General features: G+C 43.7%; 1 protein-coding gene across 1 annotated transcript; it reads right to left on the bottom strand.

Moving 5' to 3' along the window:
* Positions 1–29296: 29296 nt before the first annotated feature.
* On the bottom strand, positions 29297–69644 carry LOC110495464 (multiple C2 and transmembrane domain-containing protein 2). Its single transcript, XM_021570741.3, has 23 exons — positions 69448–69644; positions 67282–68371; positions 65051–65110; positions 64851–64947; positions 61811–61953; positions 61508–61584; positions 61316–61427; positions 61183–61203; positions 58484–58684; positions 57640–57770; positions 57227–57413; positions 56956–57049; positions 56741–56843; positions 56539–56641; positions 56314–56415; positions 56079–56153; positions 55615–55734; positions 43599–43718; positions 42500–42541; positions 36872–36981; positions 36574–36683; positions 32447–32544; positions 29297–30203 (listed from the first exon to the last, which is right to left on the bottom strand). The coding sequence occupies exons 2-23, from the start codon at positions 68326–68328 to the stop codon at positions 30144–30146; spliced, it is 3213 nt and encodes a 1070-aa protein (XP_021426416.2). The 5' UTR covers positions 68329–68371; positions 69448–69644; the 3' UTR covers positions 29297–30143.
* Positions 69645–72089: the final 2445 nt, after the last annotated feature.

Below are 72089 nucleotides of genomic sequence, written 5' to 3'. Positions count from 1 at the left end.
CTGGTCTCATAGACATAGCAAACTAAAATCAGGGACACTCAAATTAGTATAATATGTTACGTTTGGTTTGGTTACATAAGACAGACGTTTACTTAAATCAAAAACAAAAGGAGGGTGGTTGGTCGGAGTGGATGGGTGGGCGTATAACGTGAACGTCTAGAAACCCAAATGGTGCATTTTAGTATCTCATTACAGACAACTTTAGCATTTTAGCTAATTAGCAACATTGCAACTACTTAGTACTTTTTTCAGCTACTTTGTAACTACTTAGCATGTTAGCTAACCCTTCCGCTAATGCTAATCTTAACCCTTTAACCTAACTCCTAATCCTGACTAGATTCAACCCTAACCTTAATCCTAACCTTAACCCCTAAACTTAACCCCTAACCTAGGTAATGTTAGCCACCTAACTAACATTAGCGTTAGCCACCTAGTCACCGAGCTAACATTAGCCTCAACAATTTGTAATTCGTAACATACGAATTGCAATTTGTAACATATCATACAAATTGTAATTCATAATATACACTACATGACCAAAAGTATGTGGACACCTGCTCGTCGAAGATCTCATTCCAAATTCCTGGGCATTATTATGGACTTGGTACCCCCTTTGCTGCTATAATAGCCTCCACTCTTCTGGGAAGGCTTTCCACTAGATGTTGGAACATTGCTGCGGGGACTTGCTTCCATTTAGCCACAAGAGCATTGGTGAGGTCGGGCACTGATGTTGGGTGATTAGGCCTGGCTCACAGTTGGCGTTCCAATTCATCCCAATGGTGGTCGGTGGGGTTGAGGTCAGGGCTCTGTGCAGGCCAGTCAAGTTCTTCCACATCATGCTGAAACAAGAAAGGGCCTTCCCCAAACTGTTGCCACAAAGTTGGAATCAAATAATAATCTAGAATGTCATTGTCTGCTGTAGATTTCCCTTCACTGGCACTAAGGGAACTAGCCCGAACCCTAAAAAACAGCCCCAGACCATTATTCCTCCTCCTCCAAACTTTACAGTTAGCACTATGCATTTGGACAGGTAGCGTTCTCCTGGCATTCATCAAACCCAGATTCATCCGTCAGACTGCCAGATGGTGAAGCGTGATTCATCACTCCAGAGAACGCATTTCCACTGCTCCAGAGCTCCAGAGTTCAATGGCGGCGAGCCATTGTAAAGGTGGCATCCTATGACTGTGCCACGTTGAACGTCTCTGTGCTTTTCAGTAAGGCCATTCTACTGTCAATGTTTGTCTATGGAGATTGCATGGCTGTGTGCTCTATTATATACACCTGTCAACAACGGGGGTGGCTGAAATAGTCTAATCCACTTATTTGTTTGGGTGTCCACATCCTTTTGTATATATAGTGTATCATACGAAATGGATGATGTACATCCACAAATCAGTACATACCATAGCAAACGTAACATATCATACTAATTTTGGTGTCCCGGATTTTTTTAATTATGTTACGTCTATCCCTGAGTCCAGGTTGTTCTGCCCTACAGCATTTGAAGGAGCAGCAGCAGTACATTTGACTAAATAAAAACGCAAATTGGATGTCTGGCGGACTAATTTGATTTCCGAAAAGCTGAAACCGAGACCCTGTTAGCTACCTCGAATGATGGACACTAATATTATGTTCTCACTTTGTAACTGCAGTTTTAGTGGGTATCCCTTCCCAATCAAAACAACTGCCTCCAAAACATTATTGCATTATGTTACCATTTTGAACCAAATGACTGTGAACTGGCTCCGCTTCATCGGAGAAGTTCATGCACAAACACATTGCAATTACTGCTGCTTGACTCCTGTTTCATAGAGTCCAACTGTCTGTGTGAGGTAACTCACAAACTCTAGATAATGGACTGTGTTTGGAATATCATCTTTGTTGACAGTGACATGGACATGGAGTTAGACATTTTTCTGCCTATTTAAACTAGAATGCAAATGATTTCAACCAAGTCTAATTCTTCTCTCACAGTCAGAAGTCAGAAGTGCTATTTATACACTTCAAGATTATTTGTTGTATTTTTAGAAACCATTATTCTGCTGCGACATCTGTCAACAGAGGATGAAAGAAGAAAAGAAGTCTGGCTGCTTTATAAGAGTGCTGATGGGTCTGCAGCTTTCACATCTTCTCCCTGTCAAGAACAATATATTTGCCTTATTAACCACTGAGCTGGTAGCCTTTATTCAGATTCTGACATAAACCAACTAGATTATCAAATATGGCAACTCAATTTGACCATAGGTCACACTGATAACGTGTCTGTAATACATTATTTCATGACATACAATGCATTTGGTTTTCCTCAGCCAGCGCTTAGGTAGATAAAGTACTGTATGCATTTTCAATATTCCTGTGCTCAGGAGACTCTTTATGTCCAGTATATAGATTAGTGTGCCTCTGCGCGAGCTGAAGGAAGACCTGATAGTCTTCACCGTTCTCCATAATTGCTATGACAGACTCACTTAGGCTGCTCCTCCGTCTAACGGCATTATTGACATGGATATATCTCAGCATCTTTGTGGTAGGGAGAGAGGGCCTTCCAGTCCACCATAATGGCTGGATATGTACAGTGTGGAAAGGAAACCAACCTTTTATAATGATAGGTAGGTAGTATTCCACTGGGACATCTTTTAAGAAGGAAAGGGATTAGATAAATTAGTCACAAAGTCATGTGAACATTTTGACGTTTCTTTGAAAATATTTACTGTATGCAATATTCATGAAACGGTTTGTGAGAAAGCCAGATGATAGTAATCATCAAATAAGAAACCAACTTCAAAATATCCTGTTCAAATGCACAAAAAAAGGAATTTGACCAAAACTTGTTTGCCTCCATCTGTCAAAGACTCTCCCTATTAAGCAGAAGGCACCATTACTCTGATTCCCACTTGATATACATTTTTTATGTCTAAATGTTTCCCATAACCTTGTTGCTTAAGTGATTTGTTAGGGAAAATAAATACATAATAATTAAAAGAGGAGGTTTGTTTGGCTCATGAATCAGCAGTGGGCTCTGATTGCTGTGGCTCCAGCTGAAGCTGAGGCTGAGGTAGCTAGCTAGCTCAATAAGCCTGCTTTCCTCTTCAACATTGGGCCATGGTAATGAGAATATCTGGAGGTCAATGGGGGTTACTCAGTCTTCTTCAACAGGAAATTAGCTTTTGGTGGGCTGTGTTCCCAAGGTAATGAGCAATGTGTGTGTATTTAATCTTAGCTAATATTGTTATAATAACTAAATGAATTATTAAAAACAAGCATAGCTACATTCTGAAGACCACCAATGTGAGGGGGATCCATGGATGCAGCATTACCCTACCAGTTCTATCAGTTCAGTGAAGCTTGGCTGTGAAGTAGAATAATTATGCTCATTTGGAGAGCAGGGTCAGACAATGCCTACGTTGATCAAACGTTACAGTGGATTTTCCACAGGTCTAAAGAATAGGGGCCATGGTCTCTGAGCAACTAGAACAAGACCTCTGTTTTCTGGGATCAAAGGTCATGGTTATGTTTGCAAAGCCCATCTTTACTATTTGTTATTCTATAGGTTTAGAAAATAAATAATCATTACCAGAGTGCAATTTAATTGTAAATCATACCGAATGTGAGGCAGTTATTATTATTTTTTATACTTACATAGCTCAGTTTATTCATCTTTCCTCCCACACACATATAACCAGTCCAGTTCTAATCTGTTTCTTCTTTTTGACCATTGCAAGGTCATCATTTCCTTAGCATCTATTGTCACGTAGTATAGTGAGGACTATGAATCTAAAGTCATAACATGCAAATGTATTCTCCGTATTGTATAACCACGTGCATCTGGCATGATTGGGTAGTGAGGGACAAATTGTCCTCGGCCAAGACGTTCTGCGACTCAGCAAAAGCTAATGCTGATCTTCTTAATAGCACAGCTCTGTTCACATCTCCATGATAAAGGTGAGCATCGAGAGAGAGGAGAAGGTGATTGAATTGCAAAATGAAGAGCCCTCTTTTGCACTGAATAATATTTTCTCCTTTATGCATATGGAGACGAGCTGGACACACTTCATCCAGAAATCACAGATGAACAAATGCATCTGTTTGGTCCAAGATGGTGTAAATACTTTATTCATATGATGCTAATTTCACCCTGTCATTTTGATCACGTCATTCTCTCTGGAATATTGCAATTAAGTTTTGAGAGATAAAACATGCCAACTGCTCTGCATTTCAAGGCTTGATTGGACTATCAGCCAGTCAGTATGGCGCTGTGGTTTTCATCACTGTTAATTGATCCTTTCTTTAATTAATCTGGAAAGGAAAGCCCATATCTCTATCCTGTCTGATGGTCTCCTCTGTCCGTCATAACATAATAAAGGCCCTATCCTACTGTTAGTTACTCTGCCTTAGCCCCTCGCTCTGGCACTCTGCCAAATGTACTATTTATGGAGCACCTAGCTATAGGCAGGTTCTGCTATATGCACTCCAATGTCTGGGTTCATTAACAATACTTTAGCTAGTTACTTTTCATTTGCATGCAGTCACCTTAGTATGCCTTTAATAAGGATGTGTGGGTTAGTGGTATTCCAAGCTTCAGACCTACAAGTCGCTTGAGCACTGGGCATCCCAACTCCTCTCTCTCTCTCTCTCTCTCTCTCTCTCTCTCTCTCGCTCTCTCTCACTCTCTCTCACTCTCGCCATCAGATCCTGCTTCCTCTCTTCTTCCGCACTGCGTTTCTCGGCCCACATACTTAATGTGTTAGAGGCACCAATGAGGTTTTCTTTTACAATCATACTGCTACCTCTATACAATCATACTGCTACTGCTTTTACTCAGATGTGTCTCATGCAATCTGGTGGTGCATAGTCCATCACTAGCACCATAATCATCTCAGATACAATCTTCCTTCAAGAGTAAACTTGTCAGTCTTAAGCCATTTGAGCTTTCCTGGGGCAAAAGGATTAGCCAACATTCAGCTAACTTCAGTATCACTGAATATATTCTTTACATCATTGTCCTCTATTCAGGAGCCATAGTATTTGGAACAGCAGGTGACTGAAACTTGAATATGGTACTATATTATTTCAGATTCATAAGACATGGGCTTACCTGAGGCATTTTTCCAACTGGTTTCTTTGTTCAATGTAATTGTCTCAGTTCAGGATTTTCAGGATTTTCACAGCTCTACTATGATTTTGACAGAGGCACAGTACTTGCTATAATGATTACTCGTAGGAGGTGTCAAATAAGGTCTTAGCCCTTGGGCTTTTTGCAATGAAAGTGTGGTTCTTTTTTTGTGGACGCAGTTAAACTTACAATAGGACCATAAAGCGTTTTCCTCCAACAAACTGTAACGAAATGGATGGGAGGCAGCTGAGAAATGAACATGTAAGTATCTGTTTCTGTCTAATTAAATCCGAGGGCAGTCTCAGACCTGCTACTGCCAAGAGCTGGATCCACAGAGCTGCTGGGTCTGCTGCTACTGCCTTTTGTGGTAGCATACTGCCACCTATAGCTCAAACCCCAATACTCACCATGACCACAAACCTTTGTCTGCCTGTCTACTGTCAGATTACTGAGGAGGCAAGTTAGGTGGTGACAGATACCTGATTTCAGTGTCATCAGTCAGCTGGTAAGATAAAGCATTCTTTTTAAGATCACATATCTCTTTTGATGCTTCTTTATCACTATTTATACAACATACACCTGTAATAACACTAATCATCAGAACAGGGGATAATGCAACCTCACCTCCTTATCTGCTATGATATGAGAGTGAATTGTGTTTTCTTAGTGTAGGCTTTTGGGAAGCCACATTAGTTGTTTGCTCCTCCTGAGAACAAAGGAGAAGAAGAGGCAGCTGGAGGAGCAATTGTTGTCCATCAAGGGCTATTGAGAGTTCAATTATTTATCTTGTGAAGTGTTCCAAGGATGTGGTCAGCTCATCAGGGTCATAATGCACACAGAGAGAGGACATGTGCATGAGGCAAGGGGAGTAGGATGTTGTTGTAGTTAGTGAAAAAAGTCAAAGCGTTTCCACATCCCCGATCCTCCCACGGTTCATGCAGTGGTTGTGAGGAAGTCTTGGACTCGCCACCTACGCTCCTCACATCTCAGCTGGTGAGCTGTAGCAAGACCTTAGTGGTTATCTCTCTGACTTTATTCAGCTGTTTAAGACAGCAGTACAGACAGGCAGACAGTATCACTGTACTAACATAACACAGCATGCTGTACACCCAGTGATTTAGAGGATAGTCAATGTGAAAAGTGTAATCAATGCCATATTGGGTTTATTGTCATTATTAGATCATTTGTTCTTTAGGCCTCTTTGCTTGTATTTGTAGATCAGTGGTACAACACATTTTCCTAGCCAGGATTCTGAAGGTTTATGAAAATGAGCCTTTGTAGCTGCCCTACTTTCAAAATGTTCAAAGCGCATCTGAAAATGAGAGTGAATTGTATAGGAGTATTTATAATTTCTCTGTTTCAGAATCCATCACCAATCTGTTCATAGCAAATTTCACCTTCAAATTTACAGTTAATGTCCATCTATTGTTCTCGGTGAAATGGACTGGGAGATTTAAGAGAAATGACATATTTTACACTGAACTCAATAATCCATGAAGCCGGTTTTGCTTAAGTCATTGTGCAGTACTGTGAGTATGTTAACACCATTAAATCACCTCAAATGTCTTAGTGATTCAATCTTTTTCACAGTGGACGACAAGTGAATTGAATTCCCCCAAAGTGCCTGTCCATTTCCTGTCTGTGTGTGACGAGCAGCGAGGCTGCTGGGAGAAGCTCAGATTCACTTTGTCTTTCAATTTTTTTTTTCACCATTGCAAAATGTGACAGCACATATTTCTAACAAAAATATTTGAAACTTAACTGACCAATTTGTGTCGTTGCAATGCTCAAAATATAATATTTCAACCTTCAATGACTGCAGCACCAAACGTGATTGAAAATCTATTCCAGAATAAACACCATACTTTCATCAACCATTGCACTTTACCATAACTAATTCATTTTAGCCCAGAGCGATGTAATATATTTTCTCTCATCCAGACAAGTAGTATTTATCCTCACCATTTTTAAGAGCAGACAAGATCCATGCAATCCCCAAATGCTGCTCCTCACCCAGCCACCCACCCACCCAGCTGCTGCCCCAGCCTTGGCCCAGCCTGTCAGTGGTACTCTATAGCACGGCTGCGCTTAGTGGCCGTGACTCCTTGACCTGCTTTCCCGCTTTGCTGTGGCGACTCCTGCGTGAATAGCTGCTGGCGCCTCTCTGTGGCCTGTCTCCCAGATCAGGACATAGTCTGAACACATAGAATGGGCTCTAGCACCACGCACTGTGGATAGTCTTTGATTGGGTTATTTTACTATGCGCTTCTTTTTGTCGGCCTGTTTCTGCTCTGCTTGACAATGCCCTCCAGGTCAGGTATGAGAATAACAATAGGCGTCTCCTTCTATGTTCCTCAAAGACTGTATTGTTCCATTAGCATGCTTCATTCTTTCAATGCTAACAGTCGGCATGAATAAGGATTATGCGAGAACGCAGACAGAGATATAGGCCTATACTGTTTAGATTTCTTTTCAGAAAGAAGTGCATCAAATGCATCCCTTTGACCATCGTTTATACAATGGACTAGCAAACGGGGATGGATGTACGGAATGTATGCGTGAGAGTTAAATAGAAATCGGCCTCATAATGATGCGGGGACAAAGCATGCAAGTGTTTGAAAGCCTATGTAAAGGTCCAGTCAGTGACCTCTAAATGCCAAACTAAATATGTCTGTAGCCATAATAACTTTTATAATTTGAATGATGATGATACCATTGCAAGTCTCTTATGCACAAGCACTTATCATCTGTGAGGGAAAGCTATCCACCATCTCAGTACCATATACATGGAGGGAGGCAGGGTAGACTAGGCTCTAGGCTGGGCAGCACTGATTCCCTCTGACAGTCTGGCTCTGCTTGCTACCTGCCTAATCCCTGGCTCTTTAAAATTGTGTTTGGAATAAACTGACTAAAGGGAATAGGGCTTCAGAGTGCTGAAGGAAATGGAGAGCTCTTTAGGTTTGATTGACAGCTCTTGTCAGTAAGTCTTTCTCAGTAAGAGGCACCTGCCTCAGCCCTTGTGGAATCCACGTTCCAAAGCGAGGCGCAAAGGCGTTGTCTTAATTATCCCCAGAAAAAAAGAAACACAATTAACAGTAAAGCGTTTAGGGTAGAGAGATTATTTACTGGGGCCCGTCCAGTGGAGACAGACGCTGGGCGCTCCTGGGAGACGGACATGTCCGTCAGCATAGGATGGCCAACCAATCCAATTAAATCTCAGATCTTTCAGCCGGTCAGAGACAAGCCAACGGTGTTCATCATCCAACAATGACATTCCTTTGGTTTTTCATTTAAATCCAATGTGTTCTCAAGACAAAAGGGTTCTATTCAGTCCAAGACTACATGGTGAGTTGCAAAGCTATGCAAGAACAGCAATAGTTTTCATTGAGAAAGCATCTCTTACAATACACTAAAACACGTACGATTACATTGTGTTTATCCAAGGTTAAGTATGAATACAGTGTTCATGAAGGTTGTCTGCATAAGGTTCAGTATGGCTGTGAGTGGCTGGTAAAGAAAGGATCCTGTAAGAGCCTGTATGTAGCCTGTATATTAGAAGCCTTGGTTCTCAGCCATCTACATGTGAGGTAGGTCACTCAGGGTCATGGACATGGGGATTCTGATTAAGACGTTGATGGACGTAACAAAGGAGATGGGGGCTGTGACAGAGGGAAGATGCCAGTGCTTTTCTACATGAACTTTGCAGAGCAGACCCTCCAGGCAGTGGCATGCCAGAGAAAGAAGGATTGTGGTGAGCCAAAGAACTTTACTTCAGGAGAGGCAGACCAAATGAAAGTCTGGCACACTGGGTCCCCAGGTCAGCTAGCAGGTGGGAATAAGATGGAGGAGAGGGGGGGGAAAGAGGGTGTAAGAGCAGGGACGTCACATCTGGCCTGAATTAGGAAGGTAATACGGCGCGCCCTGAAAAAGTGTTTGAGGATCTCGGAGGCAGATCTCCTTTCCTAAGTAACACCAGGTCAGTGTGTCACGGGGGGCAGATCAGAGTGATCATAGCTGGGTCTTTGAGGAGCAGGTGTCACTTCTACTGCTGTCTCATACTGCTTAACTGTATGGAATGTCGTTAATCTAGCATTATCATAGGATATCTACGCAGGGGATATTTTAGGTTTTACTTTACTTGTAATAGATCTTGTTCAGTATTTCTCATATTGTACATATTTTATCAGATGCGCTATATCACTCTGAAGGCAACAATGGCTGTGGTGAATGTTGAACCATAATTTTACCAGTGCACTGTAGGGGAAAAGCAGAGTCCTGTGTCCCATTTAATCATAGTAAGTGGATTACCTCACCTCACATTACCTCATCCTCTAATTTTAAGATATCACAATATAAAACCCCTTGGCCAGCTGATTTAACATCCCCTGACCGCCCACTGCCAACTATTAACAGGGAGATACATTCAGTGAAAAAAATCCTCTGAGAAGCCAAGAGTAACAACAGCGTCTCCTAATCGTCTCATAATTCCCCCTATGGCTCTATCACATTCAATGTCTCACACGGCTTCTCTCCCCCTGCTACCATAGCAGGGACTGACATTTTGGAGAATTGATTCATCGCTACATTAAGTAATGCAGTAATCAATTACTAAGACAATTTCTCGGGAAAAACAGAAGCATTTTAAAAGAGGCATTAATGTCACTATTGGAGGAATAAAATGGTTTGGTTGCAATGTGAGCTGTATCTGACTGGGAGCGCTCTGAGCCTCTGCTCAGTCGTAACTTACCCGAGCAGCACAGTGAAGTGGAAGGTCTCTTTTTCACGCTACCATTTTCATCCCATTTAATCGAATTCCCCACTATTGTTATCACATCTACAAAACAATTCTGTGGTGAGGTTACCCAGAAAGTGAGCTTGCATCTGCTCTCACGGGGGAGTGGGAAGAGCAGCTGTGGACAAAGAAGACAGTGTGAGGACCACAGAGTAGGAGATGAAAGGTAAAGACACAGCTACAGTATAACACACTTTTACTGGCTACAATGTGGAACTGGAACACACAGCTTTGTTATTCAAGGTTTCGAGAGGATACGGGTCATTATAAATATGGTTCCATTGTTGTTGTACACTCTATTACAGTATATTCCCCTCCACTATAGTAGGATGCTAGTTTTTGTTGTTGCACAACATAGTTCGACCAGGTAGTTATGTGGTGGCTTCAGGGGGACTTTTCTAACAGAATTGAAACACAAATATGCCTTTGTTATCCTGTAAGTCATCTTAAGTGCTTTAATGAGAACGGTATTGTCTCCACAGCTCACTGAGCTACCCTAAACCTAGCCCAAAGACACAGAGATGGAATCTGAGCCAACAGCATTTTAGTTTAAACAGCTTTTTAGGCTTTCCTCGAGTACATTGTGCACCCTTGTGGTTTAACATAAGAATTACTATTATCAAGTAATGGTCTGTGCAATACCATTGGATTAGTTTAGTATGCAATAATGAGTCCATAAAGATGGCTCATTATCGATATACAAATATACAGTATCATAGCAATATTGAATTATGTAGCATTATGCATAATTTCCCCCAATAACCTGTCCTATGAACTTGTAAAATTGTAGGCTAGTGTTTTGCTACACTACAAAATTCCTCAACCACAAACTTCCGGGCCCATCCTTGTGAGTTCACTGAACTTTTGCAGTGTATTATACACCAGTGTACCCATACTCATGGGGTGATGCTGCAGGGCCGGGTGGTTGCAGCTCAGTAATGATTTACAAATAACAATAAACTAAAGAATGAACAAATCAATAAATCAGTAGATCTCTGGATATTTGAGAGCCAACCTTATTTCTTTATTTATCTGGATCTTTTATTGTTATCGTCTCTCCAAGGCAGGAGCAGGAATCCCAAATGATCCGAGGGGTTAGGGGGCGCGGCGCCCCCGAGCCCCTAGCCCCATAGCGGAGGTAACGTATTCAATGGCCTGGGGCGAGTGGTGGAGAGGAGCAGCCCTGCTGCATACTGATGGCAGGGAAAGGAGGCAGTAATTGGAGCTGCAGAGGAGAGGGGAGAGGAGGGCAAGCACTAGGAGATGATGGCTTTGTTTTGCCTCTCTCTGCCTGTCTGTGCCGCTCAAACTCCTCCCCCCACACCTCTCCCTCTCACACTCACTTACTGCAGATAGGGAGGAATAGAAAAGAGATACTTGCTAATTGGTCTCTTGCTGCTTGCTTAAAGATCCATAGGTTTATTTCTAGGGTTTTTATGTCTATTGAAACTAATAAACGACTTATGTACTTGTGTGTATGGTAATTCAAGAATTACATAAACCTATCATATATTGTTGTCGGTTGCATAGCGCACAGTGGCATGTGTTAAAGATGGGTATTATTAATAACATGCAATTGTGTGAATATAACACAATCTTCTACATCTACATGTCCATGCAAAATAACTTAATGGGATGTAGGAACATGAATAGATCATTTTATGCTCTATTTGTAACTCCTGGCTATAACACACCAGCCTGGAGTCTATGGAAGGCAATTTAAAGCTGTCTGGAAGGATGTAAATTGGTAAATATCAGTTTAATCAGAGCACATCTCAGTTAATTAAGAAAATTACACTGACAAACCGTCTGAAGCTGATATAAGAACGCAAGCCAGCATGGCAATCAGAACCATCCCTTATGGTTCAGCCACACAGCTCCCTCATGTGGGTAAGAAACCGTGCTCACACAGTATGCTGCAACACTGTACAGTAGCTTAACATCACTATCTAAGAAATGGTACAGGAGGTAGCATGATTTTACATCTAGGCATGATTTTACATCTATATAGTAAGGCTGTTTGTGTCTTATGCCCTGAAGAATTGTATTCTTAAAACATTCACATCATCATGACATTCTGATCTGTTGACACAGATTAGTGATGTGAAATGCTTGACTAAAGGCCAGAGTCCTGGTGGCGGCGTGTTAGAGTCATTGCTCCCCACCAGCCCAGACTGCAGTGAACAGGTTGAAGCCAGAGCCTAGAGCCTGCGGGTCAGTGGAAGGACGTGAGCAAGTGGAGCTTTCATTTCCTGTCAAAGAGGAGCAGCGAGGAGCTTTCAGAGGGATCAGTCGCAGCCTAATTGGGCCCCGGTGGGTGACACGGCAGCGTCGTAAATAAAGCAAACACAGTTTTAGTGTCTCTGCCACTGGACTCTTTAAACCTTCATCACAGAGCAAGCACTTCCAATGAAAGACCACATCTAATTACTTTGCTAGAGGTTAGTTTTTTAATTGATCCTTTTTTCCATATGCATTTATGTTTTTAATCAGAAATTAGAGCATACATTTCCTCAGTGCTGGAGGACCTGGTAGGGGACCATAATTAGCAGGCTGGTGCCTGACACTATCTGCTGCTGTTTAATACGCTGGTCTGGTGTTACTCTGACAGTACTACTGCATGGTGTTACTCTGACAGTACTACTGCATGGTGTCACTCTGACAGTACTACTGCATGGTGTCACTCTGACAGTACTGCTGCATGGTGTTACTCTGACAGTACTACTGCATGGTGTCACTCTGACAGTACTACTGCATGGTGTCACTCTGACAGTACTGCTGCATGGTGTCACTCTGACAGTACTGCTGCATGGTGTCACACTGACAGTACTGCTGCATGGTGTCACTCTGACAGTACTACTGCATGGTGTCACTCTGACAGTACTGCTGCATGGTGTCACTAAGATAGTACTGCTGCATGGTGTCACTCTGACAGTACTGCTGCATGGTGTCACACTGACAGTACTGCTGCATGGTGTCACTCTGACAGTACTACTGCATGGTGTCAATCTGACAGTACTGCTGCATGGTGTCACTCTGACAGTACTGCTGCATGGTGTTACTCTGACAGTACGGCTGCATGGTGTCACTCTGACAGTACTGCTGCATGGTGTCACACTGACAGTACTGCTGCATGGTGTCACTCTGACAGTACTACTGCATGGTGTCACTCTGACAGTACTGCTGCATGGTGTCACACTGACAGTACTGCTGCATGGTGTCACTCTGACAGTACTACTGCATGGTGTCACTCTGACAGTACTGCTGCATGGTGTTACTCTGACAGTACGACTGCATGGTGTCACTCTGACAGTACTGCTGCATGGTGTCACACTGACAGTACTGCTGCATGGTGTCACTCTGACAGTACTACTGCATGGTGTCACTCTGACAGTACTGCTGCATGGTGTCACTAAGATAGTACTGCTGCATGGTGTCACTCTGACAGTACTGCTGCATGGTGTCACACTGACAGTACTGCTGCATGGTGTCACTCTGACAGTACTACTGCATGGTGTCAATCTGACAGTACTGCTGCATGGTGTCACTAAGATAGTACTGCTGCATGGTGTCACTCTGACAGTACTACTGCATGGTGTCACTCTGACAGTACTGCTGCATGGTGTCACTAAGATAGTACTGCTGCATGGTGTCACTCTGACAGTACGACTGCATGGTGTCACTCTGACAGCACTGCTGCATGGTGTCACACTGACAGTACTGCTGCATGGTGTCACTCTGACAGTACTACTGCATGGTGTCACTCTGACAGTACTGCTGCATGGTGTCACTAAGATAGTACTGCTGCATGGTGTCACTCTGACAGTACTACTGCATGGTGTCAATCTGACAGTACTGCTGCATGGTGTCACTAAGATAGTACTGCTGCATGGTGTCACTCTGACAGTACTACTGCATGGTGTCAATCTGACAGTATTACTGCATGGTGTCACTCTGACAGTACCACTGCATGGTGTCAATCTGACAGTATTACTGCATGGTGTCACTCTGACAGTACTGCTGCATGGTGTCACTCTGACAGTACTGCTGCATGGTGTCACTCTGACAGTACTGCTGCATGGTGTCACTCTGACAGTACTACTGCATGGTGTCAATCTGACAGTATTACTGCATGGTGTCACTCTGACAGTACTGCTGCATGGTGTCACTCTGACAGTACGACTGCATGGTGTCAATCTGACAGTACGACTGCATGGTGTCAATCTGACAGTACTACTGCATGGTGTCAATCTGACAGTATTACTGCATGGTGTCACTCTGACAGTACCACTGCATGGTGTCACTAAGATAGTACTGCTGCATGGTGTCACTCTGACAGTACTGCTGCATGGTGTCACTCTGACAGTACGACTGCATGGTGTCAATCTGACAGTACTACTGCATGGTGTCAATCTGACAGTATTACTGCATGGTGTCACTCTGACAGTACTACTGCATGGTGTCACTCTGACAGTACTGCTGTATGGTGTCACTCTGACAGTACTACTGCATGGTGTCACTCTGACAGTACTGCTGCATGGTGTCACTCTGACAGTACTACTGCATGGTGTCACTCTGACAGTACTGCTGCATGGTGTCACTCTGACAGTACGACTGCATGGTGTCACTCTGACAGTACTGCTGCATGGTGTCACTCTGAAAGTACTACTGCATGGTGTCACTCTGACAGTACTGCTGCATGGTGTCACTCTGACAGTACTGCTGCATGGTGTCACTCTGACAGTACGACTGCATGGTGTCACTCTGACAGTACTGCTGCATGGTGTCACTCTGACAGTACTACTTACTACATGGTCTCACTCTGACAGTACTACTGCATGGTGTCACACTGACAGTACTGCTGCATGCTGTCACTCTGACAGTACTACTGCATGGTGTCACTCTGACAGTACTGCTGCATGGTGTCACTCTGACAGTACTGCTGCATGGTGTCTCTCTGACAGTACTACTACATGGTGGCACTCTGACAGTACTACTGCATGGTGTCACTCTGACAGTACTGCTGCATGGTGTCACTCTGACAGTACTGCTGCATGGTGTCACTCTGACAGAACTACTGCATGGTGTCACTCTGACAGTACTGCTGCATGGTGTCACTAAGATAGTACTGCTGCATGGTGTCACTCTGACAGTACTACTGCATGGTGTCACTCTGACAGTACTACTGCATGGTTTCACTCGGACAGTACTACTGCATGGTGTCACTCTGACAGTACTACTGCATGGTGTCACTCTGACAGTACTGCTGCATGGTGTCACTCTGACAGTACTACTACATGGTGGCACTCTGACAGTACTACTGCATGGTGTCACTCTGACAGTACTACTGCATGGTGTCACTCTGACAGTACTGCTGCATGGTGTCACTCTGACAGTACTACTGCATGGTGTCACTCTGACAGTACTGCTGCATGGTGTCACTCTGACAGTACTACTACATGGTGTCACTCTGACAATACTACTGCATGGTGTCACTCTGACAGTACTGCTGCATGGTGTCACTCTGACAGTACTGCTGCATGGTGTCACTCTGACAGTACTACTGCATGGTGTCACTCTGACATTACTGCTGCATGGTGTCACTCTGACAGTACTGCTGCATGGTGTCACTCTGACAGTACTACTGCATGGTGTCACTCTGACAGTACTGCTGCATGGTGTCACTCTGACAGTACTGCTCCATGGTGTCACTCTGACAGTACTGCTGCATGGTGTCACTCTGACAGTACTGCTGCATGGTGTCACTCTGACAGTACTGCTGCATGGTGTCACTCTGACAGTACTACTGCATGGTGTCACTCTGACAGTACTGCTGCATGGTGTCACTCTGACAGTACTGCTGCATGGTGTCACTCTGACAGTACTGCTGCATGGTGTCACTCTGACAGAACTACTGCATGGTGTCACTCTGACAGTACTGCTGCATGGTGTCACTAAGATAGTACTGCTGCATGGTATCACTCTGACAGTACTACTGCATGGTGTCACTCTGACAGTACTACTGCATGGTGTCACTCTGACAGTACTGCTGCATGGTGTCACTCTGACAGTACTGCTGCATGGTGTCACTCTGACAGTACTACTGCATGGTGTCACTCTGACAGTACTGCTGCATGGTGTCACTCTGACAGTATTGCTGCATGGTGTCACTCTGACAGTACTGCTGCATGGTGTCACTCTGACAGAACTACTGCATGGTGTCACTCTGACAGTACTGCTGCATGGTGTCACTCTGACAGTACTGCTGCATGGTGTCACTCTGACAGTACTGCTGCATGGTGTCACTCTGACAGTACTGCTGCATGGTGTTACTCTGACAGTACTGCTGCATGGTGTCACTCTGACAGTACTGCTGCATGGTGTCACTCTGACAGTACTGCTGCATGGTGTTACTCTGACAGTACTACTGCATGGTGTCACTCTGACAGTACTGCTGCATGGTGTCACTCTGACAGTACTACTGCATGGTGTCACTCTGACAGTACTGCTGCATGGTGTCACTAAGATAGTACTGCTGCATGGTGTCACTCTGACAGTACTACTGCATGGTGTCACTCTGACAGTACTACTGCATGGTGTCACTCTGACAGTACTACTGCATGGTGTCACTCTGACAGTACTGCTGCATGGTGTCTCTCTGACAGTACTACTACATGGTGGCACTCTGACAGTACTACTGCATGGTGTCACTCTGACAGTACTGCTGCATGGTGTCACTCTGACAGTACTGCTGCATGGTGTCACTCTGACAGTACTGCTGCATGGTGTCACTCTGACAGAACTACTGCATGGTGTCACTCTGACAGTACTGCTGCATGGTGTCACTAAGATAGTACTGCTGCATGGTGTCACTCTGACAGTACTGCTGCATGGTGTCACTCTGACAGTACGACTGCATGGTGTCAATCTGACAGTACGACTGCATGGTGTCAATCTGACAGTACTACTGCATGGTGTCAATCTGACAGTATTACTGCATGGTGTCACTCTGACAGTACCACTGCATGGTGTCACTAAGATAGTACTGCTGCATGGTGTCACTCTGACAGTACTGCTGCATGGTGTCACTCTGACAGTACGACTGCATGGTGTCAATCTGACAGTACTACTGCATGGTGTCAATCTGACAGTATTACTGCATGGTGTCACTCTGACAGTACTACTGCATGGTGTCACTCTGACAGTACTGCTGTATGGTGTCACTCTGACAGTACTACTGCATGGTGTCACTCTGACAGTACTGCTGCATGGTGTCACTCTGACAGTACTACTGCATGGTGTCACTCTGACAGTACTGCTGCATGGTGTCACTCTGACAGTACTGCTGCATGGTGTCACTCTGACAGTACGACTGCATGGTGTCACTCTGACAGTACTGCTGCATGGTGTCACTCTGACAGTACTACTACATGGTCTCACTCTGACAGTACTACTGCATGGTGTCACACTGACAGTACTGCTGCATGCTGTCACTCTGACAGTACTACTGCATGGTGTCACTCTGACAGTACTGCTGCATGGTGTCACTCTGACAGTACTGCTGCATGGTGTCTCTCTGACAGTACTACTACATGGTGGCACTCTGACAGTACTACTGCATGGTGTCACTCTGACAGTACTGCTGCATGGTGTCACTCTGACAGTACTGCTGCATGGTGTCACTCTGACAGTACTGCTGCATGGTGTCACTCTGACAGAACTACTGCATGGTGTCACTCTGGCAGTACTGCTGCATGGTGTCACTAAGATAGTACTGCTGCATGGTGTCACTCTGACAGTACTACTGCATGGTGTCACTCTGACAGTACTACTGCATGGTTTCACTCTGACAGTACTACTGCATGGTGTCACTCTGACAGTACTACTGCATGGTGTCACTCTGACAGTACTGCTGCATGGTGTCACTCTGACAGTACTACTACATGGTGTCACTCTGACAGTACTACTACATGGTGTCACTAAGATAGTACTGCTGCATGGTGTCACTCTGACAGTACTGCTGCATGGTGTCACTCTGACAGTACTACTGCATGGTGTCAATCTGACAGTACTACTGCATGGTGTCACTCTGACAGTACTACTGCATGGTGTCACTCTGACAGTACTACTGCATGGTGTCAATCTGACAGTACTACTGCATGGTGTCACTCTGACAGTACTACTGCATGGTGTCACTCTGACAGTACTACTGCATGGTGTCACTCTGACAGTACTGCTGCATGGTGTCACTCTGACAGTACTACTGCATGGTGTCACTCTGACAGTACTGCTGCATGGTGTCACTCTGACAGTACTACTACATGGTGTCACTCTGACAGTACTACTGCATGGTGTCACTCTGACATTACTACTGCATGGTGTCACTCTGACAGTACTGCTGCATGGTGTCACTCTGACAGTACTACTACATGGTGTCACTCTGACAGTACTACTACATGGTGTCACTAAGATAGTACTGCTGCATGGTGTCACTCTGACAGTACTGCTGCATGGTGTCACTCTGACAGTACTACTGCATGGTGTCAATCTGACAGTACTACTGCATGGTGTCACTCTGACAGTACTACTGCATGGTGTCACTCTGACAGTACTACTGCATGGTGTCACTCTGACAGTACTGCTGCATGGTGTCACTCTGACAGTACTACTGCATGGTGTCACTCTGACAGTACTGCTGCATGGTGTCACTCTGACAGTACTACTACATGGTGTCACTCTGACAGTACTACTGCATGGTGTCACTCTGACAGTACTGCTGCATGGTGTCACTCTGACAGTACTGCTGCATGGTGTCACTCTGACAGTACTACTGCATGGTGTCACTCTGACAGTACTGCTGCATGGTGTCACTCTGACAGTACTGCTGCATGGTGTCACTCTGACAGTACTACTGCATGGTGTCACTCTGACAGTACTGCTGCATGGTGTCACTCTGACAGTACTACTGCATGGTGTCACTCTGACAGTACTACTGCATGGTGTCACTCTGACATTACTGCTGCATGGTGTCACTCTGACAGTACTGCTGCATGGTGTCACTCTGACAGTACTACTGCATGGTGTCACTCTGACAGTACTACTGCATTGTGTCACTCTGACAGTACTACTGCATGGTGTCACTCTGACAGTACTACTGCATGGTGTCACTCTGACAGTACTGCTGCATGGTGTCACTCTGACAGTACTGCTGCATGGTGTCACTCTGAAAGTACTACTACATGGTGTCACTCTGACAGTACTACTACATGGTGTCACTCTGACAGTACTGCTGCATGGTGTCACTGACAGTACTGCTACATGGTGTCACTCTGACAGTACTGTTGCATGGTGTCACTCTGACAGTACTACTGCATGGTGTCACTCTGACAGTACTACTGCATGGTGTCACTCTGACAGTACTGCTGCATTGTGTGACTCTGACAATACTACTACATGGTGTCACTCTGACAGTACTACTGCATGGTGTCACTCTGACAGTACTACTGCATGGTGTCACTCTGACAGTACTGCTGCATGGTGTCACTCTGACAGTACTGCTGCATGGTGTCACTCTAAAAGTACTACTACATGGTGTCACTGACAGTACTACTACATGGTGTCACTCTGACAGTACTGCTGCTTGGTGTCACTGACAGTACTGCTACATGGTGTCACTCTGACAGTACTGTTGCATGGTGTCACTCTGACAGTACTACTGCATGGTGTCACTCTGACAGTACTACTGCATGGTGTCACTCTGACAGTACTGCTGCATTGTGTGACTCTGACAATACTACTGCATGGTGTCACTCTGACAGTACTACTGCATGGTGTCACTCTGACAGTACTGCTGCATGGTGTCACTCTGACAGTACTGCTGCATGGTGTCACTCTGAAAGTACTACTACATGGTGTCACTCTGACAGTACTACTACATGGTGTCACTCTGACAGTACTGCTGCATGGTGTCACTGACAGTACTGCTACATGGTGTCACTCTGACAGTACTGTTGCATGGTGTCACTCTGACAGTACTACTGCATGGTGTCACTCTGACAGTACTACTGCATGGTGTCACTCTGACAGTACTGCTGCATTGTGTGACTCTGACAATACTACTACATGGTGTCACTCTGACAGTACTACTGCATGGTGTCACTCTGACAGTACTACTGCATGGTGTCACTCTGACAGTACTGCTGCATGGTGTCACTCTGACAGTACTGCTGCATGGTGTCACTCTAAAAGTACTACTACATGGTGTCACTGACAGTACTACTACATGGTGTCACTCTGACAGTACTGCTGCTTGGTGTCACTGACAGTACTGCTACATGGTGTCACTCTGACAGTACTGTTGCATGGTGTCACTCTGACAGTACTACTGCATGGTGTCACTCTGACAGTACTACTGCATGGTGTCACTCTGACAGTACTGCTGCATTGTGTGACTCTGACAATACTACTACATGGTGTCACTCTGACAGTACTACTACATGGTGTCACTCTGACAGTACTACAACATGGTGTCACTCTAACAGTACTACTACATGGTGTCACTTTGACAGTACTACTACATGGTGTCACTCTGACAGTACTACTACATGGTGTCACTCTGACAGTACTACCACATGGTGTCACTCTGACAGTACTAGTGCATGGTGTCCATTTCAGAAACTTAAAAGGACCACTTTTGGTCAGATTTAAAGTGATGCACTACATCATCTATAACACTATGCTTATTAGAATTCCAAAAGTTGATTCAAGCATCAAATTAATAAGCAAGACAAGAGGATAAACCAACTGAAAATATTCAAGGCCAAATTCAGTATGTATTGTGCTGGGGAAGGCGGAGAGGCGTGAAACACACAAGTAGCTTTGAATAAAGACATTGATTGAAGATATGCGAGGTAATTCCTGAAATACCGTTGGTTACTCTAATAGATGAAAATAGTATGGTGATATGATGTTTGTGTCAGTGTGTTATTGTGTGGCTGTTGATATTTCAAATGTGTAGTGTATGCTATTTTGGTTAAATATTAAACTTTTAATTGTAATGTCTGCTTCCAACTCACACTCTCAAACACGTAGATCCCCTGAACGCAGCTCACTTTCCGGCCCACTTTCCAGCTCACACTCTCAAACACATAGATCCCCTGAACGCAGCTCACTTTCCAGCCCACTTTCCAGCTCACACTCTCAAACACATAGATCCCCTGAACGCAGCTCACTTTCCAGATCCCAATCACCTGAATTCTGATCACCTGTTCACACACCTGTATGTCATTGTCACACACTATTTAGTTCAGTTCTTTGCACCCCATCATTGTGAGGTATTGTTTGTATCGTGACACACTTCTATTTGTAGCTCTTGGTTTCCCGTAATTTAATCCTCCCGTGTATGATAGTTTTGATCTGCCTCACTAACGACGCCTTTTGCCTATTCCCTGCCTGTACTTTATCGGATTTCCTTTTATCAACCTATTGCCTGATCTCCCAGACGACATCACTAACATTTTCCCTGACTGTACTGTTGCCTTCTTGGCCCCCCTGTGTATGACCTTCTGCCCGCCCCTGGACCCAGCTACCTGCCTCCTCCTCCTTTACAAATGAACACCTGCTGCGCCCTGTGCTTGAATACCTCACCAAAAACGACAGATGGATTCAGCGGAGCTGCAGCTACGTCTGTCCCGACAGGAGGAACGAATCAATGAACTCTGCGACCTCCTTCACCAGTCCCTTCCTGCTTCACCGATATCAGGTGCCACAGCCTCCTCTCGTTCATCTCCCCCATATCCATGCGTAATAAATATGACGGCTCCCCAGGGAAATGTCAAGGATTTCTCATGCAATGTAACCTGTACATAGACCATCACCCCGCTGACTTAATCTCTGACAAAGACCGGGTGGACTTCGTCATCTCCCTACTCACAGGCAAAGCTCTGGATTGGGTCACAACCCTGTGGGCCGCTCAAAGTTCTGACCTGCCATCTGAATCACATTTCCACAACCTCTTCAAGGAGGTGTTCGAACATTACGTTTCAGGTCGTCAAACCTGTTATGTGAGCTGCGACAGGGCCATCGCTCCACCACTGAGTATACCCTTGAGTTCCGCACCATGGCTGCCGGCAGTGGATGGAGTGAACCATCTCTCCTTAGTCTACCGGATGGTTCTTAATCGGGAGTTAGACCAAACTGGCCTGCAGAGGAGATTTAACGAACCTAAACCAAATAAATCTGGATGTCCATATCCATTGGCAACGTTAATGGTGTTGTCTTCTCACATTCCTCTAATCCAGCTCCTGAGCCCATCTTGCCTCCATCTTGTGTTGTGGACCGCAGACCTATACATTCGCCCATTGCCTGCGAGTCTTCCACGCCCTTCTCTCATCCACCATGGTCTAATAGCCCCAAACACATGCAACTCGGCCATCGGAGGTTACGTGAAAACCTGTGCCTCTAATCCCCCCCCCCCCGTTAGGATTAATGCGCTGGACGGACAACCTCTCGGAACTGGTCTTGTGACTCGCAACTACCGAAAGTATCACCCTTCAGATTGGCCTCCTTCACTCTGAGGTCATTCAGTTAATGGTGTTGTCTTCGCCTAAAGAACCCCTCATCCTCGGTAACCCCTGGCTAAGCCTTCACGACCCTTACATCTCCTGGCGGCAAGGGGAACTGCTGTCATAGTCTCCTGCCTGTTTTAAGAACTGCTTCAGTCTACCCTGTTGAGCCACCTCTATAGAAGGATCGGAGTCTGCCATTCCAACCCACATCCCACCTGTATATGCCCAGTTTCTGAGTGTCTTCAGCAAGAAAAAGGCGTCCATTCTGCCCCCTCATCGCCCGGAGCACTGCGCGATCGACCTCCTTCCTGGGGCATCGCCCCCTAAGGTTCGGATCTACCCCTTGTCCATCCCAGAGAATGAGGCTATGGACACCTATATAGAAGAGGCCCTCGACATGGGATTCAGCCGTCCTTCCACGTCTCCCCCGGCATCCAGTTTCTTTTTTTGTGAAAGAAAAGGATGGTAGTCTCTGTCCCTGCATAGATTATCGACCACTCAATGACCTTACCATCCAAAATTGCTTCCCTCTGATTCCGGACGCACTAGAACAAGTTGGACAGGCTACCATCTACTCCAAACTGGACCTACTGAAAAGCCTCTTCACCTCTGCACCCATCCTTAGGCAGCCATATCCTACCCTTCTTTTTGTTCTGGAGGTTGATGCGTCTGAGGCAGGCGAAGAAGCGGTTCTCTCTCAGCGGATAGGGACACCTCCCAAATTACATCCATGTGGCTTCTTTTCCAAGAAACTGTCACCCGCTGAGAGGAACTATGTCGGGAACCGAGAGCTCCTCGCCATTAAGCTGGCTATCGAAGAGTGGTGCCACTGGTTAGAGGGAGCTCACCACCCATTCCTTGTCCTTACCAACCACTGCAATTTGGAGTACTTAAGAAGTGCTGAGAGGCTCAACCTCAAACATGCTCGCTGGGTACTCTTCTTCACCCGCTTTAACTTCACTGTCACCTATCTGTCTGGCAAGAAAAATGTGATGGTTGATTCCTCATCCAGTCTGTTTGACTCCCATTCTTCTAATCCAGCTCCTGAGCCCATCTTGCCTCCATCTTGTGTTGTGGGAAATACAATCAGCCCTCCAAGAGACCCTACGCCACGACCCAGCACCTCCCGAAACCCCTGCAGGCAAGACCTACGTTCCGGCATCAGTCAGACGCCAAATAACGCAGTGGTGCCATACCTCGCTAAGTTCTGGCCATCCCGGGATCACCCAGACCGTGGAGCTGCTGACACGCAAGTTCTGGTGGTCATCCCTGACAGCAGACGTCTGAGATGACGTTATTTTCTGTCCCATCTGTGCATGGGCAAAGAGCCCTCGCAAATTACCTACCAATAAGCTCAAGCCTTTTACCTACACCACACAGACCATGGTCCCACATCACCATGGATTTCCTCACTGATCTGCCAGACACTTCGGGCATCACTACTATTTTAGTTGTAGTGGACCGGTTCTCCAAGATGTGCCCACTCATCTACCCAATGCCATGGAAATGGCCGAGTGCATGTTCCAACAGGTGTTTCATCTGGATAGGATGACATCATTTCGGATCGGGACCCCAGTTTGACTCCAGGGTGTGGCGAGCCTTCTGCGACCGACTGAGGGTCTCCATCAGCCTATCCTCTGGATACCATCCCCAAACCAACGGGCAGACGGAAATAGGGATGTACCTTCGCCAACACTGCACCCACCGACCACACAAGTGGAGTCGCTATCTAGCCTGGGCCGAATACGCACAGAACTCCTTGGTGCAAATCTCACTCCTTTTCAGTGTGTCTTCAGATACTAACTCCCCCCCCCCCCGCCCCCCCTCATCAACTGTGCCTGCCGTCGATGAGTGGTTTGGGACAGAGTGAGCAGGTTTGGGAGGCTGCACATCGGAACCTACATCAAGCTTCCCTCTCCCAGAAATTCTTCACTGACCGGCGTCACCGACCTACTCCACTCTTCCACCCTGGGCAACGTGTGTGGCTCTCTACCCGGGACATCTGGCTTCGTGAACCCTGCAAAAAGTTTAGTCCCCCGTTCATTGGTCCCTTCAAAATAACATACCGCATCAATCCTGTCACCTACCGTCTGCAGTTGCCCCGCCATTTCCGGATCTCCTCATCCTTCCTTATGTCCCTTCTTAAGCCTGTGAGGTACAGCCCTCTCCATCCACCAGTGGCGCACCTCCGTTTGATGTTGGCGGAGCACCGGCTTATTCCGCCCAAGCCCTCCTTGACTCCAAGAACCTGGGTGGTCGCATCCACTACCTGGTGCATTGGAAGGGTTACGGAACTCCAACTCACACTCTCAAACACATAGATCCCCTGAACGCAGCTCACTCTCTAGATCCCAATGTGCTTGAAACCAGCTCTCTGTCTCCCATCATGTTCATTACATTAATATTTAGCTTCTTTTAAATTCACAGCAGATCAAAATATATCAGCTCCAGATTGGGCTTCTTTATCACGCTAGATTTTCCCACCATGACTTCACTTTGTAATTCTGCTGTGTCTCTTTCCTAAGGACTGCATATACATATTCATTCTGATGCTATAGAATGTGTCAGAGGTGTCCTAACGGTGTCCTTGATGAAAGGCTATTCCTATTGAACACTTTTGCAGTCATCCATGTGCCAGCCACTATGGAAATGTGTTTTTCCTCTCCCACTTTCAGTGAAACTAAAGTTGATCTGTACTTATCTCTATTGATACCTGATTTTATTTGTATTTTTTTCTTCAGGGTTTGCAACTGCGAAACTATCAGTGTCTTTAGCAGATTTAACAAACCAAATATTGTTCTCTTTCCTCAGGGGGCTCAGACTCACATTGCATTCAGTGTTAATTCAAAGGAAATATGCAGTTAGATTATTCTGTGAATTGTTGCCTGACGCTCACACTAAGTACAGAGCATCGAGGTAACGCAAGAAGTTAAAGGCTTTACAGTTCTATTGCTTTTTAAAACTGTATTTTTTATTTTTAAAGTCAGACCTGAACTCTGTTTATCCTACAAATATGTTCAAGGTTCTTTGTCAAGGATGTAGAGCTTTAGTTCAATTTTATTTGTTTAACCAGGGTAAACTCAGTAGCAATTGGCACTGTTTTTCAGGGAGTCTTGGGAAGCTATCTTGAAGAATAAGAAAATAAAGTTGAAACCAGTGTAGAGGCATCTTGATGACAATGTCCTAGCTTCCAATACAAATAACGTTTTGAATTACTGACCATTTGAAGGTTCTCTCAGCAACAGTAACAATTTGGTCTGACCTGATTGGCTGCAAGGCCCTGGTTTCTGTTCATGTGACATTGTTCCAAGGTAGGCAGTACAGTAGCTATCCTGAGGCCCATGTCAGGACCCCCTGATCCTAGAGCAGTGCCTGTCAGGCCTGCACCTGTAACAGAGACCTTGTGGCCCTGCATCCAGCATGTAGGGCCATGCTGGGCCACAGCACTGCCTCCGACATGCTTTGCATTCAACCACCACTCACGGCCCAGGCAATGCTCCAGAGACTGGCCGTGATCCCAGCTGTTCGCTTCATTTTAATGCACTCTGAATAATATTAAAGCAGAATCAGTTGAATTTATTAATGCAGGCTGCCCCTCTGAGAGATGCTTTTAAAGGCCAATGATTTAATTTAAGCTCTTAAACCCTCTATTTTTGATATGTTACAAAGAATTATGGCTTTTGCCATGTCTTTACACCACAGAGTACAGTGGGCCACTGTATAAATTATTACCAAACCATGACTTCTGGAAACAGCCACCATTAGCAGTCATATTTCCACCCCTTATCCTAGAGACCATATCAGTCCCTGTTCTTGCACTTTCTTGTATTCCTGTCAATCGAGTTTGTTCTTGAATAATGAACGACACTGTCAGTATAAAATCTATTTGCATGGTTTTTTGTAGTTGACACGGAGGATAAACCGACTCCTACAGAGCAAACTAGCACCTGAATATAGGCTTGGATGTCTTTTCAAAAGCTCCACATGCTGTCTCCTCAGGTACATGCTTATGGAGGAAGACCAATCTGGGACTGTAGCACCACAATCTGGCCCGTCATTTGGATGTCGTTACTGAGTTGATTCCAGGTGAGTCTTCCACTTTACTGGTGTCAAGGTCATCTTAGAGTAGGCCCTGACCTCTGGCATTTTAATTCAAGGCAGCCCAGACTCAGGGCACTAGTGCTAATCTCATTGGCCCGTTTTTCAATTGGTACCACTAGAACAAATAGCTATAACCAAAGAGATTTGACACCTGTAAGTATAACCAAGAGTAGTGCCTCTGTCACTATGCAGCACTGGGGTGAAATAGTGTCTCCATGATGGGAGGTCAGAGAACCATCACGAAATCACTCATGTAACAATTACTAAAAAAGAGGTGCGGAGTGTAGTGGCATAATAAAATGAAGCCTTTGCTGGCATCATCTGAAAGGCAGGGCGGTACACCTGCGAAGGAGAGAAGGGATCACATCAGTGTTCTCTGTGTTTGCGCTTGCTAGTTTGACGCCCGCTTCAGGGCTGCACATCACAGGAGCGACTGCTGAAAAAACAGGTTGTAGGGGTCCTTGCGCACAGCCTGCCTGTGGTGCTGCCTGAAGGACTACCATGGAAACAAGGAGTGTGACAGGCTCTGGGGGGATCCACCACAGCTGCAGGCACTTCCATTTTGACAGACTGATGAAGACATCACTGCCACACAGCGCACAAAAACAACAACAACTAGTGGAAAAAAATATGATCCAGGCAATGTTAACTGCTATGTGGCTCAAATGTTTATTAGCAAGCTTGTAAAACATCCAGGGAGTTTCTAATGCATTCAGGGACCAGATTGCATGGTGACTTATCTGCTGAGATTTGGGCTTTTCCCTAGAGGGAATAGAGTTATAAATTATTTCTTAAATATGATTACCTCTCTATGAAGAGGAAAGAGACATTATGCTTGGTGAGAATTCTATGGCAGTCCTAAACCTGTCTATATCCTGTCTTTAACTCATTGAATGAATGACTCAACATTAACAGAGGGCGTCCAAGCCCAAAAGCTCAGTGCCAGTGACTTGACAGCTGGGAAGCAGACAGTCTATTCACCATGACCTCTCTTAATACCAATGACGTCATTTGCCTTGATAATATCTCCACTGATGACAGCTCCAACCTCTTAGTTCCCAGAAGTCCCCAGAGCCAAGCTCAATTCATCAATATTAGCCAACGATACTCATGTCAAACATTATGGAACAGGTAGTGGTTGTAACTTCAAGACAAAATGTCACTTAATAGTTATTTGGTCATCTCTTTCAGAAACAATGCATCAGTAACAAGCTGTAGTTATATTTCTGTTTGGAAAGTTCTGTCTTGTATTTTTAGAAGTTTTGAATCCTAACGAGTTTCTAGGATCAAACATATTGCAGAGCACATCACTGTATGTGTGAGATACAGCAGTATTGGAGTGTGTTAAAATATGATGATTAACAGTACCCAGGGAGTGATGCTTAATTGGTTTCACCTGTCGGGACACCTCATTGGTTCTTCTCTGTGGGCACCCCACCTCCTCCTCCATGCCACCCCCACCCCACCCCCAGTGGAGCCCAGAATGCAGCAGGGTTTCAGCTTGTATGTGGGATTTAGCTCGTCAGAAGCTCAGGGTCACCTCCACTCCCCCTCACTTTGAAATGGACCCCTGGTGGCAGCTCCTGGGAGAGCCCAGTGATGTCTCTATCAGCCTGTCAAAAGAGATAGCCTGGGGCTCCACCAGGTCCCCCTGAGCCAATCAAACTCTTCACAAAGCACAGATAGATGCTCTTTCACCAGCGTGCTACTGCAGAGGAAGGAGATCACCCGCCCTCCCGCCCGACTGGGATGCTCAGCACACCAATCAGCTAGAACAAACTTCCAGTGCTGGGGTCCAGGGCTCGCCTCAGCCAAAACTCTGCTCAAACTAGGGCTATTTTTAAGTGTTCCTTGTTTATTTTATTTACTCTTTCTTTGAATGAGCAGATCTGAGAACACACCAACTAAACAATAAGTTATTTCAAAGGCCTACTGTGTGGAGATCCAACGACAAAAAGGACTCTAAGAACTCTGATAACATGTTATATGATTAAAGTTCCACTGGTACATGAGCAAGAAATACTCCATAAGGATTTTATCCAATATGTGCAGTCTGGAAATGTCATGAGGAATTGATTTCCCATTAAAAAGAGATTGTAATTTGTCAAAGGCAATGAAAGAGCCAGTTAATGTAGGCCCATCAAGGATAAAACTGTTTGAAAATCATCACATTCAAATCTAATACATATAAGATCTAAAACAATCTTCTAAACACACCAATAATCATCTCTAAGTAACATCACATCAATGTTTGAGGCTAATCGTTGTGAATAATTTGAAGATGCCTCGAAGCAAACCGTGAAAGACCCTCTGAGGATTATGTCTGATGGAGTAGGGAGCATATGTTACTCTTCCAGCAACTCCATCATGGAGAGAAAGACTATCCCCTGTGTGTAGCCAACATTTGGTAGTTGAGGTGATTTCAGTGGAAACGTGAAGCATTAAGTGCTGAAGATGAAGAGTACTCTCTGTGAGATGAGCGCCTGCTCATTTGGACCCTGTTATTGTGAGAAGGCAACAAAAGCACTGCATTAGCCACTGCGCCGGACCGACATACAGGGCTTTGATGTGAGCTCGGTAACCAAGGCACAGCGGTGGCCGATGCATGAGCTCTGTTCCAATGGGTGTGTTGTGTAATCAGATGTATTTACTGTGTATTCAGGGAGAGAAGTGGTGTAATCCATTCCCAGTGCAGTTAGGAAGAAAATCATTGTGGAGCAACTACAGTTTGAGATTGTATTTTTCGAGGTTTTACAATTCATCACATTTTCATTTGAGAATTGACAAATAAGACAGACATCAAAACAGGAAACGTGAGACGTTGCACTAGAGTATCAAAGTTACATGTGTCTAACTTTCCTTTGAATCTGTTCAGAAAATCAATTCTTCATAATACAAAATATTTGATCAAAGGGATTGTACAGAGTTGATTTTACAAATTAAAATAATGATATGCACCTTGAATATAAAAAGGCTTTGTATAAACCGTTATGAGCATCGGCCTACATAAAAAGACAACCATAAAAGTACAAAATTAATGCCTGTAATACTTTACCTAAAGTCTATATTTGAGAGATCAATTTAAATTGGTAGGAATGTACAAAGTACAAAGTATTAAATGGATTTAGCACACCTACAGTATTACATATACCAATTTGCCCTCATATGAAAATAAAATGTAAATGATTCAAAGCATTGCAGCGGTTCAGATATACTACTCAAACCAATAAAAGCCAAACAGCAGAGGTCTGAGTTAAACCAAACTTTCTAGCTCTCATTCTTTTTCTAAAATGCATGAATGGATGCGGGCAGACGGCGTCTCTGGCTCTGTGATTGACAGCTCCATGTGCTGCCTCCCTAGCCGGTGCAGTGCACAGCCCCTGTCAGGGGGGTGGCAGACACACAAACGGGAGAGCGGCTGACTGCACCCCCACAGCAGGGGGCACGGGAGAGGGGGGAGCAGGCGGTGAGGGGTCGCAGGTTCTGCTGGCACTGGAGCGTTGCCATCGTAGCGGACTGGGCCGTGCCATTTTCAAAAGGAGCCCGGGCCTTTCATCCAGCATGTCCGAGGGGCTTACCTTCTCCTCCGTGGCGGGCTCTGGACGCTGGGCGCTCTCAGCTCGCTGTACTGCACCTGTAAAAACAAACAGGAGTTTGGTCGGAGGCAGGTAATCTGAGCTCAGTGGAGCGCACGGTAATGGCTCCCCCGAGGAGAGCTGGTGCAGGGGAAAGCGAGGCGGGCTTGCCTGTAATGAATCATTTTTTAAACACAGGAGCAGAGGGGATTAATCACAGGGAGGAAGGATTTGAGAAGTCAAGGGTTCCGTACCAGCGCACTCCCCCCTCCTCTGCCACAATCGCAATATTAGAAGCAGACATCAACTGTTGAGAAGACCTGCCAGTGAGGGAGTTGTAAAACTGCATAATCGCTCATTGCAAGTTGTGTCCTTTCGGAGAAAACTTTGTACGAAGCCAAGAATAGCCTCAGCCAGGGGTTTCTTAACTAGAGTAGCAACTGGCATCAATGGGATGTCGAATTTTACATGCTTCAATGGGAACTAAAAGTTGACTTTGATTTCATCCGAGAAAAGAGACCTGCCACATTTTAACTTTAAACCCCAGTTTCCTTTCAGTTATGTTTGCAGAATTATGCTCAACATCAAAGATTTCAGGTTTACACAGATTCCTACACGTCCAAACATATTTGTAACATAAATCAAGGCTGAAAGTCTAGAATTAAACTTCCAAATTGGAACTTACTATGGCAAATGGTTGAAAAACTAAGTATCTAAAATATCTTTGTCCAATTTTGTAGTCTCTACTGAAAGTAACAGGCCCCAAAAATGAATCAAAACAACCATAATGCGAAACCAATTGATAGTTGGAAAAATATTTAGAAACTTGACAAAATGAAGTTTGAAGAAAAATTGCTTTCAAAAGCATTTTTGTTGTTGCTACAACAATAACATGGTTCTGTTGAATCAAGGTAGAGAATCCATACTAATTACCAAACCCTGATTATTAGAATTGGAGATGGAATGAATGAGGGAACAAAGTGACTGCCGTCTGCATCAGAACATGAAACTGTTAGAACTAACAGATGCTTCTTATTTCAGGACAGACAAGCTCCTGTCAGAAGTCCCGGTTTGGGGGGGCTTTGTAGATTTGCACAGGCACTAATTGCCAAGTAATTTTGCTGTGAGACAGGAGCCTGTTTCCAGCCTTTGTAATATGGCTAGACTGTGTCCATACCTCGGCCTATCTAAGGGTTGGAGTTCTAAGGTAATAACTATTGTTATGGTTCTTGTCTTTGTCTTGTTCGGCAGATTATTATTCGCAAAACTTTATCTACTGATGAGTCATTATGAATGTTTTGTTTTGTTATGTACCCACCATCCATGACATAGTTCATCTGTAAACTAGACTAAAAAGTATTGTCCCAATGGAGTCATTTTTAAAACTTTAACAATGTGTCACATAAAAGATGTGAGACATAAAATATGGCAAATCTAAATGTATTCATCTTGTTGTTTTGCCAACTTTACTCAGCCAAAAAAATCACATAGGCTTCTCTCCAACATCACTGAACATTTGGCAATAACTCTCAGAGTGACAACATCAAGGGGGCAGTGGAGAAAGAGACTGGGGTTCATTGTCTTTCTAGATCCAGACAGTCACGTATCCTAGCTGAATACTGTTTGTGGAGTACTGTACCTGGGAGAGGAAGGCACTGTTTGCTGCTCCGTTTCCTGCCCACACTCAGCCTCTCTCAGTCAGAGACCAGAACAGAGAGAGAACAGGATGAACACCCAGTACCACGTACCCTGACAGCACCCTGCCCTGGCAGCTATCTGCTACCAGCCCTGTGATGTAACGGCAAATGACATATCAGCCATGGCTAATATATGATCACATATGGCAGCCAGCAGGATGGCCGGGTCTCACGACTACATTAATTGACTCCCCCACCCTGATGTGGCGGGGGCCACGTCAGAGTGTCTATACTGACACAGAGCTGGTCACACTAGCCACAGACAACCACAGACGTCAGGGGCCCTCTGCCGGCCCCTGGCCAATCACAGGCCCCGACGCCACAGCGCTTTTATCACAGAGACAAAACTGCTAATCAGGGACGATGCTGGAGCGATATGGTGGAGGACAGATCAGAGCAGACCCCATCCAGGCAACGGGGCAACTGAATCAAACCACCGACAGAAATAATTGGGCCAGGGGTGCTTTAAACGCGTGAGTTCATTAATAATCAAACAATGCCAGAGGATATATTTCCCCAACACTTGAGAATTCTGTTAGAGCAAATAATGCAGATATCTTCAGGGAATTCCCTCCCTCTATGTGTATGTGAAATTGAACCCTTACCTTTTGAACATCAGAAGGCACCCTCTTGAGGAAATCCAGTATTTCATTATTGTCAATGGCATACGGGTTGCGTAGCTTCTTGGTAAATTTGTTAACGCCTGTGAAAACAAGGACACATTAATAAATAAAGGTGTCATCGAGACCTGAATATTTTTACAAGGAGAAAACAATCTTGTGACCCCATCCCTAGCTCTTTCACCGCTGTATGAGAAATTGCACCTTGTGATGGTATTAAATTGATCCCCTGGAACTAAATTGAATCTGTATATCAATAAGATGGTGGGGTTGCATGGACAGGGCATTGATATGTATCATCATAATAATACACTACATGTTCAAAAGTCTGCTCATCGAACATCTCATTCCAAAATCATGGGCATTAATATGGAGTTGGTTTCCCCTTTACTGCTATAACAGCCTCCACTCTTCTTAGGAAGGCTATCCACTATATGTTGGAACATTGCTGCAGGGATGTGCTTCCATGCAGCCACAACAAGCACTGATGTTGGGCGATTAGGCTTGGCTCGCAGTCGGCGTTCCAGTTCATTCCAAAGGTTGTTTGATGGGGTTGAGGTCCAGGCTTTGTGCAGGCCACACCGATCTGGACAAACCATTTCTGTATGGACCTTGCTTTGTGCACAGGGGCATTGTCATGCTGAAACAGGAAACGGCCTTCCCCAAACTGTTGCCACGAAGTTGGAATCACATAATCGTCTAGAATGTAATTGTATGCTGTAGCGTTAAGATCTCTGTTCACTTGAATTAAGTGGCTTGCCCGAACCATGAAAAGCAGCCCAGACCATTGTTCCTCCTCCACCAAACTTTACAGTTGGCACTATGCATTCGGGCAGGTAGCGTTCTCCTAGTATCCACCAAACCCAGATTCGTCCGTCGGACTGCCAGATGGTGAAGCGTGATACTCACTCCAGAGAACACTTTTCCACTGCTCCAGAGTCCATTGGTGGCAAGCTTTACACCAACTCCAGCCGACGCTTGGCATTGCGCATGGTGATCTTAGGCTTGTGGGCGGCTGCTCGGCCATGGAAAACAATTTCATGAAGCTCCCGACGAACAGTTCTTTTGCTGATGTTGCTTCCAGAGGCAGTTTGGAACTCGGTAGTGAGTGTTGGAACCGAGGACAGATGATTTTTACACGCTATGCGCTTCAGCACTCGCCGGTCCTGTTTTGTGAGCTTGTGTGACCTAACACTTCGTGGCTGAGCCGTTGTTGCTACTAGACGTTTCCACTTCACAATAACAGCACTTACAGTTGACCAGGGCAGCTCTAGCAGGACAGAAATTTAACAAACTGACTTGTTGGAAAGGTGGCATCCTATGACGGTGCCACGTTGAAAGTCACTGAGCTCTTCAGTAAGGCCATTCTACACTGATGTTTGTCAATGGAGATTGCATAGCGGTGTGCTTGATTTTATACAGCTGTCCGCAACAGGTGTGGCTGAAATTGACTAATTCAAAAGGGTGTCCACATACTTTTGTATATGTCGTGTATACAGTACCAGTCAAAAGTTTGAACACACCTACTCATTCAAGGGTTTTTCTTTATTTTACTATTTTCTACATTGCAGAATAATAGTGAAAACATCAAAACAATGAAATAGCACATATGGAATCATAAAGTAACTAAAAAAAGTGTTAAAAAATATGTTATATTTGAGATACTTCAAAGTAGCCACCCTTTGCCTTGATGACAGGTTTGAACACTCTTGGCATTCTCTCAACCAGATTCATGAGGTAGTCAATGGGAATGCATTTCAATTAACAGGTGTGCCTTGTAAAAAAGTTAATTTGTGTAATTTATTTCCTTCTTAATGTGTTGGAGCCAATCAGTTGTGTTGTGACAAGGTAGGGGTGGTATACAGACAATAGCCCTACTTGGTAAAAGACCAACTCCATATTATTTCAAGAACAGCTCAAATAAGCAAAGGGAATCACAGTCCATCATTACTTTAAGACATGGATGTCAGTCAATGCAGAAAACAACTTTGAACGTTTCTGCAGTCGCAAAAACCATCAAGCGATATGATGAAACTGGCCCTCATGAGGACAGCCACGGGAAAGGAAGACGCCGAGTTACCTCTGCTGCAGAGGATAAGTTCATTAGAGTTAACTACACCTCAGAAATTGCAGCCCAAATGCTTCAGAGTTCCAGTAACAGACACATCTCAACATCAACTGTTCAGAGGAGACTGTGTGAATCAGGCCTTCATGGTCGAACTGCTGCAAAGAAACCACTACTAAAGGACACCAATAAGAAGAGAGACTTGTTTGGGCCAAGAAACACGAGCAGTGGACATTAGACCGGTGGAAATCTGTCCTTTGGACTGAGTCCAAAATTGAGATTTTAGGTTCCAACCGCTGTCTTTGTGAGACGCAGAGTAGGTGAATGGATGATCTCTGCATGTGTGGTTCTTACCGTGAAGCATGGAGGAAGAGGTGTGATGGTATGGAGGTGCTTTGCTGGTGACACTGTCTGTGATTTATTTAGAATTTAAGGCACACTTAACCAGAATGGCTACCACAGCATTCTGCAGCGATATGCCATCCCATCTGGTTTGCGCTTAGTGGGACTATCATTGTTATTCAACAGGACAAGGACCCAACACACCTCCAGGCTGTGTAAGGGCTATTTGACCAAGAAGGTGAATGATGGAATGCTGCATCACAAGACCTGCCTCCACAATCACCCGACCTCAACCCAATTGATATGGTATGGGATGTGATGGACCGCAGAGTGAAGGACAAGCAGCCAACAAGTGCTCTGCATATGTGGGAACTCCTTCAAGAATTTTGGAAAAGCATTCCAGGTAAAGCTGGTTGAGAGAAAACCAAGAGTGTGCAAAGCTGTCATCAAGGCAAAGGGTGGCTACTTTGAAGAATCTAAAATTAAAATATATTTAGATTTGTTTAACAATTCTTTGGTTACAACATTATTCCATGTGTTATTTCATAGTTTTGATGTCTTCACTATTATTCTACAATGTAGAAAATAGTAAAAATAAAGAAAAACCCTTGAATGAGTACTGTAGGCATGTCCAAACCTTTGACTGGTACTGTATGTTGGCAGCTCAACAGTACAGAGAATGCTGTAATGCAGGCAGCAGGTGCACAGTAACACAAACATCCATAAGAGCTTTTGAACAGAGCCTGGTGGCTGACTGCAGAACATACATTTCAGTCCGTGTCCAAGGGCGACTCAGGTCCTCTGAGTACACATACAGTACTAAAGCCTGGAGCAGAGATTACCAATCTCCCTTCCCCCTTCCCCCTATCACCACTCCACCCCCAACCACCTTTTCATATCAGTCAAACAACCAAAACATTTCTTCTGTTTCCATTCAAATAAAGTTTATTCTTTATCTAATTTTCAATACTGTTATTTCCACCCATTTGGTTGCATTCCACACTCTTTCTAGAAAGCAAACAAATACCTCTAGGTTCTAATGAGACCATATATTCACAGCTAGCTACATCGCTTACCTCGACGTGTACACAAAGAACCTAAGGACCTAAATGTGTGCAGACGACATGAAAGGTTTGCGTTACAACCAGAGATGGGGGTTAACTGGGGAGTCAGGAGAGTGTATCAGTGCTGTTGTTTGATATGATTTTGGTATTGATTGTGTTGGAGGCAGTGTGGAAGTACAGTTAGTTGTGGGCTAACAGCTGGAGGAGGAGTGTCTGTTTCCCTCTGACCGCTGAGACGACTGTCTTCCTCTGTAGGACTGGAGCAGATAATGAGGGTTTACAACAGGAGCCTACACTGCCCAAGGACATCCTGTTTTATATACAGCATGATGCTCTCTGCCTTGCCGCTCGGCTTTGTTTTCTCACAGACCCTGAGCCTAGCCTCAGACTGGTCTGCTTACATCCCCCACTGAGTGAGCTCTGAGCACAATGGGCCTCTGGAGTTAGCAGCCTGAGCTCTGGGCATTACAGAGATGTGAGGATGGCTGTATGTTCAAATTACTTCAACACGTTATAATGATAATGGATATAAGTGCTATTCCCTGTAATTGTCTTCTTACAACAATGTTTGGCAGAAGGGGAAGCTATCCATTCCAAAATACAGTATGTATTATTCAAATAATGGTGTATATTTGACTTACCCCATATCAAGATAATGTAGCGCAGTGGGATGTAGTATAATGTTGCTGTTGCCACAAAGAGAACCAAGCAGGCCAGGCAGGACAGGAAGGGCACAGACCAGTTGAATGTGCTGTGGATGAAATATTACATCAAATAAAGTCAGAATATCATTATGACTAAGAGTGTACAAGATACTGCACAATCAATAATGTAGTTGCTAGCCAAAGCCGTATACACCCACTGTTACAGAGAATATTGAACTCCAGTATACTGTAATGTGTTATGAAACATTTCCAAAACTTTAAATGTAAAACTTACTTCTTGACTCTTTCCCCGATGCATGCGATTTCATCCAAAATGTTTTGGACAGTGATGACGATCTCCTGGACCATATGGATTTTGTCCATCAGTCCCTTTTTCCCTGATTCCTAAAAACACAAAGGCACTGATGAGGTCTACTGTGCTGCATGTCAATTGTTTGAGGAAGCAGACAAAGCCCAGTTTATCTCTGCTGTGCTATCATGAGTAATTGATCTATTGAATAGCCTATAATGAGCAAACGATGTCTCTTCAGACTATGCTTTTGAAAATGAGGCAGATTCAATGTTGAAAAGCTGTCATGAGGATGACTGAGATTTCCACTTTTGTCTGCCACAAACAATGGAAGTACTCTACATCTAAAACACAGATTAACTGGAGGATGAGAAAGACATAAAATGGCCATCAGTAATCAGGCAGCAGGCCAGATGACCCAGACAGGAAGAGCAGACAGAGGATGTATGGTGCAACTTGTAAGGGAGTCCAATCCCACAAGTCTCCATACAGCGGGTTTGGACTTGTTCTGCCTGTGCTATCCCACCCACCTCTATACTCAGTCTGTTTGTCGGTCTGTCCTCACACCTCTCTGTGTGTGTGAGGGAGAAGTGGCTCAGCCACCCCAGAGCGCAGGGTTGTAATCATTGGATGTATTCTCACTCATATACAACTCTCATATCATGTGAATGGACTACGGCAATGTCCACCTTCATCACCAACAAAGTGTATATATAGTGTTATAGTGTTCATTTTGTATTGATATATAAATATCATAGTGCAAAAGTTGTGATATGATACAGACATCTTATATAGACCAGATGGCCATGGTATGGGAAGGTGTCAGTCAATTTCAGTGTGTGTGTGGGGGGGGAGAGATATTCTCAGGCTTGTCTTGAGTTGAATTAGACATGATCAGATGAGTGCTGCTAACAGCAGAGGAGAAGCAGCGCTGGGAAGCTTTCCAGAAGGAGAGGCTGGAGATGATAACACCAGTAATGCAAGCTAAAGAGGGCTGAGAAGACTCACATCAAAAGGAGGACATAATGACAGGAATGATGACAGAGAAGAGTGAGGGAGAGAGAGGGGAGGGGAGGTATCTGATGGAGTCTAACAGGAGGCTTGAGGATGTCTATATGTTTGTGTTAGAAGGCAGTTCCAGCCCCAGCCTGGGCTCAGTGACAGTGTCCAGACAGAATGCTTTTATCAGAGTCTCATGAGGCAGCCCCTGGGAAAACACGCTGTCCGCCAGGCAGCACAGAGCAGCGAGACTCCCCACTGTCAGTCCCCAGTCTCCTCCACAACAACCACAGGAAGAGAGCAATTCCCACGAGGCCGCTGGAAATATCTCAAATATGCTCTCTCAGAGATCCTTGAAGAGAGTATTATCCCATAGTATGATACAATAGAGAGGGATAGTACTGTAGCCTATCATCCTATAAAATAGATTACTATCCCATAGTGTAATACAATAGAGAGGGATAGTACTGTAGCCTATCATCCTATAGAATAGATTACTATCCCATAGTGTAATATAATAGAGAGAGAGGGATAGTACTGAAGCCTATCATCCTATATAATAGATTACTATCCCATAGTGTAATATAATAGAGAGAGAGGGATAGTACTGAAGCCTATCATCCTATAGAATAGATTACTATCCCATAGTGTCATACAATAGAGAGAGAGGGATAGTACTGAAGCCTATCATCCTATAGAATAGATTACTATCCCATAGTGTAATACAATAGAGAGAGAGGGATAGTACTGAAGCCTATCATCCTATAGAATAGATTACTATCCCATAGTGTCATACAATAGAGAGAGAGGGATAGTACTGAAGAGTATCATCCTATAGAATAGATTACTATCCCATAGTGTCATACAATAGAGAGAGAGGGATAGTACTGAAGCCTATCATCCTATAGAATAGATTACTATCCCATAGTGTCATACAATAGAGAGAGAGGGATAGTACTGAAGAGTATCATCCTATAGAATAGATTACTATCCCATAGTATGATACAATAGAGAGAGAGGGATAGTACTGAAGCCTATCATCCTATAGAATAGATTACTATCCCATAGTGTCATACAATAGAGAGAGAGGGATAGTACTGAAGAGTATCATCCTTAGAATAGATTACTATCCCATAGTGTCATACAATAGAGAGAGAGGGATAGTACTGAAGAGTATCATCCTAAGTATCATAGTTTTATAGAAGAGAAACGGTCTGCAGCGAGACAAAAAAAAATCCAACCTCAGTCTAATGTGAATGCAGAATGCGTATCATTTACTTCACATTAGGTGTTAATTTAGCTCTTTCTCCTGAGCTCTGAGTCACAGCAGAGGAAACTGTTTGTGCCTGCTAAAAAGCCATTAAGATCCATGTCTGTGTGCTCCTGATGGACAGAGAGCTGCGCACGGGGAAATGAGAGCTCACTGGATAGCCTCATCAGTTAGAGATATGAAAGGGAATCTGAGCCTATCTAAAATTGATTAAGGCCCCCTAAACATGAATTAGGATTCAAATCTGATCAAGTCTGATATTAACTCTTATTTAGAACAAATAGGACTGTGTGCACAAGGTAGATGTAGCCAAAGATGACTTAGGTGAAGAAAAATAAACAATAAGAATAATAATAATTGAGGTTTCTTTGAAAAAAAAATAATTCAAATGATATGTACTTTAAAGTATGCATCAATAAGCTCTCATGATTATCACCTTTCATCTCCCTTGAAGTCCTCCATCTCCTTAGTGATGAGCATTGGAAGTCCTTTACTACATCACTCATTTGATGATATTATTTATCTTCGTTCATTTTCCCTTTTAGCCGCCTACAAAATTGTTCTGTGCTGCTGGTAAACAAAAATAAATAAAATGGCTTCCTTTGAAGTGAAAGGGATGGGTATACTGGTGGGGATGGACCACATAAATCATAAATGTGTACTGATTAGGAAACCTGTGTCAAATCATATTCTCATTTCAGATGAAATTGTAAAAGCTATACCTTTTAAAGGGAACAGATTTGATCTCCTGCACAAAGGTAAATAGAAAATGTGGTTTCACAGGCATGTGGGGCATAATAAACTGCTGAAAAAAAAAGTTAATTTAACATTGCTTTAATTTGAATAAATGGAACCAAATTTGAATATTCATTCAAAGCTTGACTGAATATTTTCTAGTGACTTATTCCACAAAGAAGAGAAACGTTAATCTTAATGTAAAACACCTGTGATTTTGACGTGGATTCTTTTATGATATTAAAACGAGCTAACAAACAAATGGATGCACAAACAAACGTGTGAGGAGTGAGCAGCTCCCAGAGGCAGTACGTGATACATACCTCCCATGATGCACATCACTGACTATGACATCAGCAGTCTGTCTAGCTGGTGTGCTGAAGGTGACCCAGTGGTGACTAGGGTCTGAGGGGGTAAGGGAAAGCACCCCTTCAGCTCAGTCTGTCACCCCCTCAACCCACCTACCCAACCCCCTGCTCCCCTGGGCAGTGCTTGAGGAGCAACACTCCCCCCTATTTACCCTGGACCAGCCATACCAGCCAGGGGCCATAGAAGACCTGTTTTTATCTTCTCTGTTCATTGTGGTGGAGATCTATGGGCTTGTTTTGCTTTTCTAGTTTTTTTAATGTTATTTAATAAATATTGTCCATCTACACAATTGATACCTAAGGCCAAAGGGAAGTCACTTTGGCCACACATCATTTGTAAGCTGTCTTTTTCCCTGAGGACAGATTTGTTCAGAGAGAGAGATCTGTTGTGTATTATCCTGATGTAACGTAGCCGGGCCTTTCGTCTCCCTTTAACGTCATGCTCTCACATTCCAACTGCTCTATCGGAAGTTTACATATCTCCTTCCTCCAGGGGAAAACAGGGAAAAAACATTTGAGTGGCAATGGTAACCTTCTCAGAGGGAATAGCCTTTATTCACTTCTTAGCGAAAGGACTACAATAAAAAAATTGTGCGTTTGAAGTCATGAAATTTAACACTGATCACTCTTTAACCCCAAACAGTTTGAAAGAGCACTTTGATATGAAGTGTAAAGCTACATTGCTTGGTCTGTCTGCCTGATATCACATTTAAGTGACAGAAAAACCATAACACGACTTTCAAATAAGCCACTTTAAATTAAAGCTGACATCTTAAAACAAACACAGGCAACTGCTTAATTAGTCAATGAAAGCAGATATTTCATTTTCACAGAGTGTGAATGGGCTTAGTGGGCTCACGTTAAACCTTTCAGAGAGGACTTCAAGGAACAAGAATGATTTGGTTTAAGCCGTTACACTGAGCTCCACAACACATGGACATGTATTTGGAAAAATCTACTCCCTGCTTTTTAAAAACATACTTATTTTTTAATCTAAAGGAGAAAACAAACAGAATAAAAATACAAAAAAGCCAAATCATTGAGGATGAATGAAATTATAAAGACCTGCTACTAATGATCCTATTCAGTAGTAGAAGTATTAAAAGCAACAAAAGCAGCACATCCTCATTCACTATTCATGCAAACACACAATTGTCATATCATTACTATTTGTTTGGGGACTGGGTTGTCTTTTCTAAGCTATGATTACAAACGCAGTGCAACTAAGTGTAAGCTGTATTACGTGTATGCACACATACCATGAATTAGCCTGTGCTTTCAGACAGGATTTGGAGGACAGGCCTGTTTTTTAGCAGAGGGTGTTCCTCTCCGTAGATGATGGTAGCCCCCGGTCATCACAACAGAATATATTAAGCACATTATGGATATGATTCCTGGGCCCAGGCGCACTGCAGAGGGGTCATTGCTTGGAGGCTTTGCAGCAGCTCCACACTTCCCCACTTCTCCACCATAAAGCAATAATACACATCCCATTAACTCTTGTCTCTCCTAACCAAAATGAAGGGAAATGTCTAGATAAGAGGAACAAGGAGGAAAAGACATGACACTTTTGTCTTCTTCTTTTGGTGTGGGCAGCAGTGGAGGCTGTTGGGAGGAGCTATAGGAGGATGGGCTCATTGTAATGGCTGGAATGGAATACATTGAACGTCCACTGGCGGACAGGCATTCAAATAATTGTTTTGGTATTATCAAGTTCAGATGAACGATTATAAATAAGGCCTCATTATGAATATAGAGATCCAATTGTTTAAGCGACGGATAATCTTGATAGAACAGTAAGTACATACTCTTAGCCTCATTTGTTATTGTAGGGAAAAGGTTCATCTCATAGTAACCATCCCATTTAGAAAAGTCTAGTGAGAAAATCTTCACTCGCTGCTAATATCTCCAACGACAGACAAACGTCAATTAATGATGCAGTTTAGCATAGATTTGGAGTTTAAAAGGGCTGGGACACTGCGGCAGAGCACATTTGTAGTGATACTGAATACTCAATGAAATAGACTGCAGGTGCTGAAGGAAATGTCTTTGTTCACATGCTACTACTGTTTACCTACAGTCTGTCCTAATTTTGAATGCATGAAATGTTCTCTTCTTGGGTAAAGACACGCTTCTGAGAAAGGATTTCCAGTGGAACTATGCAAAAGTCCCAACTAGAACTTGCACAGCTGGCATACAGAATATACTATAGAATAGTCCAAAATTAAGGAAATAAAATACCTTCTCATCTTCCTCCTCATCATCGGTCATGTTCATGTTCACCTACATGAGAATGGAGAGAGGTAGTGTGTTTTCAAATGGACAAGGACACATGCGGGCACTGGAGCATTTTGAACAAACACCTAGTAATGAAATTCTGCTCTAGTACATATACCCCTATTGGGAGAGGCCTGTTTCCATAGAGACGGCATCACAGGGGTGACCTCACACAAAAGGAGAGGTGAAAGAGGGCCTTCCTCACAAGAGCACTGTCACAGCAAAGCAATCTAATTTCTTCACAACATAAACACAACAGAAAAACAGAAAGAGGAAAAAAACATTTAATTTGGATGCTGTTGCCTAGATCCCTTTACATCAAGTCATCCCTGACCCCTGCATGGTGCACACTGTGACATTGCCTGGGAACAGGGTTGTGTTACTGCCGGGCACAGGGTCACAGAGAGGTGAAAGAGGCTCCACACTGGATATGAGGGTGAATCCAGGCTTTAACATTTCCCGGGGACTGCATCTTTGCCAGCAGCCTCAAACAATCAGTGAGCTAGGGTTGGGGATGGGGACGTTGCTGCAGGGAGGGGATGTTTGCAGGCCAAGGCCCCGGCCGTCGAGATGGCTTACAACACAGTGAAATTGGAGGGCATTGAGAAGTGTGAACAGCATTAACCTTTACAGACATGGCTAGGGGAGACTTGATTTCCATAACCTAGGCTTTGATACAGAGGAGATAGCCATGTCATCTTAAGAATGTACTCAATGCACTTTGTCTACAACAGTATCTACACAACATCAATACAATGTTGTATGCTGAAATAATACTGTATTGGTATCAACATGGTAAAAAAAATACATATATTTTTTATTAATACATTTAGCAAAAAATGATGCTAAGGGCATACTCTTGTCACGCCCTGATCTGTTTCACCTGTCCCTGTGATTGTCTCCACCCCCTCCAGGTGTCGCTTATTTTCCCCAGTGTATTTATCCCTGTGTTTCCTGTCTCTCTGACCGGTGAGTGGGCCAGGAGAAACATGAAGAGCTGCTGTGACATGTGTAGTATAGACCAGAGCTGTATGGAGTACAGTACAGTATAGGAGACACTCACCAGGTCCTGATTGCTGCTGATCCTCTCTGTGGTGATCTGGAAGTAGTTCCAGCCAATGAGCAGCAGCAGGAAGAGAGGCAGCATGAAGAGCTCCCAGGCCCACACCGTCACTATGAAGATCTGGAAGGACAGGAAGGACAGGGTGGGAGAGGGGGAGACTCATGAACAACACGGATACAGCACGGCGGGTGGCACTGCCCTCATACAACATGGGCCAGAACCCAAGCCCAGACATCACGGACACAATGTCCTCCTCCCACATCCCAGCATTCACCACTCAAAACAAACAATGGGTTTACCCACCACCCATGCCCCATGAACAACACAGCAGACTGCAAAGCTATGCCACGACACTATACAGCAGGGTACCCCAACTGGCGGCCTACGTTTTCTGAGCACAATGTTTTTTTTCATTGTTGGACATAAAAGACTGTAAAAACACCAGAAAATCAGCTTCAAGGTATTCCCACGCATAACAGAGAGATATGTGATCATATACAAATGTAAGCAATGTTTGAAATATTATGTTCTAGTCAAATATTATATCTGTTTTGGCTTCTTGTGATCAATTTGCAGTCTACAAATGATTTGTAATTATGTTCTGGTCCCCTGACCATCCGCACAAGAAAACAAATTGTCCTACGGCTGAATTTACTTGATGATCACTGCTATACAGCATCAGAGCCCCCTCTTAGTGGCTGGGAAGTAAGAGACCTTTGGGAAGGATTTTTAATATTCCAAAATCCAATTTATTTACAGAGATAACATGTGCTGGCAGTGTCCCTTTTTGCAGAACAGAAAGTCTGACAAGAGTAGGCTGTCTCTTATGCAGCATATCTAACCCTCTTAGATTGGGAAGCATTCAGGCTGTCTGACTGTGACAAGGCGCATATGGCAACTGGAGGAGCATTTGCAACGTTTACCTCTCCACAGCGATGATAGTGAGAAAAGCCAAGACCCCTGGTAGAAATAAGATGGATCACACTGAATGAGTAATCCCTCATAATTCTGTAAAGGAGCGGCGCTAAGAACAGCGAACAACACCCACTGCACTTCACAGCAGAGCACTAATTGGACGGCTGCATTTAAACCCATTTAGTGACAGCCTAATGAGTCTGGCTCTAGCTGGAATTATCCACTATGTGTGAGGAGGAGCGCACTAGCCTGTTGACGTAAAGAAATAAAAAAAAGTCCTAAAAATGTAGTTTAAATCTATTACTGGGTAACACTTGGCGTAGACATTCATTTTACCCATTTCTGGCATTTTTTTATTTTGTAATGGATATACGCCATTCTATAAATCAAATTTAATTTGTCACGTGCGCGTGTAGACCTTACCATGAAATGCTTCCTTACAAGCCTTTAACCAACAATGCAGTTAAGAAAATAAGAGTTAAGAAAATACTAAATAAACTAAAGTTTCAAAAAGTAACACAATGAAATAACGTGGCTATATACAGGGGCTATTGATACCGAGTCAATGTGCGGGGGTACAGGTTAGTCGAGGTAATTGAAGTAATATGTACAAGTACTGTAGGTAGGGGTAAAGTGACTATGCATAGATAATAAACAGCGAGTAGCAGCAGCGTAAAAAAAGGGGGTCTATGCAAATAGTCCAGGTAGCCATTTGATTAGTTGTTGGCTTGGGGGTAGAAGCTGTTAAGCAGCCTTTTGGACCTAGACTTGGTACTCCCGTACTGCTTGCCGTGCGGTAGCAGAGAGAACAGTCTATGACTTGTGTGCCTGGAATCTTTGACAATTTTTAGGGCCTTCCTCTGACACCACCTGGTATAGAGGTCCTGGGTGGCAGGAAGCTGGGCCCCAGTGATGTACTGGGCTGTACGCACTACCCTCTGTAGTGCCTTGCGATCGGAGGCCGAGCAGTTGCCATAGCAGGCGGTGAAGCAACCAGTCAGGATGTTCTTGATGGTGCAGCTGTAGAACATTTTGAGGATCAGGGGACCATACCAAAACATTTCAGTCTCCTGAGGGGGAATAGGCTTTGTCGTGCCCTCTTCACGACGGTCTTGGTGTATTTGGAACCATAATAGTTTGTTGGTGAGGTGGACTCCAAGGAACTTGAAGCTGTGTTGTTGCCTACCCTTACCACCTGGGGATAAAATACAATTTAATCTTTGAAAGGTTCAAAAACTCCTCTTTTATTAAACTTCGTTTTCATGAGAGGGAGAACTTAACCAAAAGGTTGAAAGAAAACAAACCTAGTAACTTAGAACACCCAATGAAATGATAATTGGGATGCCTGCACTCCAATAGCTCACTACAATAGCATGCTGTGCAGTCTGAGTGTGGACTGCTTGGGGCTTGTTACAGTAACAATATGTTTGACTTAGTCCTGAGACAGGATGTGAACCGGTGGGGCCTTCAGGCCTCCATTTGAGCCCTGTAAACAGCAGACTGGTCTTGTCATATCAGCCTGTCTCCAGCCCTACTGGCTCTGGGGCAGTCTACCTACTGCCACACAAGGCCTAGGTTCAATGGATTCAAACTGCCACCAGGGAAACGTGAACCATGAGTAATGCTGTAAACACTGGGCCCTCACAGCCCTAGGCTTCGTTCAATAATATCTGAGTAATGTGAAGTGTAGGAACAAGCAGAAACACGGTGGGATAACCAAGATGTGAAGACCTAATATGAACAATATGTTACTGTAATTTCTCCATAACAAATGAGTTTAATTATGCAGCGACAACTAACACTGGTGGGAAAACCTAAAGGTAAAAAATGAATATGCATGATGTGTGGAGGTAGCTTCAAAATGTCTCCTTTAGGTTATGAATAACCTACGTCATATGTTGTCACCTCTATTCGCATGAGGCTATTCTAAAGCGACACTGTTTTCAACCCACAGGAATTCAGCAGGCTGGCAGACAGGTAGCCTGTCATATCCAGAGTTTTCCCTTTAAAATAAAAAGAAAGGAATAAAATTTGCCTGGAAACTGACATGAGCCCAGCAGGAATGTTGAACCCTTTGCCCTCCCTGCAAAAGCTGCTACATAAACCACTAAAGTCTAATTGCCTGGTCTCTGTCTTCCTGTGCGAGTCAACAGAGGGAGCCAATTCATTTCCTCCCAGGGAGCCGGCAGAGAGAATCTGTCACAGGTATTCATAATCGCCCACTAATGCAAATTTCAGCTCACCGCACTCTGGCTTGGTGGACAAGATAAAAGCCTAGAGAAATACAATGCCTTTTGTATAAACTGAGCGCCTAAATGAGGGTATAAACCAAAACTGTCAGAAATATCTTCTCAATTCCTCCCTCTCGGTTTTTAAACACTAATACAAATTTGACTGTGAACATCTGGGAAAGCCTCTCGGATTCCTTCGCTCAGGCGCACAGAGCTGCCTCTTAGCCGTCAGATATCCCTCATTAATGAGCAGAGGTATATTTTTCCTCCTGTCTCCTCACATTCTCTGCTGCTTCTGTGAAATGGAGATGGAACTAATTCCCCGCTAAGTGGTTTATGTTTTATTAGCGCCAAGCGTGAGTGATTAAAGGACGGTGTGGACAAAGTGCAACCTGTCAGGCTTAAGTGTAAATTTATATTGAAAATAATCCACCTTTTAATTGGCCTCAAAGTTGGGCTATATTTCATTTCAGTCTTGAGAGCCTTCCTACTGTATTTTCTATCCCGCTACAAATTACACATGACAACAGGAACCTTAATGTCCAAAATACTACAACACTAATATGTTACATGAGCGGTAAAGCAGTCATTTATTTCACCAAAAGGACATAAAGCAACAAACAGAAAGCAGGGAAGCTAATAATTAATGATCTACCTGAAAGGTACGTTTCCACACAGCAGAAATGGAAAATGAACGACTTGTAATTGAACAAGTGTTAGTATGTCTGGGAGGAGTGTCTTTCATGTAGAAAACCTCCATTGACAAACACCATTTAGCTGAAAAATGCCTGCATGATAATGCATGCATGGGGTGTCTAGGGGGAAAATAATGAATTAATAAAACTATTAGCGCGCGTTGGAGTAGGTGATGGAGATGTACTCTCCTTAGCCACCTGTAAGCGCCTGGAGAAGGACCGACCCTGGGCTGCGCCACTCTGCCAGCGGGGTTAACAACAGGCTGACAGATTTGTTTTATAGTGCCATTAATATGATTCCAGTAAATGCATTCTGCGCCTTCTCATGCAGATCCCCTGGCCAGCAGAATCCAGCACCTAATAATAAAGCACTCAGCGATTAAAAGTGTGAATAAAATAACTCTTAAAGCTGAGCAAGCATGGCAGCTCACACCACCCACACTCTCCCAGGAGGGGGAGAAGGGACCGCAGCAGGAACAAAAGGACAAAGATGCCCTCTCCAAGAGTTTCTACCATCCTGCAAATTGATTAATGGGAGAGAGGCCCAGTCTACCAACCCAGACTACTGACTGACAGACTTTAACACTAGACAGGAGGTCTGCCAAACCCGGCATGTCTACACAGCTTCATGTAAACATATACCACAGTATATACTGCATATGCCAACTAATGAAATGTGATGATATAGAGAATTATATTTAATCCTACAATTATAGCAATTATTACCAATAGCGTATCACTCATTAACCGGACATTACGCATGTGTTAAAGAGGACACAGTAATTACAAATACAATACTACTGTAAACAGCTCTAATGGGAAATATTTTATCTTCTGTGTTCATCTCATATTTACCCGTGGTTGCGCTTGGAAAGCTACTGTGGCTAAGAGAAAAACTGAGCAGAGAGAGAGGAGAGAAGAAAGCCAACCAGCATTATGGCGGTCAGTCAGTGGGGATGTGGATGGATGCCAGATTACATGAACATAGCTGAATAAGTTTAACAAGGCTGACTACAGGCTCCAGGGGTATGTGTGTGTGTGTGTGTGTGTGTGTGTGTGTGTGTGTGTGTGTGTGTATGTGTGCACGTGCGTGCGTGGGACAGATCAAAATACCAACATGTAAAAGGGGGAAAAACGTAATATAGATGTACTTTTCTGGGTGAAATCAAGGGCACTAGGAGTAATCTGCATTGCTTCCTCAATTAAAATACAAAAAAAATGGATTTATAATGAATCAAAGGCCCCCACTGGCCAGGCTGGAACAGAGAGTCTGGTTGAGGGCTAATGTTGGGGATGCTACTGGGCGGCAGGCTTTAAAGCATGTGTAAACCCCGAGCAATGAGACATGTAATTTGTGGTGAGCTCGGGCCAATACGGGGACAGGCTTTCAGGGGGTGTCGGAGGCAGAGAGGAAGCAGATAAGATTTCTCTGCAGGGCAGGTAGAGTGTGTGGGCAGCCATGGTGCTCGGAGCTAACGCTGAATAAATATTTAAAATATGCTCAGCTCAAGTCTTATCGACTAGGGAGAGCGAGAGCGAAAAAGAGGGAGAGAAAAGAGAGATGCTGCATTCTACTGAGAGTGATAAAGGGGAAATCTCATCTCCCTCTTGAGCATGACCATATCAGCTGTAGAAGCTCCACAAAAGAATGTATACACAGTTCACACAAATAAACCATTGGTATACATAGAAGAGTTTCTGATAATCCATGGCCATATCATTTTTTTTTTAAAGAAACTCTTGTTTTACTTACTACAGTGGCTTGTAAGTAGTGTATGCCATGGAACAACAGTAAATCTAACAAATTAATATCTAAACTCCATCAATTTGAATCAAATTCTAATCTGGTAATTAATTTAATATTTATGAATCTAATTTAGTTTATCTGAATAATGATTAATAAAACAAGGAAATTGAAGGTTTCCAAATCAATGAATGTTAGCTAAGAAAATTCTGCGGCTAGTTAGGCGCCAGTACTACAGTACCAGTAGTAATAGTGGGCTCTTTATCAAAGGGAAGGGAAGACAAGAGAAGAGCGGCAGGGTATTAGCATTAGCTTGCAGGCCTGGTGTTAGCCGTTGTCTCCCTGCCTGCCTGTCTGACACATGCCAAGGCTGGAGCATATCTGGAGGCAGGGTGGAGTGAGGCTGGACCAGGGTTGGACCAGGGTGGTCAGCAGGGGCCCCGTGGTGCCTGTCAGTGGTGGCCACTCCGACCCCAAGCTCCAGCACTGGCCACAAGTGTTTAATCCGTGTCGGGAGCGTTAACACTGAGCGACCTCCTGGGTGACAGATCCGCCATGCGAGCCTTTTCCCCCCGAGGAGGTGGGGAGGGAGGGAGTGGCGTGGACTCTATTTCCCTTCCCTCCCTGTCAGCTCGACTCACAGACACATTAGCGTGCCGAGGCCGAATCCTGCCCAGTCACAGCAACACACAGGGGCGGTCAGGTCGCAGGCTCTGCAGCAGCCGCCTGGGGAGGTGTGTCCTCTGTGACTGGGAAGGTGGTGAGCGTGTTAGAGGCAGTCATTATGATACAGCACACACCACGGGGCCAAAGAGCTCTATTTTCATGTCATTCAACAAATGTAAACGCCTGGAGTTTGCTAAATGGCGTTGGCACTTGGATTGGAACTAGTGCTCTGGTAGGACGACATGAAAATAAAGCTCTTTGGCCATGAACAGCAGTGGTGCATTTTGCGTCGAAATAAAGTTGAATATGCAGAAAATAGCCCCATAATTACTGTAAAATATGGTGGTGGAGCTTTGATGTTTGCTTCCACTGGTCCTGAGGCCCTTTTTAAGGTCAACGACATCATGACCTTTACCCAGTACCAGGACATGTATGCCAAAAATATGGTTTCCTCTGCCAGGAGGCTGAAACTTGGCCGCAAGTAGATATTTCAGCAAGACAATAACCCCAAGCACACATCAAAATCCCCCCCAAAATGTTAATTGACCACAAAATTCAACATTTTGCAATGGCCATCTCAGTCTCCGGACTTCAACCCCATTGAAAACCTGTGGTTTGAATTAAACAGGGCTGTCCATAAGCAGAGACGAAGGATATCAAGGATCTGGAAAGATTCTGTATGGAGGAAGATCCCTCCCAATGTGTTCTCCAATCTGATAAAATATTTTAGGCTCAGGGTAGTCATCCTCGCGAGGTCAGGTGTTGAAAACAGCTAATAATTTTACCCCTATCTTTTTGAGAGAATACATTTCTCAGAGCATTTGTATTATTAAGTTTCTTGAGCATAGAGCATCAGTATTTGTATTTTATTTATTTTATACATTCTTTTTTTTGCTAAGGGTGCCAATAATTTTGGACCTGACTGTAAAACCGCTACAGACACACAGGCAAAGCACCACGGCAGATGCACCAACACAGAGGCCTGCAGTGTTAATCACAGCAACATCATCTGGCTTGTTTATCCTCTTTCATGCCACTTTGTCATATTTCAAAAAGTTTATGAAAATGAATATATTTCACAATACAAGCCAATGAATTATTAAAATAAACTTGCATATAACATTTATTATTTTGCAGGAAATCTGTTATTTTAGCGCTCTAATTGAAAGAGGACAACAGTCTGCCAGAGAAAGGCTCTCTGTACTATAAGAGGAAGCATCTCAAGGTTACGGTTACCAGCTAGCCCCAAGAGTTGTCAACTGACACACTGCTATCCACAATGGCGACTCAATAACAACAATACTGATTATTTTTTTTAAAAGAAGGCATCGCTTAATGTTTCCAGATACTAATATCCTATTCATTAATAATTAATACATCTCAGACTACTTTCTAAATCATGCACACACACATCACCATCAAGGGCTGTCTCCCTCTCCCTCCCTGCCACATTCCCACTGCAAACTCTGTGAGAACTCCCACAGCCATAGAGTTTAAGAGTGTAACCCCCCTGAGACTGCAAGAACCCACTCCTTTAAGGCCAGCCAGCCGAGCCACACACAGTCCTCCAACTTTTTCAACAGAAAGAAAGCAGATGCAGAGAAAGGAACGAGAGGAAGTTTCTCAGGCACTCACGCAGTTTGACTTTATACTCCTCTCACACTCTTCTGGTCATACATACTGCATTACTGCATTGCAGTAAACCAAAACGGGGCAGATCAGTGCTCACCAAACATGTCATTTTGGGGGACGGTGTTAAACAGAATAATTATAACAGCGCTAATTATGCCTTTGATCCTGGCCGTCCTGGTATTCTGGGTAATAGCCCCGGCCGGCGCGGAGGGGGGGTTGTGCAGCGACACCTCACAGGTGGTCCCCCGGGACCACTGGATCCAGATCTGACCCTGTCCTGCTCTCATCTGGGAGACAAGGAGTCTATCAGCCCAAAAAAGCAGCCTTGGCAGCTGCCAACTGTGTTTACAGCTGCACCGGATCAAACATTTATCAAATACCATCTTTAAATTCTGTGATGAGAGGCAATCAGCATTTCACAGGCTGTCAAATGATGTCTAAAACAGTTGCTACCTGGCAGTGTCAAAAAGAAAATGGTTCAAATAATCTCATACGGTATACAGGTTTCTTCCTAGTCAGAACTCCTGACAGACGAGACTAGCTCATATGTTAAAATATTAATTCTACCTAAATACTTCAAGCGCTCTAATGACAGCAAAGCTCAAAAATCAGCTTTCAAGTGTAAATGAACCCCTTTTCATTTTTATACTTACATCCATTTCATCTAAATCAAAATTGTTCTCAACTTTAAACTTCTGAAACAGATTAATATGGCCAGCTAATACATGCTCATTTAGTATGTTTGAGAAACTTCTATTCTGTTGATCCAGCGGATCCACAGAATGGAGGACTTCACTTTCACAGTATTTTCCCATGAAGGATTCTAGTTGGGAGCAGTAAGTGATCTCCCATCAGGCTCTCCACTACATAGTTCAGCAGTGCTATAGCTCCCTCTACAGGCACTGAAAATGTCTGCAGGAAAGAACTCTGGGTGACCCCTCTCTCTGCAGTTGCTGCTGATGTATAGCACATTCATCTAGCTCAGTGTTGGGGAGAAGCACATTTAAAAGGGAGTTATTTGATGAAGATTTTAGCTGTCACGCTCTCTCTCTCTCAGAAGAAGGGGACATGCCGTTGTCAAACTTTAGAAAAAGGCACTTCCTAAGCTCATTACTGTAGCATAAACAAGCACTGAAAAATATATACATTTCTTGTTTGCATTTTCGTTCACTGATGAGGTTTATGAGGCTTTTGCAGGAGAATTTTTTTTTTATGTGTGAGAAAGATTATTTTAACATGACCTAATTAGAAAGTCACCATTTTAAAACAAACCTATGGGTGGAAAATAACTTCCCTTACAAAGGAGACAACGCAATCAGAATCAGTAACCTCCAGCCTTGCAAAAAATGACAGTGCTGCAGAAGTTTGCATTCCTTCGAGGCTTCCTCTTCGCATTATATTACTCTATGGCAGTAGAACGCCTGATGAGCCATCAATCTTGATTTCCAAACAGAGTACTTTCTATACCCAATTTACTCAGAATACATACTTCTCTGATTGCCACAGGGAAAAGTTATGTGCCTGAGAAGTTTATAAAAAATTCTAACATTCTCCATACATCCCTCTGTTAACATAGACCAGACCTGATGCAGACCTACAGGGCAAAACATTGCCAATGCAGCTCATGGGAGATTAGATTGCAGTGAACTTTTTGTCAGACAAATCTCTCATACAAACTAAAAATACTTTACACATACCAAAAGGTATTTTATAACGCACACATGAAGATCCACATTCCCTGAAATGATTGCTTCATCTGAGCAGCAATGTATACTGCATGTTGTGAGCAGGTCAGAGCATTAGCCTATGGGACTTACAGCAGCTTGGTGGCTAAGGCTTCCTGGTAAGGCACTAGCGAATGATCCCACAGTCCTGGGATGAAACCACATCAGCGGTAATGCATTACAGGATGCATATGGAGTAAAACAGCAGGAATGGTCTAGCTGGCTGATAAATAATGTATTGTAATGTATATTAAAGGCTGAGCCAACACTGCAGCCGTTCCTAGCAGCATATTCTGAGAACCAGCAGAAGCAGAGGCAGAGTGCTGCTGTAGAAAAGAGCAGACAGTCTTCTAATTATGCACATCTAAGAGGCAAGCAGAGGCCATCTGTCAGTGTCTGAATCAGTTACCTTATTACCAGTGCCTAAAGATATAAATATAGGAGAGGGAGCTGCTTTCATTAAGGCACACGGTGGCATGCTGCTTCAGATGGCTCCAAACACAAACTTAATTGCAAATGAGGACTTGTTGTGAGGAGGAGTGGCCCTAGTGTGGCTGTGCTGTCGCTGACCCCGCAGAGGGCCAGGGCACTAGCATGTGTAGTGGTATGTCACAGGGCTTGTAATGGCTGTCAAGGCCCCTCGGCTGCCCTCTCGTCTCACATGGCAAGGATTTTGTCTGTCTGTGTTTTTACTCACGCCCAGGAGTTCTCTGACTGTCGATCCGAAGGCCATATTCCGGCTATGATTATTGCTGCTCATCATGCAGTGAGGTGTTGTGGATGAGATGCCTGATTAGAAATCAGAACTTTTCTCCGGTCTAACTCTATCTGCTGGTGAGTGGGTGATAAACACTACTTATTTATCAGCAGGCTGATTCACTCTCTCCTCAGGCAAGTCTCAGGCACCTTTGACACCAGCGCTTTGGGAAGCACACCTCATTCCAGAGGAAGCCATAGGGCTCAGTGGACTGCAGATAGCCAGACTGCTCTATTGCAGTGTCTGTCTCTAAATAGAACTGCCTGGGTACCAAACTGTCCATCTTCCTCCAATGAAGATAAGACAACACACAGAAAACATTTCCTTACTTTCAACAGGAGCACTATGCTCATACTAAATCAACAAAAGATCTATCTACTTACAGTATACATTTTTAGATATATTTACCCCACAGTAATAAAATAATGTACATATTTCTGGCAGAGGTATGCCAGAGTAATCCCTGTTTTTCCCTCCCCAGATCTCCTATTTGTGGGCTTGTCTTGAACAGCAGGTGTAGTAGAAGTGAAAAAGAAAGACTACCACACTCTGGTGGCCTGCACAGCATCTCATTTTAGATGGGGGCCAGGAGATGGCCCTATACCGCTGACCTGTCACCTGTCAGCCGGCCTACCCTGACTGCCTGTTCTCCTGCCCGCCCGCATGGCTGACTACCTGCTTTTCTCCCTCAAAGTCTCTGCCTATCTGCCTATGCACTTGCATACAATATACTCTACATTCCCGTCAGTCAGTATGTCTGTGTGTCTGTGTGTGTGTCTGTCTGTCTGTCTGTCTGTCTGTCTGTCTGTCTGTCTGTCTGTCTGTCTGTCTGTCTGTCTGTCTGTCTGTCTGTCTGTCTGTCTGTCTGTCTGTCTGTCTGTCTGTCTGTCTGTGTCCATACCTGTACCACAGGCTCTGATATGGTGAGCCAGGCCATTGCCTGAGGGGACATCCACCTGAGGATCAGTGAGCAGGGTTTAGAGAATACACCAGGTATGAAATGCACGTCGTCCCGAAACAGAACATAGAGAGGAATAAAGGCTGTGAAGAAAGGGATCTGTCTGTGACCGCTTCCTCACCCTGACTTGACGCTGCCAGGGCTTTATGGCAAGAGGATGCTCTTAATCATGACATTACATGTACTTTAAGGGGGATTCACGGGGTGAAATAAAGATTATTTCAGCTTAGGGCAATAGATCACAACGCCTCATTAAAACCTCTAAACAGAGACATTTATACAAGGTTCAAATCTCACAGGCCGACTGTCACTCCTCCTCCACACAGAAGAGCAGGGGGAATGCTTTACCAGGAAGTCAGATGACCAAACGGCCAGACCGAAGCCCTTCACATAAAGCCCTAGTGCCAGAAGAACACTGAAGGAAGACAAGTGGGGTTTGAATTAAAGGATAGAGCACAGCTTCTACTTTACTTTCAAATGCAAAATGAAGATGGGAGCTTCGATTCATTGGAAGTACGTGACTGAGAAACAGTAACAAGAATCTAGATATGTATACCTGATTTAACCATACTGTCCATTATCTATTTCACATAGAAGGAAAGGGTTCAAATGTTCTGCAGTGAAATAGGACAGAGACACCACTTGCACAGCCCAAGGCTTGGCGCTAGTTCATTAACATGGGGCAATGACTTACCAGGAAGGCTATTATACTCCGCTGCCTGCTCTCCCACTGAAAACAGCTTTTAATGTACTGTAACGTATGCAGCAGTGCCATGGTGATTTTCCGAACTCTGTAGATATTCTGGGCAAGGACCTAATGGGAGAATCAGATGGCAAATGGCAGTTAGCATGACTTGATTAAAGGCTTTATGTGTATGATTCATAAGCAGGTTTATTCAGGTTTACTCAAGGCCTTATTTGCTGCTGTGTGGCTTTACTAGTTTGATGTCTGGAGTTAATAAAGCCAATTAGTTTGACTATGACCAATCAAAGCTTCTATGCTGCTTGCCTGTGGCAGCTTTGTTTCTGTTACATGAGGGGCATGTTCCAGTACTCACACTTCACTCCTTCATCCAACAAATTGTGTCTACCATGCTTTATGTGTATAAATCATGAACCTTAGATTATATAGGCCTAAAATTCATTGCTAGAACAAACCTTTTTGGCAAATTTTGGGTTGTCCTCCAGGAATTTTTCCTCTATTGGTTTGAAGGTTCTTATGCCGGCTCTAACCTGAGAAAGATATTACAAATGATCAAAGACAAATCCAATCCAAAAGCAATGAGAAAGAAACTCAATGCAATTGGAAAACAGTATACAGTGAGTTGGGTATATGACTGGGTCATCTGTCAAAGAGCATTAGCTAGGCTAGAATCAGCCAGGGAGTTCTTACTGGGTTATAGTGGACCTCCATCACCAGTGAGATGGTCCCTTTGGCCGGACCCCCCCAGTTCGCTTTCTTTAACCCCCGGGTGACCTGCTGTCCATTCTGAACCTGTAGCGGTGGAAAATGCATTACAATCAATAGCACCTCTCTGACCCATGACATGTTTTACGACTTGTCAATGTCAATGAATAAACTATAAGCCCCTTATAAATCCAAAGATCCCCAACTTACTGTGAGTAATGGAATGGCCACTCTGCCCAGAAGGTCTGGGGCTTTGTCTCCGTCTTCACCAAAGACCGTCAGCTCCAAAACATCATGGATGTCCTTTATTGGGCTGCCAACAGATAACCAGTTAGTCCGAATCCGAAGGAATACATTCACTTGCATCAATGTATGCAAAGTACACTAAAAGACCAAGTAAAAACACATGTACAATGTAAAGACTTTTTTCCACTCAGGGCTGAGTGTTTTGTAGATGGTGTGAGTCTGTAGCCTGCTGTTCCCCAGCTCCAGTACACAGAATGGATCACTTTTCCCTGCAAAGAAAGAAGAAAGCTGTGTTAAAATGTGTTTGCAATTGTAGATTAACTTAGCCATGTAACTTAACCAGTTAAAACGGTAATGACTAAAAGTGGAGTGATACATCACCATTGAGATCAGTTGATGTGAGATCTGTGGCACTGACAACCTTGACTTGAAGGAAGCCAACCTCCCTCAAACTTTTGTGCGAGTTCTTCAAACTCTGCAAAAATAAAATGATACAAACCAGTCTTACTTAAATGTATTAACGCAAGCTAGTATTCCTAGAGAGCTTTTGAAATGTACTTACTAATCTACTGGTAGCACTTATATTAATTCAACCATGTAAAATATCAAAAGTGGCATGAATAAATAGTAATATGTCACTAAACATGCTAACATATTTCTCTAGGATTTGGTCCCTCTCGTCTGGCTGTTCCAGGGGAGTTTTGTTGAATTCGTTGATGGACACCCCACAGCAGGGGTTGAGGGTGGCCAGGAACACCAGCCTGCCCTTGTCTTCGTCCAGGACATGAGTGTAGAGCTGCTGAGTGGCTACTGGCAGCCTGGACAGGTCCACCTCAAACCTAGATAACGATGGGATCAGTCTTCAATATCACTACTTAATAAGAATCAAATTAAAATCAAATCTAATGTATTTATAAAGCCCTTTTAACATCAGCAGATGAGACAAAGTGCTTATACAGAAACCCAGCCCAAAACCCCAAACAGCAAGCAATGCATATGTCTATTTCAAAGAACAGCAGTCGTACCACAAACACAACACTCAGAATCAAGCAAATCAATACTCACATTCCCCAGGATTCCTCGCTCTTCCTGCCTCTCTTCGCAAACACCTCCACCTGCAGTGGCTCCAGACAGTCCTCATACTTGTTGAAGTCAAACCTCTCCCTCCACTGAGGGTTGGCTTGAACGCACAGGTTCTGGGGGAGAGAGAAAGAGCAGAGTGCTGATACAGTACTGTAGCGTAGGTGGTCACTGGCACAATCACACACAGAGCCTGGTGTGGAGCAGTGTCAGGTTTAATGCAGTGTCACAGTGAGCAGAGACTACATGACAGGTGGATTAAGTCTTCATTCAGTGCTACCAGGAAGGGGCGGGGGAGAGGAGAGGAGGGTTTTTTGTGTGAGCGCACCTCAGCCTCCTCTCTGGGATCGTAAACACTGACAGCATCCAATTAGAATTAGCTTTGTTCAACAAACAAGCTGAAACGAAACCAGAGGTTTACAGAGAAATGACATGAAAACACAAGACGGGCGCACTGCGGAATCATCAGGGGGGAGGCCAACAAGTAGAGGTAGATGAGCAGGGCATGCTGGGTATGCAAATCAAGTAAAGCATAGTGAAGCCCTCCACCTGAAGGAGAGCATAGAAGGGAGATTGTACAGTGGCAGAGAGGCCCAGTCTAATGAGCTGCTCTGCCATGCCCCAGTGAGCCAAGGTGGAGGTGAGCCACTGACAGGCCCCTGCTGAGAGAAAGGGAGGGAGAGAAGGAGAGAGAGGGAGAGACAGAGAATGAGAGAAAGTGGGGGGTGAAATGCCAGTGGAGAGCATATGCAAAAGGGTAGGGGAAGAGAAAAGAGGAATGGAGGAGGCAAAAAAACCCAAGGAGAAATAGATTAGGAAAGAAGCTCACCTTGCTCTTGTACTTCTGCTCTCCCAGTCTGTAGCGCACATAGATGTCCCCCTGGACATTTTCAGGCATGTCCTGTCCCTCTACCAGGGTGATACCAAACACTCCACTCCACAGCTGGCTGTTCTTGGTGGCCTCAGCCGAGCGCTGGATCTGGGCTTTATCTTGGGGCTGGGTTTGGTTCCCCTTTTGGTTCTGGACTCCCTAAGAGACACAAACATGGACACACAGCTGCATTAGGACACCCTCCATGACAAAACACTCTGAGTGGCTACCCCACTTCATTCACCTGCCCCTCAAATCTGGCACCTCATTACATATATGGATTGCATGAAAGTACTGTAGGACTCCGCTAGGCTCCAGACCCTCTCTGTTTGAGAACATTAGCCCATCTCCAGTGACAGCAGCAGAGCCACACCAGTGAGGAGAGGTGCAGTTCCTGGAGAGAGGGAATGTCAGTGAGCAGAGCACAGCAGCCAGATGTCCCTGGCTGTGACAGTCCCACTCATCACAGACCCAGAGACAGAGTGGGGGGAGGCAGGACACTTGGCATACTGCACAGGAGACAGCAGGCAGCAGTGAGTAATGATGCAATCCAACCACACAACCCTCTCATCAGCAAATTATGCATGGGTGTACATACAGTCTGGGAATGATATACACAGCATTGTACACATTGGTCTATTCTTCACTGAATCCCAAACCAAAATGTTGACTGTCTTCAGTGATATCTCTTATCTCAATTGTCCAATCAAATTTCTAAAATAAACTATTAGGGTGTTAAATGTCCAGGATGTCAAAACACTGAGACATCAAGGACAGCCCCTCCCAAATGATCCAACGGTCCTGCCGTGGCACAGCGGGAAACAGAGGAGGAGAAACAGGCCTTGATATGTGTCCCTGTGTTAAAGTTCCCTTGAGCCTGTGCAGTGATAGGCCGTCTCTTTCAAAACAAACAGCAGAGAGAGAGAGAGGTTGTGTGGGCTGACTAATTAAAGAGCAGGGCTATAATCTGCTCTGGCCTCTTTGATACTCTGTCTCCCTCTGCTGCCTTGGCCGGCACAGCTTCAAACGGCTCCCCTGCCACCCAGTCCCTCCCATCTCCTCTCCCCTTCTCTCCAGGGTCACCGCCCACACCGCAGCCCAGGGCCCAGGCTGCTGGGGATCAGAGCCTGTACGCCGGTCTCAGGGACCTGCATTAACATGGAATACCACGGCACAGCGCTGCTCGGCCCTATAAATACCCCTGCTCTGCTCTCTACAGAGGAGGAATACAGAGGAGTGGAGGGGCGACATAAAGTAGGGCCTGGCCAAGTCATCCCAAGTGTTTATCTTGGACAGAGTTCTATCTCAGCGGCCAATAAAACAATTCCACTTAACTGTAAGTGGCCCCTAAAGAGAGTCTATTCCTGGGCCTAAAAGGGGTATGCGATTGCTTCCATATGGTGGGACAGCATGGGGACGAGCAGGATGAGCTCAAACCTAGGTCCATTTGGCTGGTACCTCGGCTCTGTCCATCCACAGCTGTGATATTACATCCTAACATCTGGGTTATTGCCCGCTATGCCTGGGAATTATCAACCTCGCGAATCTTCGGCATCCCACACTGGCAATGTGCCTCGAACATCAGAGCTCCCCCCCACCCCTCCTCCTACACGGCCTCCTCCAGACAGAAACACTATCAAGCAAAGCACAGAAACAGAGTTTTACTGGGGCAGTTGCCATTCACTGTCTCTGTGGTAGTTGTCTCTGTGGTAGTGTTGAGAGTGAACAGGAGTGGGGAGTAGCAGTGGGAGATGAAGAATGACTAGCTTAGTGCTCAGTCCCGGCCATCAGATAGGTGTCAAATGGAACAGTAATTTAGAGAAATATCATCTTTGCTAAAAATATGGGTTCAAACATCACATTAACATTGTCATACGGCCACGGAAATGTCTTGGTACCGCCATCTGCCTCTGCCAAATGACAGGGTACATTTGCACCACGATTTGATGAACATTTTCACGTTGTCTTTCTATCTGCCCATTTATCCATCTGCAGAGCATACAGTGACTATGTGAATTGTGCTTTATTTCTTACCTGTTTAACATCAAACTCAGATTCAGAGAGAGATTAAACAGTGGCAGATGAAGTGACTGGATAGGTGTGAGAATAAACCCACAAGCACCATCATGAGAAGAGCACCGGTCCAAAACACATCAACACTAACTGCATCCAATTTCAGCCTTCATCACAATGCTTCAAATGAGAGAGCTGTATTAAGGGCTGTATATTAAACCCAATAAAGGCTCTACTCCAAACTGTGCCTAGTCAACATGTAAATATGCATGGTTTAGTCTGACACTTGAAAATACAACTTGTCATTATGAAACCATGTGTACAAAATACATTATTTAAGGTTGAAAATGCATGCACAAAAAACAAAATCCTGGGTCTATACTTCGCTCTTTGTTATGATAGTCATGTATAATACAGTGATCTACTGCCCCCTGCTGCTGGATATCAGGCACAATCTCAGCCACATTTGGATTTCTCTGACTAAAGTAATGGTTGTACTGTTAGTAAGTCTAGTACTGTATGTCTATTCTAGCAATAGACATTGGCATATACTGACATTGAACAGATTTTAGAATAAAATGCACACAACTAAATTATGCAAGTAGAAAGGAGACCAGTGGAAAATAGAACATTCTAGATCCTACCCTCTTTTTCTGGTGCCATTTCTGTTAACGAGAAGAAGAAAACAAATCAGGAACATTTGAAAATATAGTGATTGAAAATATTGACATTGAAAATTAGGGATGTAACATTAGACTCAAATCAAATCAGGCTTACACGTTTTTTGATAGTAGCGTCTCTAAAAGTGAGGCATGTGTCCATGACGATGACCCCCATGTCATCCTCCAGACTGTTGGGGTCCTCCAGACTCAACACCATCTCACCGGTCCTGGACAAAGAGAGACAGAGACGTACTGCAGTTTACTAGATAATACACTGAGTGATTAGCAGAGCATGTGTATTACTCACTTGTCTAATTCAAGGTTTTTGATGACAATCGTGCTGGAACCCATGAAGTCATCAGTGGTTAGGTCCTTATCGTAGACCTGCAACAGTTAGAAACACCATATTCAATATAAAAACTGTATGTCAATCAGGTTTGGCACAATGAACTGTTATTGCATGTCAGTTGTGTATCCTTTGCAGGCCATAGCTATGACATGATTAGAGTGTCAATCTGTCACTTTTATGACAATATAAGTCCATTGCCGTTCATTTGTAGGTGTTACTTAGACAAACTAAGTCAAAACAACAGATCAACGTGACACTCACCCTCACGTCAACAACCTGCTCTCGATCCTGCAGGGGGAAGGAGAAGGACTCGCTCCATTTTGGATTTAGGTTCTTATACACAACTTTGCTTTTGTAAATCGTCTTCCCTTCCAGTTTGAACTTGACATAAGGATCACTTGTACCTAGAGATTCAAAAACAAAACGGAATGTTCAGAAAATTGCAGATAAAAGCAATATCAGATTATCAACACAATCAATCATGATATGAGACAAATTCGTACTTGCAAAGGGGTGTCATTTATACAACAATTGTATTAAAAAATAAACGTACAAAATGTAATATATATGACAGGAAACCAGTCAGATCCGCACCAATTAGAACACACAGAGACTGAGATATGCAGGGATGAGGTACACCGCACATGTATTTATGAAAACAGAGGGATGTATCTGTTTATTTGTGAAAGAGAAGAAACTCTCGCCAGCATGAAGCAACCAGCAAATAAAGTCCTGAAACCAGGAGCAACCAGTGTTAATCTCACAAGCCTGTTAAGTAAGTCGGCCTGGTGGTGGGGTGGGGGGACGGGGCGTCTTTGTCTCAGCCATGGTATGAAGATTGCCTGAAAAATGAAAGCCAGTCCCATGCCTTCATTTGTATGGAGAAATGAAAGGGTGCTTGAGAGAACCTGCAGGGAGGCTTGAATCACATGACAAAGGCCCTGTGGGGATGGGCTGTCAGGCCTGTCAGCTCCCCACTCCAAATGAACATCTCCCAAAGGCAGGCAGGACCCACAGCAGCTCCGCCCTGCCAGTCTGACAGGAAAACCTCCAGGCAACTTGACAGGAGGAGAATGTGGCAGCCAGTGAGGAGAAAAGCTCTGGCGTGACAGAATGGTGACCATTGAAATTAACCGCGAAAAAAGGGGAGAACAAAAAAAGAGAAGTGGGGGCTGGTGGCGAGGGTCCTTTCAGAATATGTAATGACAGTGGATGGTGTTGGTGGGTCTCAGGCACTAAACAGTGGAGAGGCAAGGGGCGTGTGGGTATTGCATCATCATCATGGTGCCATCCTGTCAGGAAAAGTAAGGTCTCAACTAGCAGGGAGCTGTGGCCCGAGACGACAAGGTTAGTGAAGCCACGGCGACAGTTGCATAAGAAACCTTAGCACAAGCTGAGGGTTACATAGAGAAAATAATATAGCCTACATATGGCAGCAGCGGTCAGCCAGGCAAAGAGGTGGAACTTAAGATTGCAGACAAAAAACATGTTTGATTGAATTTCAGCCAAAAACCTCCAACCGATATGTTCATAAAATAAAATAAACAAAATGTTCCAGAGATGTTTGGTTTTCAATAGCAGCGGAGAAATGAATAAAGTCCATGTTGTGTCTTTCAAACAGCAATTCAGTTTATGGACAGTTGAGGTCGCTGCTTCCCCAAACCAATTGCATTGCATCCCAACAAGCCCACAATGACAGTGGGCAGATGACTGAGGAATTGAACAATTGAGGTATGCATATGAGAAATATTTTAGTTGTATTTTGAAGGGGAGACTACATCATATTCAGTAAATATTAAATATAACAATCAATAATTTTGGGATACAAACCCCAAGCAGTCAGCAGTATTCCACAAGCCTTCGGTATCTTATCTGCTGTATATAATGGAATGCCATGCACTGGGTGTACAAAACATTAGGAACACCGTTGCACCCCCTTTTGCTCTCAGAACAGCCTCAGCACAAGGTGTTGAAAGCGTTCCACAGGGATGCTGACCCATGTTGACTCCAATGCTTCCCACAGTTGTATCAAGTTGGTTACACTGATTGAAGTGGATTTAACAAGTGACATCAATAAGGGATCATAGCTTTCACCTGGATTCACCTGGTCAGTCTATGTCATGGAAAGAGCAGGTGATCCTAATGTTTTTTATAAACTGGGTGGTTCGAGCCCTGAATGCTGATTGGCAGACAGCCATGGTATATCCGGCGGGTAGCCTAGTGGTTAGAGTGTTGGACTAGTAACTGAAAGGATGCAAGATTGAATCCCGAGATGACAAGGTAAAAATATGTTGTTCTACCGATGAACAAGGCAGTTAACTCACTGTTCCTAGGCCGTCATTGAAAATAAGAATTTGTACTTAACTGACTTGCCTAGTTAAATAAAGGTTAAAAAAAATATGTAATCAGACCGCATACCATGGGTATGACAAAACATGTATTTTTACTGCTCTAAGTAAGTTGGTAACCAGTTTATAATAGCAATAAGGCACCTCAGAGGTTTGTGGTATTTGGCCAATATACCACGGCTAAGGGCTGTGTCCAGGCACTCCACGATGCGTGGTGCCTAAGAACAGCCCTTAGCCGTGGTATATTGGCCATATATCACACCCCCTCGTACATTATTGCTTAAGTATACTCAGTTTATGACATGCCAACATATCAACATCTACTGTCCTATACAGACCAAAATAATAAGTATGACATAAGTTAACATAAACATTTACAACCATTGTGATTTAAGACTAGGGATTTCCTTCAATGTGTTCAGAACACTACGAATTACAGCAGAGGTCCAAACTTCCTAGGATGTATTTTAGCAAACCTCCAGCAGGTGGCAGCTTGTCATTTGTGGCGGGAAAATGTTATTTAACAGCAACAGTGAAACATTGCATGGACTCTCCAACTGACAAAAACATGTTGCATCTAAATTTGCATTGGTTATGAAAACCATACCACATAATTTGTTTCTCCACACATGTTGTTAAGGGAAGGCTCCTGGGTGTGTTTTGGCGTCAGATTCTGGTCTGACTGGAATCACTGTCAAAAATACATTCCACACAGTTAGGGGCCCTTTGTAATGTATGTGCTTCAACTAAAAAATACTTTCTTGATGACATGTTCAAAATCAAGATCAACAAAGTAAATATGATGAATTGCTTTGTCATCATCCTACTCACGGCATAAGGGACACCTTCTCAAGTTGAAAGTATGCGTCTATCAATATACCCAGCATGCCTCAGACTTTACATTCATCCATATGTAGACCTCCAAAAGTACCAGGTTATTTTCGTCCACTTACCATTGCGGTCTCTGATGACCAGGTTCCTGCCCTCCTTCAGGTTGACGGTGAGGAGGTACTTCTGGATAGGACCAGGTGGGCCCCTTGCTGCCACAGCCTGTCAAGGAAAGGAATCACATTAATATGATGCTTTATAGTCTAAAATCTTAGTGTTGTCCATTATCATTGACAAGGTCAGGACATCCAAGTCCAGTACTCACATTGTTGCCTGCTTGACCCTGCAAGGGTTGGGCATAGAAGTCATTGTGCTCATTGGGTAACTAAGGGAGAGAAAAAAATGTAAGCTTATCAAAAAGACATCTACAAAGAATGGAACAAATGTAGACGTTATCATGTTCAGTCACGTTGTTTACCACTTTTTAACCTCAGGTACTATAATTGTACCGGCAACCAGTAAGGCAGGTTTGTAGCCTCAACAATGTCTGGCCTTGTAATAAGACAGATCTACATTTAATACAATGGAAGGGACTTCAGGTCGGCATAAGAGCTACTAAAATAAGGTTTCTTCTGCTCAGCATATACATTATATGAGTATAGGGATTGCTATCTGCAATGGGATTTCTGACAAAGAACCACTGAAGCGTTGTCTTAAAGATAGAATGTTATTTTAAACAGTAACAAAGCGGCCAACCGCCTCTGTTTCGTAACCACTCTATGGATACAAGGACTGACCGTCCATGAAATCAAAATGATCGTTTTAAGCATGTTTTTAAGCTACTGTATACAGTGTTTAATCGAGTACTCAAACGGAAGTCAGAACTCGATCTTTAACCAGAGATTCATTTTTTTCTAATACTGTAAAACTGTCTGATTTATTTCATAACTCTGGTCAAAATTGAAAACAGGGCGACAGGTAGCCTAGCGGTTAAGAGCGTTGGACCAGCTCAAGCTCTCCTATCACAGCACAACTAACTCCATGAGTAGGGCCCTGTGTTTTGGTTAATTTTGCATGACCTGGATTTTCGTCGTTATTTAAAGCTTTTCATCAAACTGTCCGATTTCCTTTTCATGTCAGATGGTCCAGCGCCATCATCATTTTGGGTTGAATTCTCATTTCTGGAAATGGCTAAAAATAAAGGTTCAAATCCAGATTGTTTGACATGATTAACCAAAACACATGTCCCTATCCATGAGAAATCATATGCTTATCACACACAAAGAAACTGGAACTGAATATCCAGCAACTTCGCACAGCCATTGAAGAGGAGTGGGACAACATTCCACAGGCCACAATCAACAGTCTAATCAACTCTATGCGAAGGAGATGTGTCGAGCTGCATGAGGCAAATGGTGACCAGATACTGACTGGTTTTCTGATCCACGCCCATCTGTGACCAACAGATTCCTATCTGTATTCCCAGTCATGTGAAATCCATATATTAGGGCCTAATGAATGTATTTCAATTGACTGATTTCCTTAATATTAACTGTAACTCAGTCAAATCTTTGACATTGTTGCATGTTGCGTTTATATTTTTGTTCAGTATATATGGGGCAATTTGATTTCAGTTGACATTTAATTACCTAACTTACCTTTACATAGTCCTTTTGATTCCTAACATAAGCAAGCACCACTTCTGATGTAGCTGCCTTTTTGAAGATTGTGTTCAAAGATTTGATATTATGGTTTCAATAAATGAATCTTAAATGGCAATATTTTTTTCATCGATATTATATATAAATATATATATATTTAGCAATTAGGATGTGTTATCTGTAATGGTTATGATCAATTAGGCATTGTTCCGTACTGTTGGCATATAGATAAATGCAACAACAGAAATCCAGTGCGGGCCGTTTTCTAATTATTATATATATTTTTTCATTCGAGTACTCTAAAACAAATCCTGCAAGTACTAAGATAATCAAAACATTTCAAATGCCCAGTCCTCTCACATTTACATTGTTTACAAACATTGAGAGTAAAACAACTTCATATTTTGGGTTCTGTTGAGTTATGATAGTTGAACTAAGCTCATAAGGAATTCCTAAGTTATAATTCTTCAAAATTCAATGGGTATATATCATTAATTTAGTCCAAAAATGGATGTAGCAATTAGGGTTTCACAATCCACGACTTTAAAGTATATCTATTGTAGCTGATCTGGAGACTGATCATAGAAAACTTCTAGGCATAGAGTCAGCATAACAGCTCAAGGGTGTGAAAACCCAGACCACAGTATTTGAATATGAAAAAAGAGCTTGCAAATGCTAATAAGACCCCAGTGAAAATGCACTGCTTTAACACACTGTACTGTGTCTTGGTCACTAAACTATCCTCCTGTATTACTGTCACATAGAAATATGTATTTTCTATCAAAACATGTGTGAAATCTGTCAGTCCGCATTTAGACTTTACACTGTATGCAGTAGGTCTATATCTATATCTGTGGAGGGTATTGTAAAGTACAAGGTTAGTATGGTATCTGACCTCAATGTCTTCCTGGGGCTCCCTGCAGAAGATGTCTCTGATGTTTGTCGAGAGGGAGGGCTCCCTCATATCCAGGTCCTCAGAGTCAGTGGGCCAGAACGAGTAGGCTTGTTCCTCGAACGGGGTTCCACACACAGAACCGTCCCCACTGTCTGCAGGGGTGCCCATCCTGTCTGGGGTGCCCATTCTGTCTGCCCTGTCCACTGGCAGAGACCATCTATCTGGAGAGATGTTCAGTCTGTCAAGTGGATTTGTAGGAACAGACCATCTAACTTCTGCTGGTTGTTTCCCTCGCTCCCTGGAAGCAGCCAGTCTCTCTGTAACCAGGTTTGTTTGGTCTGAGACAGAAGAGGCAGATCTTTCAGCAGATGCACTCACTTTGTCGCTAAAAGTGACCACTCTGCCTTTAGAGAAGAACAATCTTTCTGTAGAAATATTCATTCTCTCTACTGAAGCAGCCAATCTTGGTGTGGGCACAGGAATATGTGGAGAATTTGATCTCGGGGTAGGTGGCTTTCCTCTGTCCACTGCTGAAGAAGAAGAAGCATAAGAAGTAGATCTCTCTGCAGGTGTGTTCTGTTTGTCTAATGGTGTGTGGATTCCACCCATAAAGGTTGCCATGTCCTCCTCTTCAGATTCTTCATTGAGAGTTTGTGTCTCCACCGGTGCAATCATTTTAGATCCAGATACATTCATGTTATCTATGAAAGTCAAATCATACACAGTCTTTCTACCTGAGGGGCCTGCATCAGTTGCAGTCAGCCTGTCAGTGGATAGAGGGACTGAGTTAACAGAGGTATTATCACCGGAGCCTGAAGAGCTGTCAAAGAAGATGGCGTCTGGGGCTGTGCAGAAGGCACTGTCTGTGGGAGAGGGTTCAGCCTGAACAAACCTCAGGTCCGGCACTGATATACTGCGCCTGTATTGCAGGGGCTTGGGCTTCTTCTTCTCCAGTTTCCCAGGGGTCTTCTTCTTCTTTATGTTGTTGAACTGGGTCTTGGTCTTCTCACGCAGGTTCTCCCACACAGTCTTCTTCTTTGGGTCCATGCTGAGTGGTGCAGGCAGCAGACCACACCTTTTCACACAGAGACTGCAACAACAAGATGAAGTAGTATCAGCATTATTGTTTAAGTAGTACTGTCTACTGAACTCTTACAAAAAAAAGCTTCAGGCCTGACAAACATGATTGCACAATGGTTTTGGTTCTCATCATAGGAGTGGCATTCAGGGACGCTTTTGGGCGCAAACTCTGAATCTATATTGGCACAATGCCCTGAGTGATACTGTAATGATATAATGACACTTGCCAAGCTTTTGGTACACAAATCACATTGTTATTCAATTTACTGTAGGAACTGCCGTTTACTCGTATCCGTTCACTATTCACTCCTACTGATGACATGGGGTTAAAAAAAGCCCATCGAGCCAAAAAGATACATCTATACAAAGATACAATATTAGCTGTAGCATCTTGTTACGGTAGAGAGAAAGATATCACAGCTTATATGATGAGTTTGTATAGATAATACAAGGCCCAGTGCAGTCAAAAACATGATTTTCCTGTATTTTATATACATTTCCACACTATGATGTTGGAATAATTTAACCAGGTAGGCCAGTTGAGAACAAGTTCTCATGTACAACTGCGACCTGGCCAAGATAAAGCAAAGCAGTGCGACAAAAACAACAACACAGAGTTACACATGAACAAACGTACGGAATAATACTGTGAAATGTTGAACATTATGATAATTTAAGTGTGAGAGTGGTTTCTTCTTGCTTGAGAAATTGCTCTTTGCTAAGAAACTATTTGTTTCTTTTTCACAATTTTCAACGAAAACAATCACAGTAAGGTATTTAAGTTGTTACCCATAAATTTGATATTGAGATTAAAACAGCTGCATTGGACCTTTAAGATGCAGAAATCCAATGTCAATAAGAGACATCCAAATAGGCCATTTATAATCTGACCTCATCCCTCTCCTCTCCCCCTCTCAAAAACAAATGTTCTTTACCTGGGCCTAGGCTATATCACCACAATCTACGAGAGGCCCACATCAGACATAGAAAACTAAAATCATCATTCTATAAAGATTGGTTAACAAACTATCATAAAATAACAGCCTCAGAATTTGGATAATGAAATATGATGAAACAGCCACATACTTTCTTAGACAGTTACAACGCTGCTCCACAACCTTACAAAGAGGAAATAGAAATATGTTCCAAGTCCGTTGTCTCAGGAAATTTCCAGAGAGCTAGTCAGTGGACTGCCCTCAGACAATAGTATGGTGAAAATGAGGAAGTCCCTTTCAAATGAACTTATAAATACATGCTCTTGCTTCTAGATAGGTTTGATGATTGGGTGGAGAGCAACAGCAGGGAAAAAACAGGCCACACCAGTCCCACCAGGTGAGTTTCATGACATAGTGATATTTTCTGTCCACTAATAGCAGGTTGAAGTCGTGGATTATAGCACAATGTATACCTTTACTGTACTTAGCATATTATTTTGAAAAGTCAGGGAAATCCTCAAGTTATGGAAGTGCTTCATAAGAAAGGAACAGAGTAGGTAACTGTGATAATTCTCCCAAAAAACACTAACTAGCTGCTGACAGACGGGAAAGCCTTGCTTGTTCAGATTGTTGGTTTGTTTGTTTGTTTGTTTACATTGTGTTTGTTTTATCATGAATAGTCATATTTTCAAGTTTGCTGTTGTTCATAAGTATTACAAGAAACAACGTGCATATTTATTTTATTAGTCAAACAATCCCAGATGATGGATTCTGAGTCATGGAGTCTAAGGCATAGTAAAGAATGTAGGCTGTGTTAACTCATTACTGATCTCCAGCTCTTACATCCAATCACTGCATCACTTGTCTGTAGAGAACATAGCCAGGCTGCGTTTCTTTAATTAATCTCTAGTTATTTACAGTGCGACATGGTTTAGCCTAAGCTCATCAAAAGTGAGCATTTATGTTTGCTGAGAATCAACAATAGCTTTCTGTCCACACATGGAGGCTAATACAACAGGCCTAGCAATGTTCACACACTGATTTTCTATGCAGAACAGAGGTGACTCTGTGACAACAGACGCGTTGGGATTCTGGACCAAGCCTTGTTCAATGTTTGCTAATGTCTTAAAGAGCTCAGGCACACATGAAAGAAGCCCCAACTTGGCAACCAGTTAAAAGGGAGGAGTGGGGACCCAGAGAGGGCAAGCCCCTGTGGCAGGTGGCCTGTCGCCCTCCTTCTCAAACAGTCCAAAACCCTGCAAGGTTACTTTACACATGCACACTGGACTAATTCCAGCACCATGCACAGCTGGCCCATAATACTGAACCCCCAAAAACATGTCCTCAAAGCACATGCAAGCTGTTAGCTACAGATTTGTAATGGGCTAATGCAATTTTCCATTACCCGTTACAGGATAGGTTATTTTTGCGGAGCACAGAGAAATTTCGGCCAACATGTTCGTTCTCGATTCGGCCAAACATCTAAAATTGTTTTAAGATGGTCATACAATGGATCATTTAGCTGTTTGATTTTGAATTTTAGGACCCCTTTAGGTATATTTTTTGTAAATAGAAAATGTATATAATAAAATATTGAATTTGGCCTTTACTACTATAGCCCATAAAAACACATTGAATTACACATTCATAAATGGCAAAAAAAAACAGTCAAATAACCTATCATAAGGAATAAGGTTTTGAAGTGTCTGTCCTATATCCTAAGACTCATGTTAAAAGGAACCACCAGCTTTCATATGTTCTCATGTTCTGAGCAAGGAACTTAAACGTTAGCTGTTTTACATGGCACATATTGCACTTTTACTTTCTTCTCCAACACTTTGTTTTTGCATTATTTAAACCAAATTAATGTTTCATTATTTATTTGAGGCTAAATTGATTTGATTGATGTATTATATTAAGTTAAAATAAAACTGTTAATTCAGTATTGTTGTAATTGTCATTATTACAAATGAATAAATACATGTAAAAAAAAAAAATGTCAGATTAATCGGTATCGGCTTTTTTGGGTCCTCCAATAATCGGTATCGCTATCGGCGTTGAAAAATCAACGGACATTTTAGATGTTTTGCCGAATCGAGAACAAAGATAATATTGGCAAGTTAATGTTGGTCTCTGTGTTACACCAAAAGTACATATCCTGTAACGGGTAATGAAGAATCGCATTTGTAGACCCTAGCCTGTGATCATGACTCTCAGTTCCCTTACATTACGCATAAGAGTCATTGAACGAAGGCATCTTATGTACAGGGGAGTTTTGTTAAGAGGCCACACGCTCGGTCTAAACATTAACATTAACATTATTGCTTGCGGTACGGTTTTGGAAGCAGAAGGACCTTGTCTTTTATCAGCAAGAAACATACAAATTAAAATAGATGTTAAACTGATACACACCTTTATGAGGTTAAGGTTAGTGTTCCCACATGGCCAGATCTCCATGTTGCAGCGCGTGTTTACGGAAGACAGAGGGACCACCTGTGCTAATTAGCTATCTGGCATGCTCCGAACACCTGTGTGTAACAGAAGAAGGCCGCCAGAAACATGTTGTCACTGAAAAATACTGTAGGCTGCAACTGTGATAAAGCTAGTTAAAACTGTGTATTTTGCGTTTGTGAAATTATTTTGATGTTATATGAAAGTAAAGGGCTTTATGTTTCTAGAACCGTTTCGCAATTGAGAATCCATTCACATTTAGATGGAGAATTTGGCTGCAAGAGCCAGTCTGCCTCTGAAAATAACATAATATCCTTGTACCTTCAGGAATAAGGGTACAGT

The sequence above is a fragment of the Oncorhynchus mykiss genome, chromosome 2, assembly GCF_057628025.1.
Source record: "Oncorhynchus mykiss isolate SJ-2025 chromosome 2, ASM5762802v1, whole genome shotgun sequence".
NCBI classification, from domain to species: Eukaryota; Metazoa; Chordata; class Actinopteri; order Salmoniformes; family Salmonidae; genus Oncorhynchus; species Oncorhynchus mykiss.
The sequence above is the reverse complement of the archived record's forward strand: the minus strand, read 5'-3'. Positions and strand labels throughout refer to the sequence as shown.

Excerpts from the sequence above, each read along its gene's own strand:
- LOC110495464 (XM_021570741.3), bottom strand. The coding sequence starts at position 68,328 with ATGGACCCAAAGAAGAAGACTGTGTGGGAGAACCTGCGTGAGAAGACC. Across the intron at positions 58,685-61,182 it reads AATGGCACCAGAAAAAGAGG|GGAGTCCAGAACCAAAAGGG; the intron begins GTAGGATCTAGA and ends TGTGTCTCTTAG. Across the intron at positions 57,771-58,483 it reads AGCAGAAGTACAAGAGCAAG|AACCTGTGCGTTCAAGCCAA; the intron begins GTGAGCTTCTTT and ends TCTCTCCCCCAG.